This window comes from Zingiber officinale, chromosome 4B (assembly GCF_018446385.1).
Source record: "Zingiber officinale cultivar Zhangliang chromosome 4B, Zo_v1.1, whole genome shotgun sequence".
Taxonomy (NCBI): Eukaryota; Viridiplantae; Streptophyta; class Magnoliopsida; order Zingiberales; family Zingiberaceae; genus Zingiber; species Zingiber officinale.
The window spans coordinates 122456811-122528899 of NC_055993.1; the positions used below are offsets into that span (position 1 = coordinate 122456811).

The 72089-nt window shown below is 39.8% G+C and overlaps 1 long non-coding RNA gene across 1 annotated transcript; it reads right to left on the bottom strand.

Moving 5' to 3' along the window:
- Positions 1-2644: 2644 nt before the first annotated feature.
- LOC121976345 lies at positions 2645-28328 on the bottom strand. Its single transcript, XR_006110607.1, has 3 exons — positions 27948-28328; positions 2862-2892; positions 2645-2765 (listed from the first exon to the last, which is right to left on the bottom strand). It is a non-coding gene; the product is annotated as an uncharacterized LOC121976345 (long non-coding RNA).
- Between the last annotated feature and the right edge of the window lie 43761 nt (positions 28329-72089).

The following is a 72089-nucleotide window of genomic DNA, read 5'->3' on the forward strand; positions in this document are numbered from 1 at the left end:
GAATTGAGAGTTTAATAACATCTAAACGAACCAAGCTCGAACCAAGCTTAAGCTAAGCTTGAATTGAGAGCTTGATAACATCTAAATGAAACAAGCTCAAGCTAAGCTTCAAACAAGCTCAAGCTCATAAAAAATAAACCAAGCCAAGCTTGAACACTCATTTCAAAAGCTTGGTTCATTTTAAGTTCGGCTCGGCTTGGCTTGGCTTGGTTACCTTATCAAACAAACTTGAACACCCTAAAGCTCGACTCGACTCGGCTTGTTTACAGCCCTACTCTTCCATCACTCTCTCTCTCCTCATTTTCTCCCATCATACTTTCCCTCTCTTTATTTTTTCCCATCACATTTTCTCATCATACTTTCTCTCCTCAATCTCTCATTTTCTCTCTCTTCATTTTTTCCCATCACTCTTTCTCTCTCAACACACTTTCTCTCTCATCATACTTTTTCTCTTCTCGATCTCTCCTATCACACTCTCTCTCCTCATTTTCTCTCATCACATTTTCCCTCTCTTCATTTTTTCCCATCACACTTTCTCTCTCATCATATATTTCTCTCACATTCAACTTTCTATTTCATCTAATTTTTTCTCTTATTTTTCTTTAAGGGTAAAAAAGGAAATTTATGTTCATTCCGATTGAAAATATTCAACTAACCAAATATTATTTTTAAGAATGATACTCAAGCTCATACTCATTCTCATTCCGTAATACTATGATATCCATTCTCATTCCGATTCATAGGAAAGAACCAAACGTCACCTAAATATAATAGGTGCTATACTCGACATGATCAATCAAAGGTTAAGTTATGCTGAGCTAAGCGAGTCTATCCTGCAAGTCAGGTTGGGTTTGTTGCTTCTAATTAGCTTATAGATCATATTCAATATGACTCAAACTTGTTGGTGTTGAGTATTGTACTCAGAGCTTGATGAAGATTGCTCGAATGATTAAAAAAAAATTGTATAAGTGAACCAAAAAAGGTTAACCTTCATATTATTAAAAACGTTATATACTAAAACTAATATGTAATAATATAAATATTAATATTTTAGTTAGTATTATTTTTTTTTACTTTTTTAAATTTTACTTTTTATTTTTTTAAAATAAATAACCATTCTTTACGAACATGTATAATGTGAGACTTTAAGGGGCTACATATATAGGTGATGAAGAAAATTAACGACATTGTGACCCCAATGACAACTTACATGCATTGATTATCCTTACCCAGGCTTTAATATATGTTTGTCTGTATTCTTCATTATTAGAGATTTGAGCATTATTAGAGATTTGAGCTTTAATATATGTTTGTCTGTATTCTCCATTCTCTTGATAGATGATCGCCATGATTGACACGATGACTCACATAGTGCTCTGTTTTCTTTTTCAATTGTTTAGTATAATCATTTTATTGTTTTCACCACCGTATAAAAAAAACTTTACTATGAATTTTATGACAAATTTTAAAAAAACATTGTTGTAAAAATTTTTGCAACGCAAAAAACTTTTCATCAAACTCTGTGATAAAAATATATAAATTTGTCATAAAATCTATGATGAATATTATTTTTTTCATCAAATTCGTTATAAATTTATAATAAAAATAAAATTCATCACAGAATTCACAAATTAAATTTGACGATAAATTTTATTTTGGTCAAAAATTTGTAATAAAAAAAGATTCGTCTCAAATCTACGGTGAATACATTTTCGTCCCAGATTTGACAACAAATCCCATTTTCATTAAGGGTGTAAATGAACCAAGCTGCTCGTGAGCTATTCGAAGATCGATTCGCTAAAAGTTCGTTTGAGCTTGTTTAATAAGTCTCGTTAAAATAAACAAACTAAGCTCAAGCTTCATAATATTCGACTCGTTAGCTCGTGAACATATTCATTAAGCTTATGAATCAATTTTTAAATAAAAAATAATAGTTTTGATATTGAATTTATAGATTTTACACTCTACTTATGAAACATATAGATAAATATATTACATTTATTTATTAGAATAAAATTATAAATTTTAATAAAAATATTATAATTTTCTCTAAATATATAATTCAGTTTTTAATGAATATTTAAATTTATAATTTATTTTTTTATTAAACTCGTTTAGGCTAGATAAAAGTTTGAATAAGCTCGTGAGCTATGAATATATTCGTTAAATAAATCTCAAGCTCTGCTTGATTATAAACGAACCAAACTCAAACATTCAAGAGTTCGGCTAAGCTCAACTCGATTACACCCTTAATTTTCATCACAGATCTGCAATGAAAATAGATTCGCTGGCAAATTTGTAACGAAAATAGGATTCATTACAAATCTATGATGAAAATGAGATTTATCGCAAATTTACAATACGGAGTGGACTACGATAGGTAGGCAATAGAATTTTTTCATCACCAAATTCATCGTAAAACGTAAAATATTTGCCCCAAACCTATCCATTTTTTCATTTTATCTTGTATACAAAATTCAAACCTGTTTATACATACACAAACATTCCAGTACATCATATTCAACATCCAAACCAAAATCTACAATCCATACAAGTCAAACAAACATATCCAAAATAAGAAAACAAACCAAAAATAAATCAATATATCAATATATACAAGTCATTAGATCCAAAAACATCAAACATTCTCATCAATCTTGTTCGCATCTAATAAATCACCAAACACTCTCAAAACAATGGAGAGATAAAAAAAAATCATCTATCTTCCTTGGCAAACCCTTCCTTGATCTGCTTATATTCTTCTTCTTTTCTTGCATCAAAAAATAAACAAAGAAAAGGTATCATTTTACATTTAAGAAAATCTTAAAAACTAATACAAAACTTAATATATAAAGGCTTACTTTCTCCGATATGTCCTTGCCCTCACCAACCCTATTCGAAACAAATTAACAGTATTAATAAAAAAATACAAAAATAAAGGGTTCACTAATGTTCAAAAACACTAATTCTGAAACAAATAATAAGCATACATAACAAAGTCATAAAGAATCATCACCATCACGATGATCATTATCATCACCCCCATCATCACTAGAATTAAAAGGAATCTGACTTAGAGCAGAACCTAACTGAAGATGTGGCATTATGAGTTCTTGTTGTTGGTGCATTTATCTCATTTCCTCATCCCTTTGCAATATTATCTCATTCAAATTGCTAACCGCTTCAGTCAAGTTATTTATTTGTGCCCTTACTACTGGCAGGATGGAAAAAGATGTACTAGCAACTCTTTGGATTATGCTCAAAGAATTTCTTCCCAATATCCTTCCCCCTTTAAGTCCCCACTCACCTCAAGGCATGAACTCATATTATTATCAACAGAGGGCTCAAATATGCTAGATTCATCACTAGCTTGTGAATTTCTCAATGCTAGCTGTCACGCCCCGACGGTATACTTGTCTGTCAAATCGGACAGTACCCTTAGTGACAATATAAGAAATACGATATCGAACTCAATCCATGCAAGAAAAAATATCGATGCAAAATAAAAACTCACTAACTTTTATAAATACAAATGTGTATATATATACATGTACATGTGATCATACCAAACAAAACAAGATAATAGGTTATTACTAGTCTACCAAAAACTCAAAGAGGCGATACAAAAAGAAACAGAATCAAAACAGTAGAAAACAAAATCCAATAACTCGAAGTCGAGTGGGACAGACAAACATCGATATCTAAGCAAGAGTAGGGTAGTCGACACAACTTGGCCACTATCTGCTAACCTAGGAAGTCAAAGAAAAGCAAGGGGTAGTGAGTACAAAATATCCAGTGGGTATAAGATAAATAGTGTATAATACTACATATAAGGAGATCAAAAGAAGCAGTCTCAGATAAAATATTTCTATAAAAGTAAGAGCATCAATATAATCATCTACTAATTAAACTATAAATAACATAACCCTTCACTAACCTGTTCTACTAGGTGTAACCAATAAATCAGGAATATATATAGTACATCCAAAAACCATCTGCATAAACTCAGCACATAACAAACATGCATATAACAAACATATAACAAGTTTTGAATGTGCGCAACAACATACTATCACGAATAGGTCTTGGGGGGCAGTCAGGGTATCCACTATTTGCAGACGATAATACACGCTACCACTATATAGTCTAGTGGGCTAATAGGATGAGGTAGTTATCTAGCTCCTCAGCTATTGACTATGGGCGACAATACACGTTACCACTATATGGTCTAGTGGTTAGTTAGAGCACATAAATGTCACTGTCTGTGAGCGACAATACACGTTACCACTACCTGGTCTAGTGGGCAGATAGGACATGTAGCTATCTAGCTACGGACTGCTGGTGACAACACGCTACCATGGATAGCCCCATAAGTATTGAAGATATATAAGCACATAAACCAATAATGACAAGTAAGCAATAACAATCACATCCAAGAGTAAACTATGGTAACTGCACCATAGTCTAATGATATCGTACATATATAAACAATCAAGCATGAAGAACAATGAGACTGTATATATATCAAATAGACTCAATGTAAGGATAATCAATAAAGTATCAACCCCAAGAACAGATCTAGAGTAGAGTTAGGGTAAGTAAAAAACTATTGTTTAATCAATATATAACAATAAATAATCATGCACTAAGATCAATAAAATTATAGAGGTCAAGGAAGAACTATCCACCTCGATTATAAATCATCTTTAACTCAAAGAGAACTCCAATCCTATAAGTATAGTATGCAAATCAAAACTAAGTACTAGAATAATCCAAATAATAGAGTTGATTCGGTAATAATGAGGGGGCCCCACCAAGGATAGGTCAAAGTAAGGAGCACCGACTGACGTGGAAGACAGAGTCAAACGAGGCATCCAAATCAATCGAGCGGATCATGCACGGCTAAGAGGATCAAGTATGGCCGAGTGGGCCAGTTACGACTGAGCAGATGATAATAGTTCCGTAGACAAGTAAGCCGGGCTCTCCCCCATCCAGGTAAAATGACCCTTCGATAACAAGAAGAAATAAGCAGCAGCTGGTCTCGTTGACCAGGCTTTGCGACCAGCCAGAGCATATAGCCATGGACAATCAGGAAACAAGGAAAGAGACAAGTCAGCAGACCCTGAGGACATTGTCGAGAGGAGGCAGCCCAGCTGAGCGGATCCCGATCGGCTACCATGACCCTATCAAGTATCTTGTCATATCCTTTTGGGAGTGTGTGTCGCTAACAGCAGGGCATGTCTATCAGGCAATAGTACTTCAGAAGTTTCCAGACAATCACATCAGATAATTGCATGGATGCTTAAGGAATGGTGTCAAGAACACTTTTTAGCCTGTCTCTTCCTAAGATACCTAGGAAGATGTGCCTACACCTTGAGATGTGTGCACAAGCACCATGTTGGCACTATAAAAAGGGGTTTCTAGCTACAGGGAAAGGTATGTGCAACTTCATCTTCTACATTTACTTGCTACAGTTCTCCATTTCTTGAGATCACTGGATACTGACTTGAGCATTGGAGGGTCAACGCCGGAAACCCCTCCTGGCCGAGCACTGATGTTTTTATCTCTCAGAGCTATGTGGAGTCTTCGTCATGTTAATTGCATAGCCACATCCCTAGCTCGCCATCTTCACTGGTTTTAGACAGGATTATATTTGACCTCATATGTGGAAACATTACTTGATTATGAAACGTTGAGATGAAGGACACTGTATGACTCACCACGGTGATGTTGATGCAAGAGGAGTTCGACATGCTGGTGCAAGCACAAGCGGCGAAGATGATGCGACCATCAAGAAAATGAACCCACGGCATCTGTGACTGGCCAACAGGGCAATCATAGAGGCTAACTGAAAAACAAGTCCACTCGTCTCCTGAAGAACAAGCCGATCGACACATTTGGAGAAGCACCATATGCACCAATCCCCTATCATCGGGCGTTGTTCCACACTCCTTCAAAGGAACAGGGCCGAGTGTAGGGTACAAGGATCCTCATCTGAGGAAGCACTTTCTCTGGATGAGCACAAGGGTAAAGCCCCAAGGCTCGATGACTCACCCGAATGGATAAACATACAATTCTCTTAAGAGATCCTGGATGACAGACTATCGAGACACTACGCGCCGCCAACCATCTGAGAATACACTGGGGCAACTGACCTCGAGGATCACCTCATCAAATTTGGCAACATGGTCATGCTCCATCAGTACTCCGACGGGGTCAAATGCCGAGTGTTTCTCACTATATTTTTCTGAATCGGCTCAGAGGTGGTTCAGGCGATTGTCGATCGGCTCCATATGTAGCTTTAAGACTTCCAAGCGGCGTTCCTACAACACTTCACAAGCAGCCACCACCATCAACAGACGAATATCAATCTATTCGCGGTCAAGCAGGGGCCTAAGGAGGCATTGCAGGCCTACATCATGAGATTTAATAAGGTAGCTATGGAAGTCCCTTTGGCTACACTAGAGAACCTTGTGAGTGCATTCTCACAAGAGCTGTTAGAGGTCTAGTTCTTTCGCTCACTCATCCGGAGGCCCCCTAAGAACTTTGATCATCTGCTCAGACGTGCTACCGAGTACATCAATGTGGAAGAGGCCTAAGCTGTTCGGAGGAGGGAACCAATCCTAAGCTAGCAGACGTATCAGAACATCGAATGACCCATTCAGACTTACCACCGAAGGGGCCCTGAACGAGAGCATCACAACCAGAACCCCGTACACATGTGGTCCAGCATGTGGAAGTCGAATGGGGAAGATCCACCGAAAGATGACAGTGGACACCAATCTTCTGCTAGTTCTGTCGGGTGGCGACACACAACACTAGAGACTGTTACAGTCTCAAGTCGAAGCCCCGACGAGCTGCCTCGCCAAGACAACACCACGGATCCCCATCTCCTAATCGTCACCATCACAGGCGATCATAAGGGTAATGGGAAGAGAGAAGACCCTTAGTCAAAGAACATCGACAGCTGAAGCAGAACTAGAGAGCATCAACTAAGCGGCTACGAACCTTAGCTCGAGAAGAGGAGAACCGCCACAACGCCGCTCGAGGCGACATAGGAATGATCGCAGGGGGCCCGATCGATGGCGACTCCAACCGGGTCAGGAAGTCACACGTTCGATGCCTAGAAATCCATACTGTCAGGTGCAGTAGAGCAGGAACAGCTGGGTCGGAGATCAGTTTCAGCCCTCGGGATTTAGAGGGAGTAGAGGTCCCTCACGACAACGCCCTGATCATCCAAGTGGTAATCGCTAACTACAATATTCACCGTACTTTCGTAGATACAAGTAGTTTGGTAAATATCATCTTCAAAAAGGTCTTCAATCAGCTGTAAATTGACCGGGCCGAGTTGTAGCCCATAATGAATCCCTTATATAGGTTCACTGGCAACGAAGTATTGCTAATCATCCAGGTTTGGCTAGCTATATCTCTCAGAGAAGAACCGCTCAAGAGGACAAGAATGACAAATTTTATTATGGTGGATGCCCTATCCGCCTACAATGTCATACTGGGTCGACCGACCCTTAATGAGTTCCAAGCGGTAGTATCCACCTTCTACCAAAAGGTTAAATTCCTGATGAACAATGAGGTTGGTGAAGCAAGGTCGATCAACTGGCCGCTCAGCGGTGTTACATCGAGATGGTCAAGACCGAGGCCCGTGCCACTCGGAAGGCTCTTTGTTTAGAGGTAAACGCAATCATGGAGGAGCCTCTTGCACTGGTTTATGAGGAAAAGGAGGAGGTCTAGATCCATTCCAAACGACCTGAAGCCACAACTTTTGTCGCGACTGACCTAACAGATGAAAGGAAGGCCAAGCTGGTGGCCTACCTTAGGCAGAACCATGATGTGTTTACCTGGTTGACTCACGAGCTCTCGAGCATCTCACCGAACATGGTCCAACATAACATGAGCTTCACATCCGACTAGATGCTCGACCGGTGAAACAAAGAAAGAGGGACTTTAGCTCGGAACAGAATTAGATCATCCAAACATAAATAGCAGGTCAGCATCGACTTTCACTACTTAAACAAGGCTTGCTCGAAGGATTTCTATCCCTTGTCGCGTATTGATCAAATGGTAGACTCCAGGGTGGGTTGCGAACTAATCTACATGCTTGATGCGTTCTAAGGCTACCATCAAGTGCCGCTCACCATGGAAGATCATGAGAAGGTCAGCTTCATTACGACCGATGGGACCTACTGCTACAACGTCATGCAGTTCGAATTAAAGAACGTCGACACCACTTACCAAAGACTGATGAACATGATATTCTAACGGTAGATCGGTTGGAATATGGAGGCAAATGTTGATGACATATTAATAAAATCTTTTTGAGCCACTGACCTTTGCATAAACGTCAAAGAAACCTGCCAAACATTGAGGATGTATGGAATCAAGCTTAACCCGAGCAAATACCTGTTCGGAGCAAAGAGCGACTACTTCCTCGGTTACATGTGACCGAGTGGGGAATTGAGATGAATTCTAGCAAGGTGAAGATGTTACAGGATATGCCCCTACCTCACAATTTAAAGGAGGTCCAACGGCTAACCGGACGGATTACCGCACTGTTGAGATTCATCTCCAAGTCATCCAATCGGAGCCACTAGTTCTTCAAGATTCTGTGATGGACTACAAAATTCTAATGGGATGCTAAGTGCGATAAAGTGCTAGAGGAGCTCAAGAGCTATTTAACCTCCTTATATATAGGAATTTTTGCCCAATTTTGCCTCCCCGCAGTCCAAATGATCGATTACTATAACCTAGGGAAACTGATTTACTGCAACAACACAGTAAATCAGGACTTGTGTGCCCAGTTCTATCACAACCTGGAAAAGGTTGATGATACTACATATTCCACCAGAGTTGGTGGAACTGACATCCAGTTCACCCGCTCTTTGCTTCGTACGAGTTTAGAGTTTAGGGAGTCCACATGTACCTTCCTGTGCTACCCGGGTAAGGATCTACCATTCGGAGATCCTTATTCCCATATCACCTTAGATGACATCTATCTGCACTTTTTTAGGGAGAAGAGACTGTTCGGCCTAACTGTGTTTAGGTCGACTCTTCTTCGCGTTCAGGACTACACCATGTACAGAGTCCTGACAGCATGCATTTTACCCATCACATCTCGAGACGTCTCGAAGATGCGATCATCCCACTCCTTCTTTCTGTACGCTCTCAGTCAGCACTTAGATATAGACATTGCTCTGCATATGTTCTATAACATCATTCATGCATCCAGTACAGTCACGTCTGGAGTGATCCATATGCCCTACTGTCACATCCTGACCCATACTTTCTCCTCCTCTAGGATAGACACGACTATAGGGACACTCATCCCACTTAACATATATGATGAGTTAGGGCAGCGGAGTTATCGATTAGCTGGTATAGAGGTCACCACCGAGGGGATTCTGTCTTGGAAGGGCCGGCCGCCACCAGACGCTGCTCCTATCACTCCAGAGGCCGAGGATGTACCAGGCGATGGAGAGGAGTGGCCCGACTTCTTGGCAGAAGAGTTTTTCGCAGATCCTTTCACCTCTGCCAGACCCTCCACGTCAGTCGGACCTTCGACCTCGACATCACTCTCCGTCGAGGATAGACTCGCCCGTCTTGAGGTTCACTCCATTGAGACTCGACGCTTCCTCCGATCTCTCAGATCCGAGATAGCTGCAGGGTTCGCATCTCTCCGAGGCGAGATACGGCGCCAGGGACAGCCTCAGCCTGCACCCGAGCAGCCTCTTGCACCACCTCCAGCTGATGACCCTCCAGCTGATGATTCTGCTTTTGATAATCCTGCCTTTTAACACTATCACTTGATGTATCTTGGACTGACACCTATTTGTCTTCTTTGGTTGTACTAGTATTTGGTGGACCGCTACTTAGTTATGTTTCTTAGTCTTAGTTGTTTACAATCTACACAAATGGTAACATGATTGGGTAGAATAGTGTTGGATCGAGAAGCGCTAGAGAGGGGGGGGGGGGTGAATATCGCTCGTGGCTATTTCTGCAATTTAAAACTACGAGTAGAAACGCAGCAGAATAAAGAGAACAATCAAACACAGAGACACGAAGAATTACTTCGTTCGGAGCCTGTGACTACTCTTACTCGAAGGCCCGCGATCCTTGATCGCTTTCTGTGGGCAACAACTAAAATATCGTCAATAGTACAAGTATGAAATGAGTACAGAAAATCTAAGCAATACCGACAACAAAATTTACAGAAATTGGAGCGTCGGGTTGTCGGTGTCAAGTCGCAGCACTTCCGGGTCGTCTTGTTAGCAGCTAGTTACAAAGGGATCACTTGGAATTCGGTTGTTTGAGCTGCTGGTCGAGACCCTCTTTTAAAGGGTGTTCAAGGCGCCTCCATCAAGCTCCAAGGCGCCCTGAATCCCATAAGTATTATCCCGTCAATGACTCTGCGATGAAGTTTTGTCCGCTGCCTTTTATCCATCTCAAGGCACCTTCATCACTGTCCAAGGCGCCTTAAACCACCTGTTCAAGGCGCCTTGAGCTTCCTTCAAGGTGCCTCCAACCCTTCTGGACAGCTGGCTTCGGCTCGCACCCGAGGCACCTCCAAGCTCCATGGAGGTGCCTCGGTACTGTTCATCCGAGGCTATTCTTTGCACTTTGGTCCCTGCAAGATACATTAATCCCAAATATACCCTGCAGCACAAAGTTAGCACATAAAACATAATATAAGTGAACGACAATCATCGGATTGTCCGAGTCTGACTTCGAGTTATCAACCGAAAACCCTAGGTCGACCCGACGCCTACTGTTCCCTCTACGGGGAATGCGTCCTCACATACTCTACTCAGGAGATTTACCTGTTGTCAGTACGATCCTCCAGATCGACTGGACTTTTGCTCGGTTCTCGATGCTTCCGGACTTTCTGCTGGACTTCCACTTCCTGGCTGATCCAGTCTTTCACCTGGTTCGCGACACCAGGACTTTCCACCTAGGGTTACCCCCTTAGGACTTTTTCCTGAAGCACTCGACCCACCAAGACTTTCCGCATAGGGTTACCACCCCCTATGACCTAGGGTTACCACCCCCTAGGGTTTTCACCTTGCCTAACCACAGTTAGGGCTTTTGCCTAAGTACACTTAGGACTTTCCTGCAATCTCATTCAGACTGTTAGATCACCACACACCTTAACTTTGAATCCTTTGCCATTATCAAAACTTAGGTTCGATCGTCGGATGCTTCCCGCACCAACAATCTCTCCCTTTTTGATTATGGAAACCCAAATTCAAAGTTAAGTAAAACAAATGTATAAATATATTTAAAAGGTTTAAGTGAGCAAGCTTAAGTATATAAATTCAAATACAAGCATAACTTAAGCTAACACTTAAACTTTTGTGAAGCTCCCCCTTAATACAGGGCTTTTTTTTTTAATCAGACTTTTACTTTTGAATTTCCCTACTCTCCCCCTTTGTCATTTATCAAAAAAACAGTTGAAAGCGAGTTTTAAGTGTTTAGAAAAAACCAGATTTAGGCTTTGAAAGAAGGAAAAAAATGCTTGTGAAACTAAGTAAAAGGAATATTTTTCACCGAAGTTTAAAAGGCTAACATATGGATGACTTTAAATGATGACTGTAGCCACTTTTGAAACTTAGGTGTTTTTAGAAAAAAGACATACTAGACTAAATTTTGAAAAACTTGGGTAGATTTTAAAGAATTTTTGGAGCCAAAAAATTTTTGAAGTCTCTTTTTTACTTAGCAGAAATCTTTTGAAAGCAATGAGTTAAATTTTGCAAGTAAAGAAATATGCTTTTTAATACTTTTAGCTAAGTATAGAAAAGTATTTTAGCATAAAAATTTTAGTTTAAAAATTTATAAAGTGATGCCATATGAATCACTTAGCTAAGCCTTTTGTAAACATTGAATTTTGAAAATGTAGATTCAGTTTAAAAAAGGTACTTAGCTTAAAAAAAATTAATTTTGAAAAAAATAGGAGTAAGAACTTGTTAAATTTTAGGATGAAGAGGGAGTAACTAAATATTTAATTTAGGTTATTCATTCAAATTTAGTTGGTCCTTAAGTCCAAGCATGAGTCAAGTTAAATAGTTGTTAACTTATCCAAATTGTTTTGATCAGGTATTAGAGCCCTAAAGTACAAGCATGCTTAATCTTAATATTTTCATTTCCTTCACCAACTGTCTAACCTTTAGCTACTTGCTGATTGCCTAGAGGGCAGCATCTTTCACTTGGTTAGTCAAGTTAAGTCATTTAGTCCAGTTAGATTTGACTAAGGCGGCAAGACTTGACTTGATTACTGTTAATAAAGTATTTAACGTCCAGACTCATAATGATGCACAGATATAAGCATTCTTGAGTCCAGGCTGTACCCTATGCATCTCACGCCATTCTATGTTTTTCAAACACAAGCAATGTATACCTAGGTATTTGTGAGATGCTCTGGCTTAAATCAAGGGGAACATGATTTCTAGGGGGAAAGCCTAGACTAAGTTCAAATTTTGAAAATTCTAAGAAAATGGGATTTTAAAATTATTATTTTTCCTAGAATTTTTAAGAATAATTTAAAAGTGGTTTTGAAATTATACTCCATATACTTGAATGGAAGTAGCATATCTAAACCTCATGCTATAGCAGCCTTAAAGAACTACTATTAATACACGGCATCCCTAAACCAAGATCAAAGGGTATTAACTTATCCCTTTTGCATATTCAATTTAAGCTAGAGTAGTTGAGATACACGGCAGCCCTATAGAACTACTATTAATACACGGCAGCCCTAAACCAAAATCAAAGGGTATTAACTTATCCCTTTTGCATATTCAATTTAAGCTAGAGTAGTTGAGATACACGGCAACCACTAAAAACCAAGCTCCTTAAAACATGCTTCAACAGATTTGCAAGCAAAGAACGAAATCTTGAATCTATTCTAATAATCCCTGAAATCACAATTCTCTACAACCAAATCCGAAAGCCAAAGGTAACAACTCCTGTTCAGTGGCACGGCAGGAAACCAAAAGAAATGAAATACTCCACACACTTAATTTGCTTCCATGTTCTCAAATATAAACCAATCCAAACATGTCTAAATCTGACGTACTAATCATAAAGGTGAAAGGATTCAAACTACATGCTCAAGCTATACAAATCATCCTCTTTCTTCCTTTGAAATACACGGCAGCAAGCACAAAACATAGCGCCTTAAAAAAATATGCTTTGAAATAAAAAACAAGAAGCCAACACGAATCCGAAGCTACTCTACTGCAGGTGAGGAAGCACTTACAGAGGTGTTCTTGGACTTACAACCGAAAAAGAAGGACTTCTAATGCTTCTAGGGTTCGGATAACTCGAGTTTTCCGGCTCCTCTTCGTGCTCACAGCTTCTCCTCGACGAGAAGATCTTAAGGAGGTGAAGAACTCTCGGGATTCGCCCTTCGCCGGCCGCTGGAGAGAAGCCCTAGCCTCTCTTTCATTTTCGTCCGAAGAGAACGCCGCCCGACGCCGCGTGTAGAAGAAAGGAGAGGAGAAAGGTTTCTAGGTCACGGGAAATACAACATCAACTTATCCCTTTATAACTCCAATATTCTGTTAACTATCTACCACATAATTATATTTTGCTATCTTTTCTAAACAGCACGGCCCGCTTGGGCACTTGGTCAGCCGGATTCGCTTAAGGTTTGGATCGGGCTGGAGCTCATGGGTTCGAATCTCGGCTTGGACATTATTTTTGTTGAAACTTCTTTCGTTTAGTAAAAATACCAAATGACCTCCAAAAATTACATAAAAATACTCTAAAAATCCCTAAAATATTTCTATAGCATTTCCAAGTATTAATAAGGACTTTTAGAACTTAAAACAAGGAAATTTTGGGTCATTACAAAAAAGTCCTCTGCTAGGAAGTCGGGCCAATCCTCACCCTCACCTGGTATATCCTCGGCCTCTGGAGCGATAGGGGCAGCAGCTGGCTGTGGTCGATCTGTCCAGGCTAGAACTCCATCAGCGTTGACCTCAGCATGGGCTAGTCTACAACTGCGTGACCCTAGTTCGTCGTATATGGTTAAAGGGATAACTATCCCTCTGGTCACATCTATGCCCTCGATGGTCAAAAAGATGGAAGTCAAAATATGGCAGTAGGGACGGGATGTGACAGTACTAGATGCTGAGATAATGTTCTGGAACATGTGTAAGGCTAAATCAATGTCCAACCGATGACTCAAGACATATAGAAAGAATGAATGTGAAGATCGCATCTTCGGGACATCCCGAGATTAGATCGGCAATATGCAGGCTGTCAGGACCCTATACATAACATAGTCCTGGACTCTAAGAAAAATTGACCGGAACTCAGTCAAGCCGAGTGGTCTCTCCCAAAAAAAAATACGTATAGATAGTGTCTAACGTAATATGAGAGTAGGGATCGCCAAATGGCAGAACCCTACCGGGGTAGCACAGGAAGGTACACTCTGACGCTCTAAGCCCTAAGGCGGTACGTAACAAAGTGGGGGTAAGCTGGATGTCAGTGCTACCAACTCTAGAGGAGTATATAATATCATCAACCCTTTCAAGGTTGTGATAGAACTGTGTACATAAATCATGATTTACTGCATCACTGCAGTAAACCAATTTGTCCAGCTGATAATATTCTATCATCTGGACCGATGGTTGACAGAACTGTCTAAAAAAGGGTCTATTTAGGTATCTGGGTTTGATAGGGTTAAATTTGAAGTTAGCAAATGTAGCCCTAAATTGGTCGGTTGGGAATCTGAGGTCGGCTGATGGGAGTCTAGCCGAATTGGGATCTACTTGACGTCGTTTCCTATTTTCAATGATTTTACACATAAATTGGCAAAATAAGCACAAAGAATATGTAAAAAAAATTGACTGGGAAGTGATTAGAGTTTTACCTAGGAGGCATTGCTGGGGTGTAGAAGGGGAGGAATAGGTTGAAGGTGCCTTAGATTGGGAAGAAATCACACGAGTATCTCGTGCTTGGCGTTGGTAGAAAGACGAACAGAAACGATTCTGTTCGGAGCAATATAATGGATTGAAGGCGCCTTAAACAGAAGTTAAGGCGCCTTAAACAGAAGTTAAGGCGCCTTATAAAGACTTTGGAGGCGCCTCGGACATCATCCGAGTCGCCTTAGTCTCGGGCGGCAGGAGTTTTCCCGCCGCTTTATAGGGCGCCTCCCATGTATGGGAGGCGCCTCCGACAGGTGCCACGTGTTCTGTTTTTTTTTTTTTTTTTTGTAATTGTGATAAACAAAATGTGTAAGTTTAATTAATTTGAAAGAGTTTGATTAATTAAGGAAAATAATTTTAAGTTAATTAATTTTGAATTTTTTTTATTTTAAGTTAATTTTGAAATTAAGTTTTAAAAGATTTTTAAAATATTTTTCAAATAATTTTGAAATTAAGTTTTAAAAGTTTTTAAAATGATTTTTAAAATATTTTTCAAATAATTTTGAAATTAAGTTTTAAAAGATTTTTAAAATATTTTTCAAATAATTTTGAAATTAAATTTTTTAAATATTTTTAAAATGATTTTTTAAAATATTTTTCAAATAATTTTGAGAAAAGTTTAAGTTAATTAAGTTTGAAAAACAATTTTAAGTTAATTAGTTTTTAAAAACGATTTAAGTTAATTTATTTGAAAAGTAATTTTAAGTTAATTAATTTGAAAAATAATTTTAAGTTAATTAATTTGAAAAATAATTTTAAGTTAACTAATTTTGAAAAATAATTTTAAGTTAATTAAATTTGAAAAATAATTTTAAGTTAATTAATTTGAAAAATAATTTTAAGCTAATTAATTTGAAAAATAATTTTAAGTTAATTAATTTGAAAAATAATTTTAAGTTAATTAATTTTGAAAGATAATTTTAAGTTAATTAATTTTTAAAGATAATTTTTAAGTTAACTAATTTTGAAAAATTTTAAGTTAATTAATTTTGAAAGATAATTTTTAGGTTAATTTATTTGAAAAGTAATTTTAAGTTAATTAATTTGAAAAGTAATTTTAAGTTAACTAATTTGAAAAGTAATTTTAAGTTAACTAATTTTGAAAAATAATTTTAATGTTAACTAATTTTGAAAAATAATTTTTAGGTTAATTGATTTGAAAAGTAATTTTAAGTTAATTAATTTGAAAAGTATTTTTAAGTTAACTAATTTGAAAAGTAATTTTAAGTTAATTAAATTTAAAAAATAATTTTAAGTTAATTAATTTGAAAAGTAATTTATTAAACATATAATTTGAATTAATTTTACTTTTACTTAGTCATCTCATCCGATCTAAATTTTCAATCAGGTAATCCTATAATTGTTGTGAGATGAATTGAGATTCAATTTAAGAGTTTAGTTTAACTTTGTGTTAAATTTAGGTTTAGCTTTGGGTTCAACAAGTTGGCGTTCTTTGGATAAACTTCTGGGCTATGGTGAGTCACAAGGACATCATTAAAGTAACCATGCTTTCGAGGTTTTCCAAATAGTCCTTCCCATTGAACTTAGTACCAAACCTTGGTATAACTGATTAGGATCCATAAAGGGTAGCTTCGGTCAGTTCCACTTAGCCAAATGCACCAGGTCGAAGCCATATCTTCCTAGACATGCGATGACTAAGCTTCCCCAACGTACTATCATCCAATACTTCACAAGTACCGTGGGTCAAGTTAAACCTAGCCCATTTTAATCTAACCCTATTTACCCTACCGGGTAGGTAAAGTTCGGTTACCCTGCCGGGTAGATTAAGTTCGGTTACCCAGTCGGGTAGCTTAGTTGGGGGTGCCAGCTATTCTGGATCCTCCTTCTATTTTTATTTGATTTAAGTTGAATTGTATTTAATTTTGAATTTCAAATTTTGAATTAATTGAATTTTGAATTTTGAATTTTGAATTTTTAATTGAATTTCAAATTTTTAATTGAATTTTGAATTTAATTTCGAGTTTTTAATTAAATGAAATTTGAAATTTGAATTTTTAATTTAATTTCAAATTTTTAATTGAATTTTGAATTTAATTTCGAGTTTTTAATTAAATGAATTTTGAATTTAATTTTTATGTTCGTTTTATTGATATCGTTTTTCTTTTTGCTCCCCCTGGATCATAGCCTCGATATGGTCTATCGAGGTAGTGTATTTGATCCTTCGGGATCCAATATTGACCAAGTCCAACTTGATTAATCAATTTGGATTTGGGGACCCATGCTTGGACTATTTTTCTATTTACTTTTTGTACAAGAGATAAATAAGATTTATATTTTTTTCTTTGGTTTAAATCCTAGACCAGTTCTATTGTAGACGGCTCTTTGTGTCCCAAGAATTAGGTCAAGATTCTTGGAACCTAAAGAAAACCGTTCTAGTGTTTTCTCCATATCCTTGACTTGAGTTTTCAGGCTGGAATTCTCTTCTTCAAGTTCATGGACTTGAGTTGAGTTTCCAGTCTGAACTGGTTTAATCAAGGAATCGGAGTTAGTCACTTCTTTAAGGACTTCTACTTCCTTTAGAAGTGACTTAACTCTAAGGTTTGATTTAGCTAACTTTCGCAATAAATAATTGACTAGATTATTAAGTCTAGAAATACTCACAGCGGGGTCTGGCCCTTCTGAAACGGATACGAATCCGTGGCTTCGCTTGGACTCGGCCTCCGACTCGCTCTCGCTCTCGGACACGTCGATCTGGTCCCGGGCCATCAGTGCGAGGAGACTCGTCTGATCGAGTTCGTCGTCGGTATCTTCTTCTGAGGATTCGTCCCATGTCGCCTTCAGGACCTTCTTCTTTCGCTTCTTTGCATCCTTCAAACTTGGGCAGTTGGCCTTGATGTGCCCCTTCTGGTTGCATCCGTAGCAGATAACCTCGAACTTACCCTTCGAACTCGGTTGAACCTCCTTGGATTATACTACCTTCTTTAGATCTCTCTTGTTGAAGCCCTTCTTCTTCTTGTAGAGCTTCTTTACGAGGTTCACGAGCTCGGTTGTTAATTCATCGTCTTCATCGTCTGAGTCGGGTTCTTCTTCCGACTCTGGTTCAGTTCTTCGTCGTGATCTCGATTCGCGTGTTCGACTGGTACCTGCAACCAAAGCAACCCCCTTCTCGGTTGGCTGTGCATTAGTCTACTCATGAAGTTCGAATTCTGAAAATAATTCATCTAATTTAATACAAGATAGATCCTTAGATACTTTGTAGGCATCTACCATTGATGCCCACAATGTACTCCTTGGAAACGAATTAAGAGCGTACCTTATGATATCCCTATTTTCTACCTTCTGCCCGATTCCGTGGAGGGAGTTGAGGATGTCTTGAATTCTTGCGTGCAGTGAACTCGCCATCTCACCTTCCTGCATCTTTAGATTATACAATTTATTAAGCAACAAGTCACGTTTACTTACTTTTGTGTCGGAGGTTCCCTCGTGGAGTTCGATCAGCTTCTCCCAGAGCTCCTTTGCTGATGTGAACGGGCCAACTCGATTGAGCTCCTCCTTGGTCAGTCCGCACTGGAGGGTGTAGGTCGCTTTGGCATCAGCTTCTACCTTCTTGATTATGGTTGGTTCCCATTTTTTGCAAGGTGTTGGCTTGCCGTCTTCGTCGGAGGGGAGTTGTAGCCCTGTTTTGACGATCATCCATGTCTCGAACTGGGTTTTGAGGAATGCTTCCATTCGCCCCTTCCAGTACCCGAAGTCTTCTCCGGTGAATAGCGGGGGATGAACGGTGCTATAACCCTCTTGATGGGCCATTTGAAATCCCGCACGACAAAAAGAACGAAAATTTGTTCCAAGACTAAGTCTTGGATTAGTAGTGCGGGAATAATTTAAAAAAAAATGGACTTGAGTGGTGTTGCACCAACTTCGAGCAAAAAAACCAATTCGAGAAAAGAATTAGAATATATCTATAAAACTAAATTCTAATTGACTCCGAAAAATCTGAAAATAGCACGAAAAATTATTTTGAATGGTGGTTGCACCGATTCAAAATGACCCTGCTCTGATACCAATTGTTGGATCGAGAAGCGCTAGAGGTGGGGTGAATAGTGCTAGTGGCTATTTCAGCGATTTAAAACTACGAGTAGAAACGCAGCGGAATAAAGAGAACAATCAAACACAGAGACGCGAGGAATTACTTCGTTCGGAGCCTGTGACGACTCCTACTCGAAGGTCCGCGATCCTTGATCGCTTTCTGTGGGCAACAACTAAAATATCGTCAATAGTACAAGTATGAAATGAGTACAGAAAATCTAAGCAATACCGACAACAAAATTTACAGAAATTGGAGCGTCGGGTTGTCGGTGTCAAGTCGCAGCACTTCCGGGTCATCTTGTTAGCAGCTAGTTGCAAAGGGATCGCTTGGAATTCGGTTATTTGAGCTGCTGGTCGAGACCCTCTTTTAAAGGGTGTTCAAGGCGCCTCTATCAAGCTCCAAGGCGCCCTGAATCCCTTAAGTATTATCCCGTAAATGACTCTGCGATGAAGCTTTGACCGCTGCCTTTTATCCATCTCAAGGCGCCTTCATCACTGTCCAAGGTGCCTTAAACCACCTGTTCAAGGCGCCTCCAATCCTTCTGGACAACTGGCTTCGGCTCGCACCCGAGGCGCCTCCAAGCTCCATGGAGGCGCCTCGGTACTGTTCATCCGAGGCTATTCTTTGCACTTTGGTCCCTGCAAGATACATTAATCCCTAATATACCCTGCAGCACAAAGTTAGCACATAAAATATAATATAAGTGAACGACAATCATCAGATTGTCCGAATCTGACTTCGGGTTACCGACCGGAAACCCTAGGTCGACCTGACGCCTACTGTTCCCTCTACGGGGAAAGCGTCCTCACCTACTCTACTCAGGAGATTTACCTGTTGCCAGTACGATCCTCCAGATCGATTAGACTTTTGCTCGGTGCTCGATGCTTCCGGACTTTCTGCTGGACTTCCGCTTCCCGGCTAGTCCAGTCTTTCACCTGGTTCACGACACCAAGACTTTCCACCTAGGGTTACCCCCCTAGGACTTTTTCTTGAAGCACTCGACCCACTAAGACTTTTCGCATAGGGTTACCACCCCCTATGACCTAGGGTTACCACCCCCTAGGGTTTTCACCTTGCCTAACCACAGTTAGGGCTTTTGCCTAAGTACACTTAGGACTTTCCTGCAATCTCATTCAGACTGTTAGATCACCACACACCTTAACTTTGAATCCTTTGTCATTATCAAAACTTAGGTTCGATCGTCGGATGCTTCCCGCACCAACAAATAGGTCCTGATTTTCATAGTAATTTCCTACCGTGTTTTGTTTTCAAAATCATTTTTTAAAATTCTAGGCAAAATACTGTTTTCAAAATCCAAATTTTACTAGTTCTTCAAATTTGGACTTAGCCTAGGCTCTACCTTAGAAATGATGCTCCCCTAAAATTCAGCCAGAGCATCTCACAAACACCTAGGCTTACCTTGATTGTCCTTGAAAAATATAGAATGGTGTGAGATGCATAGGGTACAGCCTGGACTCAAGAATGCTTATATCTGTGCATCAATATGAGTCTGGGCGTTAAACACCTAATTAACAGTAATCAAGTCATGTCTTCCAGCCATAGTTAAATCTAACTGGATCTATTGACTTAACTTGACTAACCAAATGAAAGTTGTTGCCCTCTAGGTAATCAGCTAGTAGCTAAATGGTTAGACATGTGGCCGCGAACCTACGTGCTTGATTTATTCACTAAAGCATGAACATTAGAGCTCTGATACCCTACTTAAAGAGAAATTAGCTAATTTATAATCAATCTAACTCAACTCATGCTTGGACATTAAGGATTTAAGCTCCTCCCTTGCCTTCAAAAGTTTAAAATTGATTATTTGTCCAAAAGAAAAATCCTTTCAAAGTTAACTAAGTTTTCAAAAATTTTAACTTTCAAAAGTTTTTTTTTCCAAGCTTCTTTTAAATCTAAGGCTTTCAAATCTCTACAAAACACACTTTCCCTTAACGAAGTATTTTAAAAGTTTTGCTAAGCATTTTCTAAACAGATTCAACTTGATAATGGAAAAGGAATTCAAAGTTAAGTTGTTTTGTGATCTAATGCACTTGATTGAGTGTTTCAGGAAAGTCCTAGCTACGGTTAGGCAGGTGGAAAACCCTAGGGGGTGGTAAACCTAGGTCATAGGGGGTGGTAACCCTAGGCGGAAAGTCTTGGCGGGTCAAGAGCTTCAGGCAAAAGTCCTAGGGGGGGGGGGGTAACCCTAGGTGGAAAGTCCTAGTGTCGTGAACCAGGTGAAAGACTGGACCAGTCGGGAAGCGGAAGTCCAGCAGAAAGTCCGGAAGCTTCGAACGCTGAGCAAAAACCCAGTCGATCTGGAGGATTGCACTGGCATTAGGTAAATCTCCTGAGTGGAGTAGGTGAGGATGCGTTCCCCTCAGAGGGAACAGTGGGCGTCGGGTCAACCTAGGGTTTCCGGTCGGAAATCCAAAGTCAGATCCGGACAGTCCAGAGACTGTCATCATATTCCACTATCATATCCATATCGTTGTTTTGTTCTAACTTGGTTTTGCAGGGCATGTGTTTGGGACTAACACTTTTGCAGGGCCAAAGGAGCACAACTTAACCTCGGATGAACAGTGTCTGAGGCGCCTCCATGGAACTTGGAGGTGCCTCGAATACAAAGCTGAGCTGGCTGTGAAGCAAGCTTGGAGGCGCCTTGAAAGAGGCTCAAGGCGCCTTGGACTGGGCTGAAGGCGCCTTGGACAGGGCTGAAGGCGCCTTGGAGAGCAGTGAAGGCACCTTGAAGTAGATAAGGTGCGACCTGGCTCGAGGTGATCCACGCGGCTGACTCGGCTCATTTAAGGCGCCTTGGATGGGCTTTAAGGCGCCTTAAGCACTGTTTAAAAGGGGGTCTCGAGCAGCAACCTGAAGATATGATTTCCAAGCCTTCCTTCTTCAACGTGCTGCTCCAAATGACGCCCGGAAGTGCTGCTACAAGATCTGGACGACCCAAAGCTCCGAGACACTGTTCTTGTCGTCAGTATAATCAGTCTTATTGTTGCTTGCACTTCAATTGTACTTTAAAGCTATAATTCTTCTTGCGATACTATAGTTGTTGCCCACCGAAAGAGGTCAACGACCGCGGGCCTTCGAGTAGGAGTCGAGATAGGCTCCGAACGAAGTAACTTCTCGTGTCTTCTGTGTGTTTGTGCATCTTACTATTTTCGCTGCTTTATAACTCATTAATTTTACGAATTCGAAAAGAGTGAAACCACGAGCGCTATTCACCCCCCCTCTAGCACTTTCGATCCAACAATTAGAGGTCGCCAAATGGGTCGACGACATAAGGGGCCGCCAGTGGGCCGCCGCAAGGGCCGCCCAAGAGCCCTTTTATTGTAACGACCCGGCCCTTTGGCCTCTTGGGCGGCCCTTGCGGCGGCTCACTGGCGGCCCCTTATGTCGTCGGCCCATTTGTCGACCTCTAATGTCATCGACCGATGACCCTTGGCCATGCCGTTACTCACTAGGACTTTCCACCCCTGGCAGTGGATTTTTGCCTCCCCCAGGATTCGAACTCTAAACCTCCAGGCTTAAGTATTAGAGTTTATGAATCCTGATAGCCAAGTGAGCTCTAAACCTCTTGGCGCTCACTTGGCCAGGGGTGGAAAGTCCTAGTGAGTAACAGCACGACCAAAGGGTCGTCGGTCGATGACATTAGAGGTCGCCAAATGGGCCGACGACATAAGGGCCGCCAGTTGGGCCGCCACAAGGGCCGCCCAAGAGGCCAAAGGGTCGGGTCGTTACATGTTATGCTGAAACAAAGTTTAGTGCCTAAAGTTTTCTTGAAACTATGCCAGAACCTCGAAGTGAAACGTGGGTCTCGGTCCGAAATGATACTAAGAGGTATTCCATGAAGCCTGGTGATCTCTCTGCAATATAATTCTGCTAGATGATTCAAAGAATCAGTCTTGCGGATTGGTAGAAAATGGGCAGACTTGGTTAACTGATCCACAATGACCCAAATTGCATCATGCCCTTTCTATGTTTTGGGTAATCCCACCACAAAGCCCATAATGATGTGTTCCTATTTCCATTTGGGTATACTGATTTTCTGAAATAGCCCTGATGGTCTATGATGTTCAACCTTCACTTGTTGATAAACTAAGCATCGAGCTACAAATTCCGCAATGTCTCTCTTCATACCATTCCACCAATAGGAGTGTTTTAAATCCCTATACATATGGGTTCCCCCCAGATGAATCGTAAATCGGGATCAATGCGCTTCCTAGAGTAGGTCTTCTTTAATAGGATATTGTTAGATTGTATATTAAAAGCCTAGCTTTTTGTAAACATCTATTTTTGAAATAATAGAATCACATTGGTCAAATGTCTATATTTATTTGTTAAGTGTAGTTGTTCAATTAATTTATATTGTAGATAACATAGTGTGTGGTGTCACACACAGAAAATCATGTTATCAGTTCTTTATAAATTATAAACAGTTGCTCACGACTAAGATGGAAAGGAACAAACTATTGGAATAGTCGTAATGTAATTAGGTATTAGTTTATCTTGACTAATAAATTACACTAGTACACTCTGAGTGTATTGAGTAGGACCATTTAAGGTAAGTTCTTTTTGTACTAACTTAATAAAAGAACAAGACCTTAGTTATTATTGAAGTGTGTGCTCTTAATCCTAATATAATAACAAGCACATATATTTGATATTTATTTCTTTGACTTATCAAAGGGTGAGATTTAGCTCGATAAATCAAAATGTCCAATAAGTTGGGAAATGATATTACTTATAGTGTGTGTTGTTGATTATAGAAGGAAACTGTGTCATAGAAATCTAGGTTGATAATGTCCCCAAGAGGAGCTCATAAGGATTGTCATGTTAAACCCTGCAGGTGGACTTAGTCCGACATGACGATAAGGTTGAGTGGTACTACTCTTGGACTAAGATATTAATTAAAATGAGTTGTCAGTAACTCAATTAATTAGTGGGCATTCGACATCTTAAACACAAGGAGATTAACACACTCATAATAAGAAGGAGCCCAAAATGTAATTTAGGATTAGTGCGGTAGTTCAATAATAATTCTTTAGTGGTATGAATTGTTATTGATGAAATTAAGTTGGGTGTTCGGGGTGAATACGGGAAGCTTAATTTCATCGGGAGACCAAAATCAATTTCTCCTCTCGGTCCCTATCGTAGCCTCTTGTATATAGAGAATTATACCCATCAATACCCACCTTCTTACCCACTCTTTGGTGGTCTGCCAAGCTAGCTTGGAGCCCAAGTTAGGGCCGAACAAGACCCAAAGATTGAGCCAAGTAGGGGCTGATCAATGCTTGGAGCCCAAGCATGGTGTGACCGACCCTAAGAAAAATAAAAGGATTTTTATTTTAAATTTTTTCTTATGTGGATTCCATGGTTTTAAAAGAGTGTTTAAAATTTAAATCTTTCCTTCTACAAAAGATTAAGAAAAGATTTAATATCTTTCCTTATTTGTAGATTGAGAGGAAAATTTTAATTTTGATAAAACTTTCCTTTTTTGTAACCATGTTCATGATTTAAAAAGAGAATTTTAAAATTAAATATTTCCTTTTATAGTCTTCTACAAAAGATTAAGAGAAATATTAGATATCTTTCCTTATTTGTAGATTGAAAGGAGATTTTAATTTTAGAGATAACTTTCTTTTTTGGAAATCAATCACATGTTTAAAAGAAAGATTTTAATTTATAAAATTTCATTTTATAACCAACCATGAAGGGATAAATTATTAGAGAAATTTTAATTTTAAAATTTCCGGAAACAAATAAGGAAGTTTTAATTTTGTGTTTAAAACTTTCCTTATTTAGAGCATAGGGATGTGGCCGGCCATAGCATGGTTAAAAGGAAAATTTAATTAATTTTTCCTTAATAACCAAAGGCAAGGAATATAAGGGAATTTTAATAACAATTAAATTTTCTTATTTTGCCAAGACCAAGGAATATAAAAGAGGGGGTAGAGGTGCCTTCACAATAGAACATCTATTCTATAGTTCCTCCTCTTTTCTTTGGTGTGTGGATGACCCTATTCCTTCCTTTTCTCTTCTTCTTTAGTGGCCGGATTATCCTTCCCATGGAGCACTTGTTGGTGGCCGGTTCTAGCTAGGAGAAGAAGGAGAGAAAGGAGGCTTTGCTCTTGCATCCCTTGGAGTTTGGTGGTGGCGGCCGGACCTCTACTTCTCTAGGAGAATTGGTGGTGGTCGAATCTAGCTTGGAGAAGAAGGAACTTGGTGGTTCTCGTCTCGAAAGATCGTTTCCCACACAACGTCCGAGATTAGAAGAGGAATACGGTAGAAGATCAAGAGGTTATTTGCTTACAAAGAAAGGTATAACTAGTAATTGTTTTCCGCATCATACTAGTTTTTCTTTGTATGAATTCCAAACACAAGAGGCATATGATTCTAGAGTTTCGAATTTGTGATTCGAGTTTGTGTTTTTTTTATTTTTCGAATTTGTGATTCGATTGTTTCTTTTGGTTAAACCTAGAGTTATATAAGGAAATTAAATATTAAATTTCTTTAAAAGGCTTTGTCTAGGAAGTGGTGGTTGCTCCCATATCCAAGAAGGCCTAGTGCCTCGCCATGTTTAACCTGGAAGCCAATTTTGGAAATTAATATTTAATTAAATTTATAACATAGGTAGATTTGGATCAATAATGTTAAGCATCGTTTGCGATCCTAATCTAAACTATTAAGAACAGATAAGTTAAATTTGGAATCAATAATGTTAAGTTCCATTTGTGATTCCTAATTTAATTTCTAAAGAACACAATAGGTTGTTTAGGAAAGGTTCGACACTTGTACAAAATTTTTGTACAATGAAACCGGTACGATCTTCCTAGGACCAACCAACAGATATGTCTCAGGAACATATAGCCTTCCTTAATACCTGAGAGTACCATCCTCATCGCATGAAAATTGGGTTTGTCGCCCTACATCAATTTCACTATTTAGAAATTTGAGGTGTTGATCGCTAACCTGTGCTTCTTTAATTTGTTCAACTAAAGGTGACTGAGCTATCATCGATACCAGTATCCCTTGTTGGGTTTGTCCTTTTTCTATTAGATCTATTTCTGAGAATTGTTGGATTAATTCTGTAACTGCGACCTGATGGTTGGCCAGAACTCTCTAAGATTTCCTACTCAGTGGATCTGTTACCACATTAGCCTTGCTTGGATGGTAATTGCGAGTACAATCATAGTCCTTTAAGAATTCCATCCATCTCCTATGTTTGAGATTCAACTCCTTCTGTGTGAACAAATATTTAAGACTTTTATGATCCGTGAAGATCACAAAAGTGATTCCGTACAGGTGATGTCTCCATATTTTAAGAGCAAAGATAATGACAGCTAACTACAAGTCATGAACGGGATAATTTTTCTCATGATCCTTTAATTGACATGAAGCATATGATACTACTCGGTCATGCTGCATCAGGACTACACCCAATCCTTGCATGGATGCGTCTATGTAGAGTATAAACCCATCCTCACCCGAAGGAATCACTAAAATTGGTGCACATGTTAGTCTTCGTTTAAGCTCCTGGAAACTCGCCTCACAATCTTCTTTCCATGCAAACTTCATTCCCTTTTTGGTTAGTCGAGTCAAGGGTGTTGTGATACAGGAGAAACCTTCCATGAATCTTCGGTAGTACCCTGCCAATCCAAGGAAACTATGAACTTCTTGTATCGTCCTAGGTTGCTCCTAGTTGGAAATGACTTCTATTTTCTATGGATCCACTGAAATCCCTCTACTAGAAACCACATGTCCGAGGAAACCTACGGAAGACAACCAAAACACACATTTGTTGAACTTTGCGTATAAGTGTTCTTTCTGTAAGGTCTCCAAAACTACATGGAGATGTTGTTTGTGCTCTTCTACTAAGCTTAAGTATATCAATATGTCATCTATGAAAATAATTACAAATCGATCCAAATATTTTATGAATACTCGATTCATCAAGTCCATGAAAGTAGTTGAAGCAGTAGTAAGCCCAAACGACATCACCAAGAACTCATAGTGCCCATAACGTGTGCGGAATGTTGTCTTCTCTACATCCACATTTCTTACTCTAAGTTGATGATAGCCCAATCTCAGATCAATCTTAGAGTACACGCAAGTGTCCTTGAGTTGATCGAACAAGTCCTCTATCCGTGGCAAGGGATACTTGTTCTTGATTGTCACTGCATTTAGTTGTCTATAATCGATACATAAACTTAGTGATCTATCTTTCTTTTTAACGAACAACACAGGGGCCCCCTAGGGGGAGACACTCGGGCGAATGAACCCTTTGTCTAACAGCTCTTGTATTTGCGATTTTAGTTCTTCTAGTTCCCTTGGCGCCATACGATATGGGGCCTTTGATATGGGAGCCATCCCTGGAAGTATCTCAATTGCGAATTCTACTTGTCTTTGTGGTGGCAAACCAGGGAGTTCGTCTGGAAATACATCCAAGTATTCTTGAACTACACAAACATATGGAAGAGATGGTGTACTGTCTTTGCGTGGCCTTATCAATGATAATAAGTATCCCCTACACCCATGGGATAATAGTTTCTCAGCTTGCAATGCTGAGATGATGGATACTCTATCATCGTTAGCCCCGACAAATTCCCACAATGGTTGATTTGGAGGTTGGAAAGTGACCACTCTTGCTCGATAATCAACTTTAGCATTGTATGTGGCTAACCAATCCATGCCTAGAATTATATCAAATTCCACCATTTCTAACGTTTGTAGGTCTATGGTGAGACTATGACAACCAAAGTCCAAGAGGCAACCCTTAACCTCTTCATTGGTTATCAATACCTCACCTGAGGGTAGGGTTACAGCTAGTCCAGATGATTTGAGTGTCGGCACTTTTTTAATTTTTCTCATAAATATGTGAGACATGAAAGAGTGGGAACTACTAGTGTCTATCAGTATATCTACTGAAGTATCAAAAACTAAACTCTTACCTCGTATGACCGAACTTCTTTCTTGTTGTACCTCCTCTCGAGTCAGGGCATAAACTCGACAGTTTTGGAGCTAGATTGCTGAGTTTCTAGGGGTGCAATTCCCTGCTCAACTCTTTGCTGTGCTTGACTAGTCGACATCGGAGTCAATTGGTGAGAGTGAGGTGAGGGCAACAAATATGGCAGTGGTGGGGAAGGTAGATGTTGTTGCCATGGGTATGGTAGGTAGTATTGTGCTGCCGGAATAGTGTACTGCATAGGTGCTTGCAACCCTAGTTGCTCCTACCCTTGTACATAGTATAGCTGCGCTGAGGAAGGTAAAGGTTGCTGTTGACGTGATGATTGGGGCTTCTGGGGTCCCTTTTGCTGTTGAGACTGTAGGGGTTGTCCTTTTTGGGGTGGGGAAACTGAGTGTTCCAACTGAGCCTTTAATGAGCATTCTCTGCTCATGTGTCCTTGATAGTTACAGTAGAAACATATTGGTTGGTCCAAAGGGCATTCTAGTTTCATATAGCTTCATGAATCGCACTAAGCACACCTCATTTCAAAAGACCGATTCTGCTGAGAGGAACGGGAAGATCCATCCGACGTCCTAGCCGTCTTTGGTGGTCGAGAAAAATCTCCAGCAACAGCTTGTGACCTTTGCTTCCAACCTTGTGTCTTTTGGGCATCTTTCTGATGTTTCTGATGTTGTGATTTTGTCTGCTTATTGGACTCCTCTCGGGATACTTGTTACTAGGTCATCTCGATTAATATGGCTTGATCCAACGCCTCCCGATAAGTGTTGATAGAAGACCCGGACATCCTGATCCGAATATAGGCCACAAGACCCTAGGTGAACTGAAACATCCAATCACAATCTAGGCTTCTAGGTGGGGGCTAAACTTAGCGAGTCGTCTGAATTCTGCATCATATTCCATTACACTACGATCGCCTTGCTTGAGGTTCAAAAACTCTTGACGACAGACCATACAAAAAGAGACAGGGAAATACTGTCTCTCAAAGGCTTCCTGAAATGATCTCTAAGTGACGCTCTGCCCTCCGAATATCGTCTACTGCATCCTCTACCAAGAGGTGGCCTAATCTCGTAAATGATATGCCACTAACTTTACCTTTTTCGCATCGGTACATGTCATATATCCAAACATACTCTTCAAGTTATCCAACCAAGTACGAGCAGTCCATGGATCAGAATCTCCATTGAAGAGGGTTAATTGATTCTTAAGTGACTGGGCAAGCATTAGTATATGTGCTTTATCCATTACCCAGTTAGTAGAAGCATGGGCTGGCATCGTTGTTGGTACTCCTTGGGATTGTGCTCCCTGACCCCTCATTTCTGACTCTCCATCAGGCGAAGCCTCAGAGGAAATAATATTCTCCACATCAGGGTTAAGCCCTACCGTGTCTATAGGTCATTTTCGAGGTTGCCCTCGGTCGTGACTATGGGTAGGTGTTGTTTCATTAGGTGGCATTTCCTGAAAGTCAATATGAGTCAATACCTGTTAGGAGGATATAATAACAATTAAAGACAAATTACTTTCCTATAGCTCATAGATGTCCTTCGGCTTGCCTGGTGAGTGGTGTCCCAATACTCAAGAAATCAAAATATAAACAAAATAAATGTGAAACTTATAAATCGACATCACAAACTAGACTCTGATACTAATGAAATTGTCACGCACCAGGGGTATGAATCATCATTTGATGACAATGTACACCTTAGTGACAATTCGTCATAAAGGCAATCTGAACCCATACATTGCTGATACGTGATGCAAGGGACCAAAATAAAACACAGCAAAGCACATCACTAAACATCTTAATAAGGAAAATAATCAGCATGCGCGCATGTCTAACACATAACATACTCAATCCGACAACTGGTTAAATAGAACAACTAAATAAAGTAAACCAAACAAGTTTCCAAACAAATTTCAAAGCAAAATGCCGAGTACCAAGAAAAATCAAAGTGCATCGACATCAATACTAGGGACAAGAGATAACTCCAAATAGCATGGGACCAGCAGCCAGGAACCTCTGAGTAGCCCAACTCCTTTTCTATCTGTTAACCTGAAAGTAATAGGAATTAAAAGCATAGTTAGTACAAAAAAATACTCAGTGGACATAAGATGAAGAGTGCATGGTACTAAGGCATAATAGGCTCCAAAGAAATCATCTCAAGTAATGGCACTTACTAGCCAGGGTAAGAGTAAATAATCTAGACAGACACTTACAACCCACTCAACCCAATACAAACCATCATTAGAAGTACATATAGTACCTACATGAACATGTGCATAAACAACATATAGTCATTCCTAACTGCAAGTGAACTCACTACCACATATGATTTCGTGGGCAGACAGGATATACACATAACTATCTAGCTATGGACTGCAAGCGAACTCGTTACCACGGATGATCTAATAGGCAGTTATGGTATACAAGCATAAAACTAATAATCACAGGTAAATAGGAACTATCATACTCAGATTAAACTATGATTATTTTATTTCCTTATGATATCACACATGCATAAAACAATTAACACGAGACTTACCTAGGTAATGTTTGGACCGAATGTCAGGCCAAAGTAAAATAGGGTGTCAATTTTCAATATTCAAATCTAGAATAGAGTCAAGATAAACCATAAGATAAATCATGGACTAAGTATAAAGACCTAAACCCAGGAACAAGAGGGAACTACCCACCTCAATGCAACGCGTCCTAATCGTCTTCAATTCTGAGGCTCTGTTTCAAGCCTGAATCCTACAGAAAAGAATGCAAGGGCTATTGAGTATTAAGTTAATAGTAAATTTTCATATAGACAAATTATTTCCCAATCTTCTAACATTACCCATATTAATTCTTAACTAATTGCTAATCTTTTAGTAATAGTTCCAACTTAGTTAATCTATCAAACCTATGACACCTAGGCGCTCGAACTAATTGTTAATACAGTCTGACCTGACTGTTATTTTGATGTTGACACTGATTTAAGTTTGTATCAGATATTAATTAAACTCAGACTGATTAATGATCAAGGTTGATCATGTTGAGAGGAAAAGTCCAAGTACGGATACTTGGCACGTGAAGTCGGAGAGGGCTCGGTAGCTCGTTCTCCGGACTAGGTCAGAGAGGGCTCGGTAGCTCGTTCTCTGGACCGGACGAAGTCGGAGAGGGCTCGGCAGCTCGTTCTCCGGACTAGGTCAAAGAGGGCTCGGTAGCTCGTTCTCTGGACCGGACGAAGTCGGAGAGGGCTCGGCAGCTCGTTCTCCAGACTAGGTCAGAGAGGGCTCGGTAGCTCGTTCTCTGACCCGGACGTGGAAGTCGGAGAGGGCTCGGTAGCTTGTTCTCCAGACTAGGTCAGAGAGGGCTCGGTAGCTCGTTCTCTGGACCAGGAAGACGTTAGGGTTTAGGGCTAGGAAGCTCTTAAACCAACAGAGGCATTGGATCGGTCTGTTGACCGATCCAGTGATACTTTGGCTGTCTGGATCGGTCTGTCGACCGATCCAGTGATACCTTAGTTATCTGATCGGTCTCGTGATCGATCAGTAACCACACAGTAGCTCTCTGTGGGTTATTTGATCGATCTCATGACCGATCAGTAACCACACAGTAGCTCTCTGTGGGCTATCTGATCTGTCTGGTGACCGATCAGTAAGAAGCGATGCGATCAGGATTGATAGGGGGATCGGTCTGTGGACCGATCCACCTATAGGCTGATCGGTCCACAGACCGATCAGCATCATCCCAGACCGATCAGGATGTGTCCTGATCGGTCCAGAGGATTATGGATCGGTCTGTTGACCGATCCACAATGATGTCGTTTGTCTTGTGCTGTTTCTCTGCGATTTCTGATTCATCTAATCTAACCATCTGCTGTAAGCTTTTTGAGTTACAGGTTGCAGGTGTCGTGCCAATGCTTAAATTCAAATTAAGCTCCATCAGAAGAATAAGACCAAGTGCTCTTTCTGCTGTGTTTCGCTGTAAATGGTGCAATTGGAGCGTCAACGTTCACCGGCTGCGATCAGTTGCCAACAGTTTGACTCTTGCTTATTGGTTCGAGCTCAGAGACACCAGTGAAGACCATGGATGGTATTGGTGTGAGTTCAGAGAACCAAATGAGGAGGAAGAGTGATTGGCGACGCCTGAGTTGGTCGCAGTGATTCGATACAGGTGACAGTGATTCGGCTCTGGCTGAAGACAGTGAGAAAGCAGAGGAATAAGAAGAAGGAAGAAGAGAGGTTTGCTAGAGGATTTTGAAAAAACTCTCTGTCGATCAAGCAAGAGTGCTGTGTTTTTGAGCTCTTGGCTGAGGAACTTCTTCTGTCTTTACGCTTTGCTTTCATCGTGGCTGTAAGTTTATTGTTCATTCCTTTTAGCCACTAAACTCTGTAAGTCTTGTGCTTCATTTCAAATCTTTTCTGAGACTTCGTGGAGAGGTTACTCCACCGAGAAGGAGAAATACTTAGCCGGAATCTGTCCGGGGTGTGATCTACCAAAAGATCAAGGGATCGTCCACCTTACGGACACGCCGAGGAGTAGGGGCAAGTTATCCCCGAACCTCGTACATCCTTGTTGTGTTAGTGGTGGGTTGTTTCTTTTCCTTGCATCAGTTTTCCTTTTGCTTATTTCCGCTGTGCTAACAAACTTTTGTGAGGAAATTAATTGAGTTTTTAGAGGAGGCTATTCACACCCCCCCTCTCTAGCCATCCGAAGGTCCTAACACTAGTTTCACCCGGAGCTTGTCAGGGCGCCCGAACTAGTTTCACCTGGGTGGCCTGCCAAGCACCTGGGTAGTTCGGGCATCCGAGGCTGGTCCAGGTGCCTGGACCAGAAAAATTATCCCGAAGCTGAATTGGATCGTGAGACTAGTCGAACCCACATCAACGATCCAAAAGCCTGGAGGGGTTCCAGGTGCTCGAAATAGGCCTATATAAGGGCCTTCAACTAGTAGCTTTAGAACATCATCTTCTTCAACTTTCATATTCAAGTACTGCACTAAAAAGACTTTGATGACATCAAAAGGTTGCTCCGAAGTTTGAAGAATGAAGACTTCTTTAATTCCCTTTATGTTTGTCGGTAATAGTTTTATTTTTAGTTCTTGTACGCAATCTTTGTAATCCATTTACAAACTGATAATTATTGCCCAACAAAAGCGACCGACGATCGCGGACCTTGGAATAGGAGTCATCACAAGCTCCGAACCAAGTAAAACTTGGCATTATTAGTGTTATTTTTTTTGTTTCCCTTTTCCGTTGCGTAACTCATTTTAACTAGCAATTTTTGACGAATGTTATTCATCCCCCTCTCTAGCATATTTACGATCCTACAATTATATCTTGTCTCCCTGAGACCAGGATCTAGTCATAATCTCAATTTAGGTTTCTAAAATAGATCTAAATTGGATCGACGTCTATTGTCCTCTCAACCAGGACACGTCCTCACTCAGTCACTCTCTTTTAGTGACTTACCTCCACTTACCAAATGTCAAGTTACCTCCTTGACGTCCAATCTGACTCACCAATTCTTCCTTCCGAAATCGCACATCTGAACTTCACCAATCGGGAATCGAACATCTCGTCCTCATGACAGAATTGCACATTCGAACTTCAAACCATGGGAATTGCACATCCTGACCTCCTGCCAGAATCCCATATTTGGACTTCCTGCCTGGTGTCTGGTCCTCTTGACCTGTCAAGTTAGTCAATCCTGCGCACTTGGTAACAAGGTTAGATCAACAATACATCTAACTTGAATACACCTGTCATTCATCAAAATTTAGGTTTGATCATTGTACCAATTGCACCAACAATCTTCTCTTTTTTTATGCAATGACAAACTCGGTTAAAGTTTAAAAAAATGCAAAACATAAAAAATAATTTTATAAGGTTTTAGGGTTATGTATTATAGATTTTATTTAGTTTTTCTTACTTAAACCATAACCCTCCCTCTTTGGCATTCACAAAAAAAATATACGAACCAGTCTACCAAATTATGAAAATGTGAATATACAAATAAGCATAACAAGTAATAAAATTTTCAAAGTAAGCATAAAAACTAGTAGGTTTATTGTAGGGAGGAGTTAAGAAAATTTTCCAAAGTATTTTGAAAGAAATTTTAAAAATTTACAAAAAGTTTTCAAAATTTTGAAAATTAAATTTGCAAAAACAAACCATTTTACAAAGCTAAATTTTACAAACTATTTTTCAAAATCGATTTCAAAACACTTTTCAAATTTTTTTTGCAAAGTTATTTTTAGAGTTTCAATTTTTGTAAATATCTTTCCAAAATATTTTAAAATATTTTCAAATAAATTTGCCCGAGCAAAATAATTTTGAAAATATTTTTAAAATAATTTTAAAAGGATTTGCTAAAGATATTTTTCAAAGTGGAAGGATAACGTTTGCAAAAATTTTATAAAACTTGTCACGCCACGGGGGAGTCTCTGTCCGAAGAAATTTCGGCAACATCCCCCCTGTACAGGTGACAATCTGAAACTTTTCTACATCCATAGTCATACACGGCCAACACGGTCGGAACATATGTATATAACAACAAATAAATAAGCAAACAATCACACCATCCACGCAGTTAAATAGTGAACCTAAACAAATGATAAGTAAATATCTCAAATCATCCTACTCAACTACACTCATAAAGCACAAAACCAATATCCTATTCAACTACACTCATAAAGCACAAAAACTCAACGACGCAAATAAAGTCAACTTACCTCTTCTGCCATCCAGGCAGGCATGTAGAAGATCATATCGAATAAAAATTCATCGACAAGTAAAAATCCATACAAGATCCAAAGTATCAAAACAGAACAAGTCTAAACATAGTCTAATAAAGAAAAATCAAAAGACCAACAAACGTCCAGGTGGACTGCAGGGGACTAGCGACTAGAACTCTTCGGACAGCATCAACCTGAAAATAGCAACAGAGGAGGGTGTGAGTCCAACACTCAGCGGGTAACAACTGATATGCATAATAAAGAATATAACAACCAACACTAATCATGTGTACAGTCTCCTGATACAAGAAGGATAAATGCAACTGAACCAAGCAGGAGAAAACTGTACTAATCAGGACCAGGGTATAAGTATAACATGGTCGTCAGACCGAGAGGTATCAAAATCCTGTATGCATGTCAAACATATGCATCCATCCAAATGCAACATATAAGTGCATCAAACATAATCAGAAAATGCATAAATGCATATGATGCCAATGATGGGTCCTGATCACCCCTGACGCAGTCAGCCATCTCACACACGATGGTGAGACTGAGTGGGTAGAGCTGTGACAACCGTGCACTCTGATATCACTACTCTTGATGAGTGACCGAGTGGACGGGATGTTGTCGGAGTACACATATCCTCCTACCCCAAATCATAAATGGGGGAGCTCAATGCTCTCATCTTCCGATACACAATGACAGGGAGGGATCCCGGCGTGCTACCACGCTGCAGTACACTACCCATGAGCGTCCCAGGGAGCACCACCGAGCAAACTGACGTGCTACCACGCTGCGTCACGCTACGCTACCCATGAGCAGACCAGCGGAGCACCGACAGGGATGAAACTGGCGATGTGCTCAACAATAATGGAGCAGACTATCGCGCAGCATGCAATCATGCGAATGGTGCATGACACTAAGCATGGCAAAATCCTGAGCAGCATAGCAATATCCATATATATGTAAAATGTGTACCATAGGACAATGAACCAAATCAAAGGTACACAGATCAGATAAGGTATAAAACCTAGGTCCTGAACATAATAAAAATATGGTTGTGTCACTACCCCTATAAGCATGTATAATCAGGTAGGTACTAACATGAAGTGCATAACAAATAAACAAATAAGCATGTAACAGATCAGGTAGTGACCAACCGAAGCAGATAAGAAACACAATCATTGCTATTTGTTAAAAACATTACTATGCATATCAAATGACATAAAGTCAAAGTACCCGCCTCCAATCGAAGAGTCCAATCTGGTCCAAATACGACGTCGAGATACTTGTCTCGCGTCAAAGTCCTGTGTCACGAATAGAAATATATTTTATTTAGCTACAATTCTTCTAAATAGCTAAATAAAATCTCTAATCCTAAATTAGGGCAAAACCCTAATCATATTACCATCATTCTTCCCACAAGAATTAATCTACACATGATCATCTATCTAAAATAATCGAATCAAAGTCATGACCTATAGCATATATCAAATGCTCTACACCTTACCTTACTTCTTAGCCGCTCTTGGTAATCCACAACCAAGGAAGTTTGCTCCGGAAAGGATTAGCTGCTGCTGGAGACCATAACACCGCCGACACAATGACTCTACAACCAGAGACCACCATCCTCAATTAGCACAACCATTCCACCCAACACGGTGCTGCTCATGGCAGGACACGAAACAGAGCACAAAATCGAAAACTAAACCCTAAACCATCACCTTCAATCCCGCTGTCGGATTACTGCCACTCGATGTCGCCTTCTCCAACTCTCGGTTTCCAACGATCTAGGGCACCATGTCAACAGGGGCGGCGGTGCACAGTGCAGAGGACAAGAAGAGGGCGACAGAGGAGATTAGAAGGTTAGCGCACGGCTCTGGATTTGGGAGGCGGCGATGCTGTTCGGCGCGTTTGGAGATCTCCACGGCAAGGAAACAATGCTAGGGCTTCGGGAAAGACAAAACAGTGGCCGGAGATCGGCGCGGCTCAGCGAAGTGGCGGAGCAAGGTGGCGCTGGGTCGGTGTCGGCGCGCAGAGGAGAAGGGAAGGGGAAAATCGACAAATCTGTGACTTTGCCAAGAGAAAGAAAAAGAGGCGAAGGTAGAGGGGAGCTAGGGCACAGCCGGGCGGAGGAGAAGTGGCACGATCGGGAGAAGAAGAAGGCTCGGTGCCGCGAGGAGGAGATGATTGGGAGAAGGACTCAGTGAGGAAAGGGAAGGAGATGAAGAGGATCGGCTCAGGGACGAGGAGTGGCTTTGTACTCGATGGGAGAAAGGAACCGACGAGGAGCAGTTCGGCTCGGAGGTTAAGGCAAATGGCCGTCGGGCGCGCGGGAGAGAAAGAAACGGCGAGGAAGAGGAAAATAAAGAAAAAGGAATTTATAAAAATAAACATATCCTCGCTTAAATGGGTAGCCTAAACAGGCTTTCCCGGGCCCCATTTTTATCCCTGTAAACTCGTCCATACGAGCTTCGAAAAATTCTCGAAAAATTTCTAAAAATTTCTGGAAAATTCCCCTTATTATTATCTTCCCTTTTCGGTATTTTGCATTCTCCCCCACTAATAAAAATTTGGTCCCCAAATTTCGTTATCTACCATCAACAAGTACTAACAACAGATAGAAAGTATAAATGTTGAAAGGTAATTAACTCTCATACCTCAAGTAAAAAGATGGGGATATCGAGCTCGGATCGTATCCTCGAGCTCCCAGGTAGCCTCCTCATCTGAATGATGCTGTCATGCGACTTTAACCAACCGGATAGTCTTGTTCCGCAGCTGACGCTCCTTCCGGTCCAGAATCCATACCGAAACCTCCTCATAAGTGACGTCAGGCTGAACGGGAACTGAGATATCTGTCAACACATGTGTCTGGTCGGGAATGTATCTCCCCAACATGGATACATGGAATACGTCGTGAATGTTGGATCGAGAAGCGCTAGAGGGGGGTGAATAGCGCTCGTGGCTATTTCGTTCGATTATCGAAAAACTATCAGAGTTAAAACGTGCAGCGGAATAAGCGGAAATAAAATAAAGAGACAACACAAAGAGACAGGTCGATTTTACTTCGTTCGGAGCCTAAGTCGACTCCTACTCGAAGGCCCGCGATCCTTGATCGCTTCCGGTGGACAACAACTATAAGCTCGTTAAAAGATTACAATTATGAGTACAAATAAAAGCTATCAAAAATTATACCGACAACAAGAAATGCTAATTCTGAAGCTTCGGGTCGTCGGGTACTTGTAGTAGCACTTCGGAGCGTCTTTTGGAGCAGCGTGTTGATGAAAGATCACTTAGAATTCGTTGTACTTTGAAGCTGCACCTCAACCCTCCATTTATATGCGGTTCCGAGCGCCTGGATCCCTTCCGGGCGCCTGGAGTGTGACGTGGCCAACCAACCAGGATGCTCCACGTGGCGAAGTCACGCAGGGATAAAGTTTGGTCCCGGGCGCCTGGACCTGTTCCGGGCGCCCGGACCTCCGGGCGCCCGGATTCCTTTGTTCCTACAAAAGGTTAGTCCCAAAATACCTGCAAGACAATGTTAGAATCGATAAAAGTAAATAATAATTGGCGGTCTTGAATTGTCCGAGTCGACTTTGGATTTCCATCCGGAAACCCTAGGTCGACCCGACGCCTTCTGTTCCCTCTGCGGGAACGCGTCCTCACCTACTCCACTCGGAAGATTTACTTGTGCCACGATCCTCCAGATCGATTGGACTTTCTTGACACTCGATGCTTCGGACTTCTGCTGGACATCCGCTTCCAGGCTAGTCCAGTCTTTCACCTGGTTCGCGACACCGGACTTTTCACCTAGGTTACCACCCCCTAGGACTTTTGCCTGAAGCCATCGACCTGCCAAGACTTTTCGCATAGGGTTACCACCCCTATGACCTAGGGTTACCGCCCCTAGGGTTTTCCTTTGCCTAACTGCAGTAGGACTTTCCTGAAATCCTCAAGTAGATTTGTTAGACTAAAAATATCTTAACTTTGAATTCTTTGTCGTTATCAAAATCGAGTTCGATCGTCGGATGCTTCCGCACCAACAATCTCCCCTTTTGATTATGGCAACACAAATTCGAAGTTAAGTAAACAAGCGAATAGATAGTCATTTTAAACACAGGCAAAATTTGCTAAGTATAGATGAACAAGGTAACTAAAGTAAATTTTGCCCTATATACTCCCCCTTAACTTTGGCTCCCCCTTAACTTTTGCTCCCCCTTAACTTGAATTTTATGTTTACATTTTTGCTACTCTCCCCCTTTGCCATAACTCAAAAAAATGGGCAATGTATAAAGAGTTGTACATGATTAAAGTTAGCAATGTTCAACAGAGTTTGGAAGTTAAGGTCAATTGGAATTTAAGTTTTTAGGACAAGATTATTCATTTAAGTTCAGTTGGTCCTTAAGTCCAAGCACAAGTCATGTTTATATATTAGGTATCAGAGTCATAGAGAACAAAACATTCTTGAAAAAAGAAATTGAGTATCTTTTGCCAACTGTCTAACCTTTAGTTACTTGCTGATTGTCTATAGGACAATAACTTTTACTAGGTTAGTCAAGTTAAGTTATTTAGGTCCAGATAGACTTGACTAGAGCTGGAGAACTTTAACTTGATTAATGTTTATTGCATATTTAACGCCCAGACTCATATTGATACACAGATATAAGCATTCTTGAGTCCAGGCTATACCCTATGCATCTCACGTCATTCTATGTTTTTCAATCACAATCAAGGTAAACCTAGGTGTTTTGTGAGATGCTCTGGCTTAATTCTAGGGGAACATGATATCTAGGGGGAAATCCTAGACTAAACCCAACTTTTGAAAGTCTAGTAAAATTGGAGTTTTGAAAACTGTTTTTCCTAGAATTTGAAAACAAAATAATAGTAAGATATCTATTCTACCCAACACATTCCTATTTGCCTTCTAAGTCCACTGAACTCAAGTTCAGGTAAGGGTTTTGTAAAAATGTCAGCTAGGTTTGATTTGGACTCAACGTGGTTGAGTGCAATTTCACCTTTAGCTACATGATCCCTTACAAAGTGGTGTTTTACCTCTATGTGTTTGGTCCTAGAGTGGTGTATAGGATTTTTGGTCAGATTAATTGAGCTGATATTATCAATAAAGATTTTAGTATTTTTATAGTCTAGTTGATAGTCTTTTAGTGTATGCATCATCCATAACAATTGAGATGCACATTCTCCTAGAGCTATGTATTCAGCTTCTGTAGTGGATAGAGCAACACAATGTTGCTTTCTGCTTGACCAACTTACTAGGCACTGACCTAGAATCTGGCAGCCACCACTTGTACTTTTTCTGTCTAGCTTGCACCCGGCATAGTCTGAATCAGAATAGCCATAAAGGTCAAAAGTGCAAGTTCTTGGATACCAAAGTCCTACATTTAGAGTTCCTTTAATATACCTCAGTATTCTTTTAACATATGTTAGGTGTGACTCTTTTGCACAGGATTGGTATCTTGCACACATACCTACTGCAAACAGTATGTCAGGTCGACTTGCAGTTAGATAAAGTAAACTCCCTATGGCACTCCTATAGTATTTTGGGTCTACAGGTTTTCCTTCAGGGTCAGAGTCAATGTTTATGTTGGTTGCCATTGGAGTATTTATAATTTTTGAGTTTTCCATGCTGAATTTTTTGATTAACTCCTTAGCATACTTAGTTTGATAAATGTAGATTCCATCTTTGGTTTGTTTTATTTGTAAGCCTAAGAAAAAGTTGAGTTCCCTAACCATGCTCATTTCAAATTCACTTTCCATTAACTTAATAAATTCTTTTAGAAATTTTGAGTTAGTTGAGCCAAAAATTATGTCATCAACATAGATTTGGGCTATAAAGATGTCGTTTCCTATAGTTTTCACGAACAAGGTAGGATCGATTTATCCTTGGTTAAATTCTTTGGATATTAAGTAATTAGGTAATCTTTCATACCATGCTCTAGGGGCTTGTTTTAGTCCATATAGTGCCTTTTTTAATTTAAAAACGTGATTAGGGTAGTCTATGTCTTCAAACCCTGGAGGTTGGCTTACGTAGACTTCTTCCTTGATAAAACCATTTAAAAAGGCTGACTTAACGTCCATTTGGTATAATTTGAATCCTTTATTGGCTGCATAGGCTAATAACATCCTAATGAACTCGAGTCTAGCTACTGGAGCATAGGTTTCATCATAGTCTAGGCCTTCGACTTGACTAAACCCTTTGGCTACAAACCTTGCCTTGTTTCTTACTATATCACCGTGATCATCTAACTTGTTCCTAAAAACCCATTTAGTATCTATTATTGATTTATCTATGGGTTTAGGTACAAGGTCCCAGACTTGGTTTCTCTCAAATTGAGCTAATTCTTCCTGCATTGCAATGATCCAGTCTGGATAAGGCAGGGCTTCTTCTATAGTTTTAGGTTCAATTTTAGAAATTAGAGCAATCTGACTAAGGTTTTTATAGGACGATCTAGTTCTGACTCCTAGGTTTGGGTCACCCAAAATTTGGTCAGGTGGGTGAGAGGTGCTTATTCTAGTTGCTCTTATCTGTGAGTCAGAAATTAGTTCTTCAGGCTCATTAAGATTAGGTTGGATTTCATCATCATCTACATCTCTTGGATTAGTGTCAGTATTTGCATTTATATTAGGTAAGTTATTTTCTTCATCAAATATTACATTAGTTGTTTCTTCAACTTTCAATGTATTTTGATTATATACTCTAAAGGCTCTACTGGTAGAGGAGTATCCTAAGAATATTCCTTGGTTAGATTTAGGTGTAAATTTTTCTAAGTAATCTTTAGTATTTAAAATGTGAACTTTACAACCAAATACTTTTAAATAGTTTAGATTAGGAATTTTATGATAGTAGAGTTCATACGGTGTTTTGTTGTGATATTTGTTTATTAAAATTCTGTTTTGAATATAATTTGCCGTATTTATTGCTTCAGCCCAAAATTGGTGACTTAACTCATATTCGTTTAACATTGTCCTAGCGGCTTCTTGTAGTGTTCTATTTTTATGTTCTACTAGTCCATTTTGTTGGGGGGTTCTAGGACATGAAAATTCATGTTGGTATCCATTTATTTTACAAAATTGGGTGAACTTATGATTTTCAAATTCCCCTCCGTGATCACTTCTTATTCTTTTAATTTTAGTATCTTTTTCATTTTCCATTAAGTTGCAAAAAATACTAAATATTTCATATGTTTCATCTTTTGTTTTTAGAAATTTTACCCAAGTATACCTGGAGTAGTCATCAATTATTACTAAGCAATATTGGTTCTTGTTTAGTGATTTGGCTCCATGTGAATCAAATAGATCAAGGTGAAGGAGCTCAAGTATGGTGTTGGATCTTTCTAGGTTAGTTGACTTGTGTGTTGACTTGGTTTGTTTTCCTTTTTGACATGCATCACAGATTGAATTTTCAATAAATTTTAATTTGGGCAAACCTCTAACTAGACCATTTTGACTCATTCTTGAAATAAGTCTTGTGTGTGTGTGACCCAGCCTTCTGTGCCACAGTTGGGTTTCCTCTTGTTGTGTCAGGAGACACTTTATTGAGGATATTGATAAATTAATTGTGTAGATGTTATTTTTCCTAAGTCCCTTAAGTTTAATTTCTGGATTTTCAATATTTTTAACTAGACATCCAGATTTATCGAAATTAACTAGATATCCGCTGTCACACAATTGACTTATACTTAGTAAATTAAAGTTAAAATTGTCAACCAATAAAACATTTCGAATAACGAAATCGGAACTAAGTTCAATATTACCTTTTCCGATTACTTTAAGTTTACCATTGTTGCCGAATGCAACTGATCCTAGACTCTTGTACTTGAGTTTGGTAAACTTCAACTTGTCTCCAGTCATATGTCTGGAGCATCCACTATTCAACATCCATTGATCCAATTCCTACACATGAAGTAGTTGAATTGGTTTCTTTTTAATGGATTAAAGATAGCGTGATTGAAGCAGACACTATGTTTATTGTCTCCTTAAATTTTCTATTCTATTGTATTCAAGATAATTTTGAAGTTTAAGTTTAAAATAATTTTGAAATTTAAGTTTAAAATAATTTTGAAATGTAAGTTAAAATAATTTTGAAATTTAAGTTTAAAATAATTTTGAAATTTAAGTTTGAAATAATTTTGAAATTTAAGTTTTAAATAATTTTGAAGTTTAAGTTTTAAAATAATTTTGAAATTTAAGTTTAAAATAATTTTTGAAATTTAAGTTTTTAAAATAATTTTGAAATTTAAGTTTTTAAAATAATTTTGAAATTTAAGTTTTTAAAATAATTTTGAAATTTAAGTTTTTAAAATAATTTTGAAATTTAAGTTTAAAATAATTTTGAAATTTAAGTTTAAAATAATTTTGAAATTTAAGTTTTTAAAATAATTTTGAAATTTAAGTTTTTAAAATAATTTTGAAATTTAAGTTTTTAAAATAATTTTGAAATTTAAGTATAAAATAATTTTGAAATTTAAGTATAAAATAATTTTGAAATTTAAGTTTTTAAAATAATTTTGAAATTTAAGTTTAAAATAATTTTGAAATTTAAGTTTAAAATAATTTTGAAATTTAAGTTTTTAAAATAATTTTGAAATTTAAGTTTTTAAAATAATTTTGAAATTTAAGTTTAAAATAATTTTGAGTTTTAAAATAATTTTGAAATTTAAGTTTGAAATAATTTTGAAATTTAAGTTTTTAAAATAATTTTGAAATTTAAGTTTTTAAAATAATTTTGAAATTTAAGTTTAAAATAATTTTGAGTTTTAAAATAATTTTGAAATTAATTTTCAGATTTTAATTACTTAGTCATCTCACCCGATCTAAATTCTCAATCAGGGAGTCCTATAACTTTTGTGAGATGAATTGAGGTTCAATTTAAGGGTTTTGTTTAGTCTTGTGTTAGATTCAGGTTTAGCTTTGGATTCAACAAGTAAGCATTCTTTGGATAAACTTCTGGGCTATGGTGAGTCACAAGGAGCTCATTAAAGTAATCATGCCTTCGAGGTTTTCCAAATAGTCCTACCCATTGAACTTAATACTAAAACTTGGTCTAACTAGTTATGATCCATTTAAGGGTAGCTTAGGTCAATTCCACTTGGCCAAATGCACCAGGTCGAAGCCATATCTTCCTAGACATGCGATGCCCAAGTTTCCCTAACATACTATCATCCAAAAACTTCACCAGTACTGTGGTTCAAGTTAAACTTATCCCGTTTTAATCTAACCTTAACTACCCTGCCGGGTAATCTATTCTTGTTTTACCCATTCCGGGTAAATTAGGTTCAGTTACCCTGTCAGGTAGTTCAGTTGCAGTTGCCAGCTAGTTTGGACCCTCCATCTATTTTTCATTTATAATTTCGATTTGTTTAATTTTGAATTTTGAATTTGTAAGTTTATTTTTTTTTTTTGAATTTTTTAAATTAATTTCGAATTTTGAATTACGATCGTTTTCATTTTAGCTTTCCCTAGATCACGGCCTTGATATGGTCTGTCGAGGTAGTATATTTGATCCTTCGGAACCCAGTATTGGCCAAGTCCAATTTGATTTATCAATTTGGACTTGGGGACCCATGCTTGGACTGATTTACTACTTTGTTTGTTTATTAAGGATAAATAAGATTTATATTTCTTTTTACTTTTATATCCTAGCCCAGTTCTATTGTAGACGGCTCTTTGTGTCCCAAGAATTAGATCCAAACTCTTGGAGCCCAGAGAGAACTTTTCTAAAGTAATTTTTAAATCATTTAACTGATTTTTCAGATTTGAATTTTCTTTCTCAAGTTGTTGTACTTGAGTTGAATCTTCAGTTAAAGATTTTGAGTTAGTTACTCCTTTAAGAATGGTTACTTCTTTTAAAAGTGACTTAATTTTCAAATTTGACTTGGCTAATTTGCGAAGTAAATAATTGACTAAATTATTAAGCCTAGGAATACTTACAGCGGAGTCTGGCCCTTCGGAAACGGATGCGGATCCGTGGCTTTGCTCGGAGTCGGCTTCTGACTCGCTCTCGGATTCGCTGATCTGGTCCCGGGCCATCAATGCGAGTAAACTCGTTTGGTCGAGTTCGTCGTCTTCGTCCTCCGAAGAGGATTCGTCCCAGGTTGCCTTTAGGACTTTCCTTCTTCTTTGCTTCTTGGCTTCCTTTTGATTGGGGCAGTTGGCTTTTATATGCCCCTTTTGGTTGCACCCGTAGCAAGTGACTTCGAACTTTGTCTTTGAGTTCTGTTGAGCCTCCTTGGATTGAACTGCCTTCTTCAGATCTTTCTTGTTGAAGCCCTTCTTCTTCTTGTAGAGTTTCTTTACAAGATTCACAAATTCGCTGGCCAGTTCATCTTCTGAATCTTCTGAATCGGGTTCGTCTTCTGATTCCGATTCAACTTTTCGCCGTCCTCTTGATTCCCGTGTTCGACTCGTTCCTGCAACCAAAGCAATCCCTTTCTCGGATGGCTGTGCATTAGTTTGTTCATGGAGTTCGAATTCACTAAATAATTCGTCTAATTTCAAGGAGGACAAATCCTTAGAGACTTTATAGGCATCTACCATTGATGCCCATAGTGTACTCCTAGGGAATGAGTTAAGGGCATACCTTATTATATCTCTGTTTTCTACCTTCTGCCCGATTCCATGTAGAGAATTCAGGATATCTTGAATTCGGGCGTGCAAAGAGCTTGCCGTCTCACCTTCCTGCATTTTCAAATTATATAGTTTATTTAGTAACAAATCACGCTTACTTACCTTGGTTTCCGAGGTGCCCTCGTGTAGTTCGATCAGTTTCTCCCATAGTTCCTTTGCGGAGGAGAATGGACCGACTCTGTTGAGCTCTTCTTTGGTCAGACCGCACTGGATGGTGCAGGTAGCTTTGGCGTCGGCTTCCACCTTTTTGATAAATGCGGGCTCCCAGTTCTCACAGGATGTAGGCTTACCGTCTGTACCAGTTGGTAGTTGCAGTCCTGTTTTGACGATCATCCAGGTGTCGAACTGGATCTTTAGATAAATTTCCATTCGCCCCTTCCAATATCCGAAGTCTTCTCCGGAAAATAATGGGGGGCGAACGGTGCTAAATCCTTCTTGTTGGGCCATTTAGATCTACAAAAAAATAGAAACAACAAGATCTATTCCAAGACTAAGTCTTGGATTAGTAGTGCGGGAGGAAGGAAAAAATAACAGGCTCAAGTGGTATTGACCAGCTTTGAGCAGAAAATCGATTCGTAAAAAGAAATTAGAATATAGCTATGAGGCTAAATTCTAATCGACTCCGAATAAAACCACGAAAAAAAATTGTCTCGAATAGTGGTTGCACTGATTCAAGACGACCCCGCTCTGATACCAATTGTTGGATCGAGAAGCGCTAGAGGGGGGGTGAATAGCGCTCGTTGCTATTTCGTTCGATTATCGAAAAACTATCGGAGTTAAAACATGCAGCGGAATAAGCGGAAATAAAATAAAGAGACAATACAAAGAGACAGGTCGATTTTACTTCGTTCGGAGCCTAAGTCGACTCCTACTCGAAGGCCCGCGATCCTTGATCGCTTCCGGTGGGCAACAACTATAAGCTCGTTAAAAGATTACAATTATGAGTACAAATAAAAGCTATCAAAAATTATACCGACAACAAGAAATGCTAATTCTGAAGCTTCGGGTCGTCGGGTACTTGTAGTAGCACTTCGGAGCATCTTTTGGAGCAGCGTGTTGATGAAAGATCACTTAGAATTCGTTGTACTTTGAAGCTGCACCTCAACCCTCCTTTTATATGCGGTTCCGGGTGCCTGGATCCCTTCCGGGCGCCTGGAGTGTGACGTGGCCAACCAACCAGGATGCTCCACGTGGCAAAGTCGCGCAGGGGATAGAATTTAGTCCCGGGCGCCCGGACCTGTTCCGGGCGCCCGGACCTCCGTGCGCCCGGACAGCCTTTTTCCAGCAGGTTCCTCACATGCAAACAAAGGTTAGTCAGCAAAACAGCAGACAATGAATATGATAAAGAATAATATGACAGTCTTGGACTGTCCGAGTCTGACTTTGGATTTCCATCCGAAACCCTAGGTCGACCCGACGCCTACTGTTCCCTCTGGGGAACGCGTCCTCACCTACTCCACTCAGGAGATTTACTGTTGCCGATCCTCGACTGGACTTTTGCTCAGCACTCGATGCTTCCGGACTTTCTGCTGGACATCCGCTTCCCCGGCTAGTCCAGTCTTTCACCTGGTTCGCGACACCAGGACTTTTCACCTAGGGTTACCACCCCCTAGGACTTTTGCCTGAAGCCATCAACCTGCCAAGCCTTTCCGCATAGGGTTACCACCCCCTATGACCTAGGGTTACCGCCCCCTAGGGTTTTCCCTTTGCCTAACCGCAGCTAGGACTTTCCTGAAATCCTCAAGTAGACTTGTTAGACTAAAAAACATCTTAACTTTGAATTCTTTGCCGTTATCAAAACACGAGTTCGATCGTCGGATGCTTCCCGCACCAACAGTGAACGCCTGCCAGGGACGGTGGTAGTGTCAGACGATAAGCTACTGCTCCAATCCTCTCCAAGATTTGGAAAGGGCCAATGTATCGCGGAGCTAGCTTACCTCTGAGGCCAAATCTCTTCACCCTTTTCGTGGGTGAAACTCGTAGAAAAACATGATCACCAATAGAGAACTCCAAACGTCTGCGTCTCCGATCAGCATAAATCTTCTGGCGGTCCTGCGCCTCTGACATCCTCCGTCTGATAGTACGGACCAACTCTGCCTCCTACTGAGCTCTATGAGGTCCCAACAGCTGGGCCTCCCCAACCTCATCCCAGAGGGTGGGTGTCCAACAAGGCCTACCATACAACGCTTCAAACGGTGCCATCTGGATAGCCGAATGAAAGCTGTTGTTGTAGGCGAACTCTACCAACGGCAAATGGTCCTCCCAATTGCCTCCAAAATCCAGTACACAAGATCTCAGCAAGTCCTCTAGAGTCTGAATAGTCCGCTCTGACTGTCCATCTATCTACGGATGGAAAGTTGTACTGAAACGGAGCTGAGTTCCCAAGGCCTGCTATAGACTCTGCCAGAATCGAGACGTGAACCGGGGATCTCTGTCTGAAATAACAGTCAAAGGGACACCATGCAATCTGATGATCTCCCGGCAATACAGATCTGCCAATCGATCCAGGGAATCTGTCCTCCGGATCACTAAGAAGTGCGCGGATTTGGTTAATCGATTAACGATTACCCAAATCGTGTCATGGCCTCGTCGTGTCCTCGGTAAACCCACCATAAAATCTATAGTAATGTGTTCTCATTTCCACTCAAGAATAGGAATCCGCTGAAGTAAATCGGCAGTCTCTGGTGCTCAGTCTTCACCTGCTGACAAGCAAGACATCTAGCTACGAATTCCGCGATGTCTTTCTTCATACCGTTCCACCAGTAGGAATGCCTCAAATCTCGATACATGCGGGTCCCACCTGGATGGATCGTAAATCGAGATCGATGAGCCTCCTGAAGTAGCTCCTGTAAGACCGGGTGAGACTGAGGTACGCATAATCTTCCTCAGAAGTATATAATACCCTCCTCGTCTCGTGTGAACTCGGTCTACTGCCCGAAAGCTACCTGGCTGCCAATAAACTACAAATGCTGATCACCAGCCTGGGCCTCTCGGATCCTCGTCCTGATCGACGACTGAGCAACCATGGTAACAATAATACCCTGCTCTGTTTGTCCCTTCTCCTCAAGGTCTAACCCGGAGAAACCCTGAACCAAGTCTGTAACTGAAACTCGGTGGCAAGCCAAAGTCCCTCTGGACTTCCTGCTGAGTGCATCGGTTACCACATTAGCTTTCCCCGGGTGATAGCTAATGGTACAATCGTAATCTTTCAAGAACTCCATCCATCTCCTCTGTCATAGATTAAGCTCCTTCTGAGTAAAAATATATTTGAGACTCTTATGATCAGTGAGAATCTCAAATGTAATGTCATATAAATGATGTCGCCAAATCTTCAAAGCAAAGATGATGGCGGCTAGCTCCAGATCATGTACTGGGTAGTTCTTCTCATGCTCCTTCAACTGTCGAGAAGCATAGGAGACTACCCTGCCGTGCTGCATTAGAACAGCGTCCAAACCCTGTAGAGATGCGTCAGTGTAGAGTACAAATCCATCCTCTCCAGAAGGTAAAACCAAAACTGGAGCCGACACTAATCTCCGCTTCAGCTCCTGAAAGCTGGTCTCGCAATCCTCGGACCACGTGAACTTCACGCCTTTCCTGGTAAGGCGTGTCAGCGACATAGCAATACACGAGAAACCCTCGATAAAACATCGGTAATATCCGGCCAATCCCAGAAAACTGCGGATCTCCTGCACTGACTTCGGCTGCTCCCAGCTGGTGACAGCCTCGATCTTCTGAGGGTCTACTGAAATACCTCTGCTAGAGACCACGTGTCCCAGAAACCCGACTGAAGATAGCCAGAATGCACACTTGCTGAACTTTGCGTACAGCTGATGTCGTCAAAGAGTCTCCAAGACTGTGCGAAGATGCTGTGCATGTTCCTCCTCAGAACGTAAGTAGATCAATATGTCATCGATGAAAATGACAATGAACTGATCTAGATACTCCAGAAAGATGCGGTTCATCAAGTCCATAAACACCGCTGGTGCATTGGTAAGCCCAAATGGTATTACCAAAAACTCATAATGACCTTATCTGGTTCGGAATGCTGTCTTCTGAATATCAGATTCTCTGACTCTCAGCTGATGATATCCGGACCGCAGATCAATCTTAGAATACACTGATGTACCTCTGAGCTGATCAAACAAATCCTCAATCTGTGGAAGGGGGTACTTATTTCTGACGATCACTGCATTCGGCTATCTGTAGTCAATGCACAACCTCAGTGTACCATCCTTTTTTTTGACAAACAATACTAGAGAACCCCATGGAGAAACACTAGGGCGAATAAATCCCCTATCCAGAAGCTCCTGGAGTTGAACCTTCAATACGTTCAACTCTTTTGGTGTCATACGATAAGGAGCTTTCGATGCCGGTGCGGTCCCCGGAATCAGCTCAATAGCGAACTCCACCTGCCTCCTGGGAGGCAGACCTGGTAGCTCCTCTAGGAATACATCTGGGTACTCTCGGACCACCGGAACGTCGGAGAGCTGTGAACTACTGCTGTCCTCAGTACTGATCAAAAATAACAGAAAACCCTGACAGCCATGTGACAGTAGCTTCTGAGCCTGAATCATTGAAATGATCAATATGTCGTCGTCCTTGATGCTAGTGAAATCCCACGAGAGTTGGTTCGGAGGTCGAAATGTGGCCACCTTCGTCTAGCAATCAACTGTGGCATGATATGCAAACAACTAATCAATGTCAAGGATAATGTCGAACTCGACCATTTCCAGTACTAATAGATCTACAAAGAGTATAATGTTGGGACAATACAAAATTCTCCTACTCTCTATGACACACTTCCTAAGTCAATTCTCTTCTACCATCACTGTTTTCTTGTAACCCTTAGATGGTATGACCACTGTCACTTAGCTTTGTCCATTCAATGATTCCCTCCAACTTTTCGACCAAGTCAATAATTGAATGGAATGTGTTATCTATTAATTGGATCATGCTATCGGCATATCATCAATTAACTATTTTAGTCAGTTTACTAAATTACAACAATCACATAACTATAGCCTCATCACACACCAGAATAGAAATCCCAGCACAAAATACTTGCGTTAAACTCCATATCAAAACCTATCCTCAATCTGAACAAGCTCCATAAAATAGTTTAAAATTCAGCTCACCAAAAGTGAATTGTTAGATCCACAACATAACAAAATCCACTTCCTCCATGAGAGACCAAAAACCCTAGCTTTGTAAAACCAACATATCACACATACATAACTGCTTGCAAATCCTACGTGCATATCAAAATCTCCCAGCTTCCAAAGAAAACCATATGAACCCATAAAAATTCTACCGTCACAAGCACCGACCATAATATAATCCTTGAAAATACTCAATCCAAAACAGCCACTTGACAGCAAACAGACAATCCTCCACACAACCAACAGACTTCAAACAACTTTTCTAACCAACACAAAACCTACCAAAAAAAAATTAGCAGCCCAACAAAAACTTGCAGTGAATAATAGGCCAAACACCAAAATAAACTCACTGCAGATAAACAGCTGCCAGAGCCCCAACACACAAACCACATAAAAGCATCATTTAAACTAGCTTAGAAGAAAACCTAATATATGAAAGACCACTTCTATCCAAACAGCAAATTCCACAAAATGCCTTATCAATCTCAAAAACACTTTCCCCAACATCATCCAAATATTCCCCATGATAACCTCAATCATATTCTCCCAATAGAATGACCAACGTATATCACCTTAATGTTATCAAGGTGAGTGTGGATGCTTAAAAACTTGACACCTGCCCTCTATGGCAACATGAACTATTTCCCTAAATAGAATCCAACTAAGCATATAGGGAAAACCTACTTAAGAAATGCATTGAATGTCAGCCTCAAGAAAGCTCAGCAGAACTCTGCTAGTAATCCTTGACATGCAATGAACGTTTGCAATATCCAAGTACCAGATGAAAGCATACCATTAGTTCAAAGATTGGACAACTATGAAGTTCAACACAAGAAATAAGTATTTCCTTGAAAACCAATATTATCACTGATTATGTGATTGATAGTTTGGAGTACCGAGAAAAAGACCAATACTCATATAGTAATTATTACTCATGTATTACTACAAGTATCAAAAATTATACAATTGCATATTTACTGTCTGTAGATGTTCCGTCGCTGTCCAGTTCCCATATATAACCATACAAATCCAAAACAAAATTTCGAAACATAACCATAATGGAAATCCGTAAAAATATGAAAATAACCAGTTTGACTCGCAAACCTGGCTCTGATACCAAATAAATTGGTATCAGATAAATCTCAAAATCCCTAACACGATATACAAATAAGTATCGCCAACCTGGCTCTGATACCAAATAAATTGTCACGCCTCGGGGGAGTCCTTGTCCGAAGAAATTTCGGCAGCATCTCCCCTGTACAGGTGACAATCTAAAACTTTTCTACATCCATAGTCATACACGGCCAACACGGCCTGAACATAAGTATATAACAACAAATAAATAAGCAAACAATCACACCATCCACGCAGTTAAATAGTGAACCTAAACAAATGATAAGTAAACATCTCAAATCATCCTACTCAACTACACTCATAAAACACAAAACCGATATCCTATTCAACTACACTCATAAAGCACAAAAACTCAACGACGCAAATAAAGTCAACTTACCTCTTCTGCCATCCAGGCAGGCATGTAGAAGATCATATCGAATAAAAATCCATCGACAAGTAAAAATCCATATAAGATCCAAAGTATCAAAACAGAACAAGTCTAAACATAGTCTAATAAAGAAAAATCAAAAGACCAACAAACATCCTCGTGGACTGCAGGGGACTAGCGACAGGAACTCTCCGGACAGCATCAACCTGAAAATAGCAACGGAGGAGGGTGTAAGTCCAACACTGAGCGGGTAACTACTGATATGCATAATAAATAAAATAACAACAAGCACTAATCATGCGTACAGTCTCCTGATACAAGAAGGATAAATGCAACTGAACCAAGCAGGAGAAAACTGTACTAACCAGGACCAGGGTATAAGTATAACAGGGTCGTCAGACCGAGAGGTATCAAAATCCTGTATGCATGTCAAACATATGCATCCATCCAAATGCAACATATAAGTGCAGCAAACACAATCAGAAAATGCATAAATGCATATGCTGCCAATGATGGGTCCTAGTCACCCTTGACGCCAGTCAGCCATCTCACACACGATGGTGAGACCGAGTGGGTAGGGCTGTGACAACCGTGTACTCTGATATCACTACTCCTGATGAGTGACCAAGTGGATGGGATGATGTCGGAGTTCACCTATCCTCCTACCCCAAATCATAATTGGGGGAGCTCAATGCTCTCATCTTCCGGTACACAATGATGGGGAGGGATCCCGGCGTGCTACCACGCTGTAATACACTACCCATGAGCGTCCCAACGGAGCACCATCGAGCAAACTGACGTGCTACCATGCTGCGTCACGCTACCCATGAGCAGACCAGCGGAGCACCGACAGGGATGAAACTGGCGATGTGCTCAACAATAATGGAGCAGACTATCGCGCAGCATGCAATCATGCGAATGGTGCATGTCACTAAGCATGGCAAAATCCTGAGCAGCATAGCAATATCCATATATATGTAAAATGTGTACAATAGGACAATGAACCAAATCAAAGGTACACAGATCAGATAAGGTATAAAACCTAGGTCCTGAACATAATAAAAACATGGTTGTGTCACTACCCCTATAAGCATGTATAATCAGGTAGATACTAACATGAAGTGCATAACAAATAAACAAACAAGCATGTAACAGATCAGGTACTGACCAACCGAAGCAGATAAGAAACACAATCATTGCTATTTGTTAAAAACATTACTATGCATATCAAATGACATAAAGTCAAAGTACCCGCCTCCAATCGAAGAGTCCAATCTGGTCCAAATACGACGTCGAGATACTCGTCTCGCGTCAAAGTCTTGTGTCACGAATAGAAATATATTTTATTTAGCTACAATTCTTCTAAATAACTAAATAAAATCTCTAATCCTAAATTAGGGCAAAACCCTAATCATATTACCATCATTCTTCCCACAAGAATTAATCTACACATGATCATCTATCTAAAATAATCGAATCAAAATCATGACCTATAGCATATATCAAATGCTCTACACCTTACCTTACTTCTTAGCCGCTCCTGGTAATCCACAGCCAAGGAAGTTTGCTCCGGAAAGGATTAGCTGCTGCTGGAGACCAGAACACCGCCGGCACAATGACTCTACAACCAGAGACCACCATCCTCAATTAGCACAACCATTCCACCCAACACAGTGCTGCTCATGGCAGGACACGAAACAGAGCACAAAATCGAAAACTAAACCCTAAACCATCACCTTCAATCCTGCTGTCGGATTACTGCCGCTCGCTGTCGCCTTCTCCAACTCTCAGTTTCCGACGATCTAGGGCACCATGTCAACAGGGGCGGCGGTGCACAGTGCAGAGGACAAGAAGAGGGCGACAGAGGAGAGTAGAAGGTTAGCGCACGGCTCTGGATTTGGGAGGCTACTGTAAAATACCGAAAAAATGGCGAATATTAATAAGGGAATTTTCTGGAATTTTTACAAATTTTCTGGAAATTTTTCAGAGACCGTATGAACGAGTTTACGGGGATAAAAATGGGGCCAGGAAAAAGCCTATTTAGGCTACCCCATTTTAACGAGGAAAAGTTGAAATTTTGTTTTTATTTTTCTTTTTTATTTTCTTTCTTTGTCTCCTTTTCCTCTCTTCCCATCGCCGTTTCCTTTCCCCGCGTGCCCGCGCCCCCTTTCCTCAACCGACCCGTGCCCTACGGTGCTGACGCCACCCACCGACGCGTCGCCGCCTCCCTTCCCCGCCGGTTCTCCTCCTCCGGTATAAAAGCTGTGGCTGAGGGTTTTTGCAACCCTTTCTTCTCTTCCCCTTCTTGTGCTGAGCCCTAGAGTTTTGCCGCCGGCGAGACCTTTGAGCCACCATCGACCAATTATTCCCTTCCTTCTCCTCTTCCTCCATCTCGAGTGACCTAGCCGACTTCTTCTTTCCCGACGCCTTCTCTGCCCAAAGCCGAACGCCTCTTCCATCTGCTGATATCCGGTTCTTCTTTGATCAACGACGCCGTCGACTATCGTCGGAGCTGCGAAGCCCTTCTATCGCGGAGATCATGCCCTAGCCTCTTTGCAACGATTTGGCAGCACAACGGCCACCTTCTGTGCCCTAGCCGCAGTCGCCATGCTTTAGATCGCCGGGGATCGGGAGCATGCGTTGATGACAAGGGTAGGTTCTTGAGTTATTTTCACTTGATCCTCTCTAGCCTGTACCCTAACACTGTCTATGATTGGGTAGCTGATCTTTATAGGGTTTATTGGTGTATGGAATTGTTGATACTGCCTTGATCCGACACTGTGGCAGGAAGATCTCTTTTCACGGCAGATCGGCACACCTATATTGGTTAGGTTTGGATGGTTTGATCACGGTGAAGGTGACAGCAAGGTGGGTTAGGTTGTTTGTTTGATCTATGATTTCCACCGACTGGTTCTAGTGGGATTTTATTTTTGATCAGTGAGGTGTGCTTGGGCTGTTGGGCAGAGACTAGAAGGTGGTTGCTTGATTAGTGACTTCTTGCTTGATTCGGTTGATATCGGTGAGGAAAGATTTCAGCAAGATTCTGTGTTGTGGGTTGCTCTTTGATTCAGCAGCACCTTGGATTCGACAGGACCTCCTTCAGGCAGTACACATTTTGGCTGAGCTTAAGGTATGGTTATGTATCGAATTATGGATAAATTGGATTACTAGATGGTTAGATTTATTAGGGTTTTACCCTAATTGAGCCTCAAGGATTTTTATTTGGTTATGCATTTGAGTGTAGTTAAATAAAATATTTATTTATTGGACACTGGACTTTGACGCGAGACGAATATCTCGACGTCGTATTTGGACCGGATTGGACTTTTCAATTGGAGGCGGGTAGCTCTTGACTTATCTTTTATGATATTGTCATTTGGATATGCATAGTATTTTATAACTACAAGCAATGAACATGTTTACCTTTGGCATGTCACTGTTTGATATCCATAGCATGTTAGGTTTGTCGCCTGTGATGTATCCGTGCTTATATCTCGTGATTTGTTGCCATGAGTATCTTATTGTCATGAGTATCTTAGTTTCTAGAGTGACATACTATGCTTTACTGAGGTTAGGATTAGGCTCTGGATTTTTGTTTCTGGCATGTGTATCCAAATTATCTGATACTTAGGTTTTTATGCCATGCCTGGATTATGTATTTCTATTGGTATATCATATATGATTCGTGTACCTAGACCTTGTGGCTTTGATCTGTGCATATTGTTGGTACATATGCTATGGAAGGGGGATATGTTTAGGATCTAGGTTGTTATACCAAAGAGGACCTGTATACCCTAGATTCGTGGATTTGACCTACTGATACTGTGGTACCCATATTATGTATATATGAATTTTTCTACGCTGATCAGGATATTCCATACTTATTATGTTCAGGACATAGGTTTTTGATATTCTATCTGACCTGTGTACTCTAGATCTTGATATGTGACCATCAATTTTACAGTACTCATTTTATGTATATGGATATGGTTATGTTGATCAGTTTTGCTATGCTTAGTGTCATGCATCATGATTGCATGCTGTGCGATTGTCGGCTCCACTATGGTTGAGCCCATCACCAGTTACATGTACTGCACACACCACCACTCATGGATTAGTGGTTTATCAGGCAGGTGTGTGGCGGTTCTGCTGTTTGGCTTCGTTGGTCAGGTGACTCAGCGTGCAGTTCCGCTCTGTTTGGCTCTCTGGCATTTAGTGTAGCAGTGTAGCGGCAGACGGTGGACTTTGTTTGGCTCCGTTGGTCGGTGACTCAGCGTGGTGGCAGAGATATCTCCCGCACTGTCTCACGGAGATGAGAGCATTGAGCTTCCCATTTATGATTTGGGGTCGGAGGACAGAGTACTCCAACAGCATTCCGTCCACTCGTCCACTGTTCGGGAGCAGTGATGTTAGAGTGCACGGTCATCACATGCATTGATTGCATTTATTTGCTTGTGTTTGTTTAAATGTTCATTTTGGTGGATGCATTTGTTTGACATGCATACAGGAGACATACTGCGTATCGGTTTGATGACCCTTTAGTTCAGGATAGGAGTTCCTGGTGAGTACAGCTTCCTTGGTTACTTTTCAGTTTTGTATATTTCCTATATATTATTCGGAAGCTGTATTCCATGTTTATTGCTGTTAGATATATCTTACTAGGCATATCTATTGGTATTCGCTGAGTTGTTGAACTCACCCCCGTGGACACTATATTTTTCAGGTACCAGGTTATTTATGGTGTCGCTTGGAGCATCCTGTTTGTTGGTCCCCGCGTCACATCAGAAGACATGTCGCTGTCTTTTTGCTATTTTATCATGGTATATGATATGTGAGTTTTTGGTTCTGTGTTCCGGTTTTGTTTCTGGAAATGTTGCTTTGTTTATTGTGTAAGCCTAGCCGGCTAGCAGTTTTCGTTTTGGGTTGTATGTGTTGTCTTTTTCCGCTGTGTTTTTGGTTTTAGTATAGCTGTGTAGGCTGTTAAAAATATATATAACTGCGTGGTTGTTTATTTTGTTCCAGCCAAGTGGGCTGATGATATAAACTGCGTGGTTGTGTGTATATTCCAGCCGCTTGTGGCTGATGTATATTTTGTATGTAGAATTGCTTCAGATTGTCACCCGTACAGGGGAGGTGCTGTCGAAATTTCTTCGGGCAGGGACTCCCTCGGGGCGTGACAATTTAGTGGTATCAGAGCAGGTATACGATACTTGCTATGTGTTTTGGATTTTCGAGATTTATCTGATATCAATTTATTTGGTATCAGAGATCGGCTTACGAGTCTTATTTTCCCGGTGTTTTGGATTTTCTATTTTGGTCTTCTCGATGTGACTTTTCGGGTTTTGGGACCTGACAGCAGCAGGACATCTCCAAGCTATAGGAGGTATGTTGGTATACTGTTATCCTACTATTTAGTTAGTGTATGCATCGTTGACTATTATAGTTTATGACATGTATTATTATGACATGTATTAGCACTCTTTACTAGTACCTGTCTAGTTGAGATAGTAGATATTTTATGCATTAGGTAAAACCCTGATGATGATCGACCTTGATAGAGATTAAGGGTTACAGTTTCTGGTGATTTATCATATCATACATCAGTAGTTTTTAGCTTATGTTATTACTAGTTGGTTAGCAGATTGAGGCACATACCAGCCTCTGCTTTTATTAGCTGGGTAGTGGATAGTATCTATATCTTTATGTTGACCTAGCCAGTAGTATACCAGGTTATCTTAGTTAATTTCATCCGTAGATAATTGATTTACTCTTGTTAGATCGGTCAGTAGAAGATAGATTGACGTTTGTTGACTTGGGTAGTCGTGATCGATTTACCTTAAATGCTTGTAGAGGCTTTATTTATTCTTGATTAGTTAGTAGATGACCGATTAGTTTTGTTGATCCGATCAAAAGGGGATTGACCTACTTTACTTTTAGATGTTTGAATCTTGGGTTATTCGTGCTTAGTTGGATATCTTGAGCACATCGAGTACCTAGCTTATACTGACGTGGGAAAGGATTGAATTAGCCATATACTATTGACGACTTGGTCAGTCGATAGAGGATTGATGTATCCTATTCCATGAGTACTTTAATTTTAGACTGTATGTACCTAATTGGATAACTTAGAAGGTGGCATAGGATTTGTGTGGTAGATTGGATTAAATATGTTGATTATGCATATATATGAAGTGTACATATGATTGTTATGAGTTGAAGGAGTTCTATGATGGATAGTTCATTTGTAAATAGTGTGGGTATTCCCATCTAGATATGGTTATTGTAGGTTCCTTGTGGATTATAGCTATTTAGTTAGCTGTACGTGCCTGATTGACATATTGGAGGTATCTTATCGATTTAAATCTGTGTCGTGGTATGTGCACATGGGTGTGAGTGTCATGTTGGAAGTATCTTGTCGACTACATCAGTGTTGTGATATGTACATATGTGTTTGGTGTGGTATCTGAGGTATCTTGTTGATTATGTGTGATTTGTGAATGCACCTGGGTTTTAGTATGCCTTATTGGAAGTATATGTTGATTATACTCTTGGCATATGTGTATATTTGTCATGTGAATGTTGTTTGAGGGTATTGTTGATTTTACCTACAATGATATATGCACACGGGTTCGGTATACATTGTTGGAGGTATCATGGTGAATTATACCTATGATGTGAGTATTTTTGGTGTGTACTAATTGGAGGATTATGTCGGTCATACATATGTTGTGTGTGCACGTGTGTCAGATGTATGGTTGGTAGCATCATGATGATTCTACCTATGTTAAATGTAGAATGTTAAATGTCTACATTATGATATTGGTTGTTTTACCCTGTCAACTAATTCTCCCATTAGTGGGTGACCGACCCACTAGGAGGATGATAGAGTTGACTATGGATTTGATTTGCTTACTGGGTGGTTATACCCTAGGCTACCCATAGTGATATGTGGTAGAGAGATCTCGTGCAATCTCTAGCTAGATAGTTAGGTGCTTTGGGCACTTATGTATTGTTGTGGTACAGCGTAGCTCCCACATGTTATGGATCGTTTGTGGTAGAGCGTAGCTTCCACATATTCTGAATTCCCACATATTTAGGGATTGTTTTGTAGTGGAGCGTTGCTCCCACATATTGCGGATTACTTGTAGTGGAGCATTGCTCCCAGGTTTATTGTAGATACATATTTCGGATTATCCCACATATGGAGGATTTCTTGTGGTAGAGCGTTGCTCCCACATATGTGGTGTTTCGTGTGATGGAGCATTGCTCTCGCACTAGAGGATCTATTCTTTGGTGATTATATATCATTGGTGATCAGATCTATTTATTGTTGAGGATCTTATGGTTAGGAATGTCTGTGATACGGACATTATGTGTCTTGGTTTTACCATTAGTGCTTGCGGTGCCCTAGATATTATCATGGACTCGATGATTTGGGTATCCCTAGGATGTTTGGATTGGTTTCCATTGTCTTTGTTGACGATGTGGTGATATATTTCTGATCCGAGGTGGGTCACGTACACCATCTTTGCATAGTTCTAGAGATGTTTTGTCGGAAACGTCTATATGTGAAGATCAGTAGTGTGTATTTTTGGTTGTCTTCTGTGAGATGTTTGAGACACACGGTCACCAGTAGGAGTGTACCGTGGTTTCCATAGGAGATAGAGGTTGTTATCGTTGGGAGTAGACGGAGTCGATAGAAGAGGCTCGCAACTTCCTTTGGTTTGACTCGATATTTCCGGAGATACGTTGAAGGTTTCTCTCGGATTGTTATGCCACTGACACGTCTGACCAGAAAGGGCGTGAAGTTTACTTGGACTGAGGATTTCAAGACCAGCTTCCAGGAGCTGAAGCGGAGACTAGTGTCGGCTTCGATTTTTGGTTTTACCTTCTGGAGATGACGGATTCGTGCTCTATACCGACGCATCTCTACAAGATTGAGCGCTGTTTTGATGCAGCATGGCATGGTAGTCTCCTACTTCTCTGTAGTTGAGGGAGTATGAGGAGAACTACCCAGTACATGACTTGTGACTGAACGCCAGTATGTTTGACTTGAAGATTTGGCAGCATTATTGGTGCGGTGTTACAATTGAGATTCTCACTGACCATAAGAATCACAAATGTCTGTTCACTCAGCAGGAACTTAATCTCCGACAGAGGAGATGGATGGAGTTCCTGAAGGATTATGGTTGTACCATTAGCTATCACCCGAGGAGAGCTGATGTTGTTGCCGTTGCACTTAGCAGGAAGTCCGGAGGGACTCTAGCTTACCACCGAGTTGTGGTCACAGACTTGATTCAAGGTTTCTCCGGGTTAGGCCTTGAGGAGTAAGAATGGACAGAGAAAGGTATTCTTGTTACCATGGTTGTTCAATCATCGATCAGGATGAGGATCCGAGAGGTATAGGCTAGTGATCAGCACTTGCAGTTCATTAGTAGCCAGACAGCTTCCGGGCAGCAGACCGAGTCCACACGAGACGAGGAGGGTGTTGTATACTTCCGAGGCAGATTATGCGTACCTCAGTCTCATCTGGTCTTACAAGAGCTACTTCAGGAGGCTAATCGCTCTCGATTTGCGATCCATCCAGGCGGGACCCGTATGTATCAAGATTTGCGACGTTCCTGTTGGTGGAACGGTATGAAGGAAGATATCGCGAAATTTGTAGCTAGATGTCTTGTTTGTTAGCAGGTGAAGGTTGAGCACTAAATACCTGCCGGATTGTTTCAGCGAATTCTTGTTCCTGAGTGGGAATGGAACATATTACCATGGATTTTGTGGTGAGTTTGCCGAGGAGACGATGAGGCTATGACACGATTTGGGGTAATCGTTGATTAACCAAATCGGCGCACTTCTTGGCGATTCGGAAGTCGGATTCCCTGGATCGATTGGCATATCTGTATTACCGGGAGATCATCATATTATATGGTGTCCCTTTGACTATCATTTCGGATAGAGACCCTCGGTTTACGTCTCGATTCTAGCAGAGTCTGCAGCAGGCCTTGGGCATTCAGTTCTGTTTTAGTACAGCTTTCCATCCGCAGACAGATGGATAGTCAGAGCGGACCATACAGACTCTAGAGGATTTGCTGAGGTCACGTGTATTGGATTTTGAGGCAGTTGGGAGGACCATTTGCTATTGGTAGAATTCGCCTACAACAACGGTTTGCTTTCGGCTATCCAAAGGTCACCGTTGAAGCGTTGTATGGTAGGCTCTGTCGGACACCCAACCTCTGGATGAGGTTGGGGAGGCCCAGTTGTTGGGACCTCATAGAGCTCAGTATGAGGCAGAGTTGGTCCGTACTATTAGACGGAGAGTGTTAGAGGCACAGGACTACCAGAAGAGGGTTATGCTGACCGGAGTCGGAGACTCTTAGAGTTCTCCATTTGCGACCATGTATTTCTGCGAGTTTCACCCACGAAAGGGGTGAAGAGATTGGCCTCAGAGGTAAGCCAGCTCCGCGATACATTGGCCCTTTCGAGATCTTGGAGAGGATCGGAGCGGTAGCTTACCGACTGGCACTACCACCGTCCCTGTCAGGCGTCCACGATGTATTTCACGTATTTATGCTGCGAAGATACGTGCCCGACCCGACGCATGTGCTAGCAGATATTCCAGTTCCAGTTCAGCCTGACATTTCTTATGAGGGGTTTCGGTACAGATTCTAGACCGGAAAGAGCGTCAGTTGCGGAACAAGACTATCCGGCTGGTTAAAGTCGGATGACAACATCATACGGACGAGGAGGCTACTTGGGAGCTCGAGGATACTATTCGAGCTAGATACCCCCATATGTTCACATGAGATATGTGGTTAAATTTACCGTTCAGTATCTATACTCTTTGCCTATTGTTAATATTTGCTGATGGTAGATAAGGAAATTTGGAGGACCAAATTTTTATTAGTGGGGGAGAATGTAAAATACCGGAAAAATGGCGAATATTAATAAGGGAATTTTCTGGAATTTTTAGAAATTTTCTGAAAATTTTTCGGAGACCGTATGGACGAGTTTACGGGGATAAAAATGGGGCCCAGGAAAAAGCCTGTTTAGGCTACCCCATTTTAACGAGGAAAAGTTGAAATTTTGTTTTTATTTTTCTTTTTTATTTTCTTTCTTTTTCTCCTTTTCCTCTCTTCCCATCGTCGTTTCCTTTCCCCGCGTGCCCGCGCCCCCTTTCCTCAACCGACCCGTGCCCTACGGTGCCGACGCCGCCCACCAACGCGTCGCCGCCTCCCTTCCCCGCCGGTTCTCCTCCTCCGGTATAAAAGTTGTGGCTGAGGGTTTTTGCAACCCTTTCTTCTCTTCCCCTTCTTGTGCTGAGCCCTAGAGTTTTGCCGCCGACGAGACCTTTGAGCCACCATCGACCAATTATTCCCTTCCTTCTCCTCTTCCTCCATCTTGAGTGACCTAGCCGACTTCTTCCTTCCCAACGCCTTCTCTGCCCAAAGCCGAACGCCTCTTCCATCTGCTGATATCCGGTTCTTCTTTGATCAATGACGTCGTCGGCTATCGTCGGAGCTGCGAAGCCCTTCTATCGCGGAGATCATGCCCTAGCCTCTCTGCAACGATTTGGCAGCACAACGGCCACCTTCTGTGCCCTAGCCGCAGTCGCCATGCTTTAGATCGCCGGGGATCGGGAGCATGCGTTGATAACAAGGGTAGGTTCTTGAGTTGTTTTCACTTGATCCTCTCTAGCCTATACCCTAACACTGTCTATGATTGGGTAGCTGATCTTTATAGGGTTTATTGGTGTCTGGAATTGTTGATACTGCATTGATCCGACACTATGGCAGGAAGGTCTCTTTTCACGACAGATCGGCACACCTATATTGGTTAGGTTTGGATGGTTTGATCACGGTGAAGGTTACAGCAAGGTGGGTTAGGTTGTTTGTTTGATCTATGATTTCCACCGACTGGTTCCAGTGGGATTTTATTTTTGATCAGTGAGGTGTGCTTGGGCTGTTGGGCAGAGACTAGAAGGTGGTTGCTTGATTAGTGACTTCTTGCTTGATTTGGTTGATATCGGTGAGGAAAGATTTCAGCAAGATTCTGTGTTATGGGTTGCTCTTTGATTCAGCAGCACCTTGGATTCGACAGGACCTCCTTCAGGCAGTACACGTTTTGGCTGAGCTTGAGGTATGGTTATGTATCGAATTATGGATAAATTGGATTACTAGATGGTTAGATTTATTAGGGTTTTACCCTAATTGAGCCTCAAGGATTTTTATTTGGTTATGCATTTGAGTGTAGTTAAATAAAATATTTATTTATTAGACACTGGACTTTGAAGCGAGACGAATATCTCGACGTCGTATTTGGACCGGATTGGACTTTTCGATTGGAGGCGGGTAGCTCTTGACTTATCTTTTATGATATTGTCATTTGGATATGCATAGTATTTTATAACTACAAGCAATGAACATGTTTGCCTTTGGCATGTCACTGTTTGATATCCATAGCATGTTAGGTTTGTCGTCTGTGATGTATCCGTGCTTATATCTCGTGATTTGTTGCCATGAGTATCTTATTGCCATGAGTATCTTAGTTTCTAGAGTGACATACCATGCTTTACTGAGGTTAGGATTAGGCTCTGGATTTTTGTTTCTGGCATGTGCATCTAAATTATCTGATACTTAGGTTTTTATGCCATGCCTGGATTGTGTATTTCTATTGGTATATCATATATGATTCGTGTACCTAGACCTTGTGGCTTTGATCTGTGCATATTGTTGGTACATATGCTATGGAAGGGGGATATGTTTAGGATCTAGGTTGTTATACCAAAGAGGACCTGTATACCCTAGATCCGTGGATTTGACCTACTGATACTGTGGTACCCATATTATGTATATATGGATTTTTCTATGTTGATCAGGATATTCCATACTTATTATGTTCAGGACATAGGTTTTTGATATTCTATCTGACCTGTGTACTCTAGATCTTGGTATGTGACCATCGATTTTACAGTACTCATTTTATATATATGGATATGGTTATGTTGATCAGTTTTGCTATGCTTAGTGTCATGCATCATGATTGCATGCTGTGCGATTGTCGGCTCCACTATGGTTGAGCCCATCGCCAGTTATATATACTGCACACACCACCACTCATGGATTAGTGGTTTATCAGGCAGATGTGTGGCGGTTCTGCTGTTTGGCTCCGTTGGTCTGGTGACTCAGCGTGGTAGCCGGCAGACAGTTCTGCTCTATTTGGCTCCGCTGGCATTTAGTGTAGCAGCGTGGTAGACGGCAGACGGTGGACTTTGTTTGGCTCCGTTGGTCAGGTGACTCAGCATGGTAGCCGGCAGAGATATCTCCCCGTCATCGTGTACCGGGAAATGAGAGCATTGAGCTCCCCCATTTATGATTTGGGGTCAGAGGACAGGAGTACTCCGACAGTATTCCGTCCACTCGGTCACTGTTCAGGAGCAGTGATGTTAGAGTGCACGGTCATCACATGCATTGATTGCACTTATTTGCTTGTGTTTGCTGCACTTATATGCTGCATTTTGGTGGATGCATTTGTTTGACATGCATACAGGAGACATACTGCGTATCGGTTTGATGACCCTTTAGTTCAGGATAGGAGTTCCTGGTGAGTACAGCTTCCTTGGTTACTTTTTCAGTTTTGTATATTTCCTATATATTATTCGGAAGCTGTATTCCATGTTTATTGCTGTTAGATATATCTTATTAGGCATGTCTATTGGTATTCGTTGAGTTGTTGAACTCACCCCCGTGGACACTATATTTTTCAGGTACCAGGTTATTTATGGTGTCGCTTGGAGCATCCTATTTGCTGGTCCCCGCGTCATATCAGAAGACATGTCGCTGTCTTTTTGTTGTTTTATCATGGTATATGATATGTGAGTTTTTGGTTCTGTGTTCCGGTTTTGTTTCTGGAAATGTTGCTTTGTTTATTGTGTAAGCCTAGCCGGCTAGCAGTTTTCGTTTTGGGTTGTATGTGTTGTCTTTTTCCGCTGTGTTTTTGGTTTTAGTACAGCTGTGTAGGCTATTAAATATATATATATAACTGCGTGGTTGTTTATTTTGTTCCAGCCGAGTGGGATGATGATATAAACTGTGTGGTTGTGTGTATATTCCAGCCGCTTGTGGCTGATGTATATTTTGTATGTAGAATTGTTTCAGATTGTCACCCGTACAGGGGAGGTGCTGTCGAAATTTCTTCAGACAGGGACTCCCTCGGGGCATGACAGCGGCGATGCTGTTCGGCGCGTTTGGAGATCTCCACGGCAAGGAAACAATGCTAGGGCTTCGGCAAAGACAAAACAGTGGCCGAAGATCGGCGCGCGGCTCAGCGAAGTGGCGGAGCAAGGTGGCGCTGGGTCGGTGTCGGCACGTAGAGGAGAAGGGAAGGGGAAAATCGACAAATCTGTGACTTTGCCGAGAGAAAGAAAAAGAGGCGAAGGTAGAGGGGAGCTAGGGCACAACCGGGCGGAGGAGAAGTGGTGCGATCGGGAGAAGAAGAAAGCTCGGCACCGCACGGAGGAGAGGATCGGGAGAAGGGCTCGGTGAGGAATGGGAAGGAGATGAAGAGGATCGGCTCAGGGACGAGGAGTGGCTTTGTACTCGAGGGGAGAAAGGAACCAACGAGGAGCAGTTCGGCTCGAAGGTTAGGGCAAATGGGCGTCGGGTGCACGGGAGAGAAAGAAACGTCGAGGAAGTGGAAAACAAAGAAAAAGAAATTTATAAAAATAAACATATCCTCGCTTAAATGGGTAGCCTAAACAGGCTTTCCCGGACCCCGTTTTTATCCCCGTAAACTCGTCCATACGAGCTCTGAAAAATTTCCCTTATTATTATCTGCCCTTTTTCGGTATTTTACAAAACTTTTTAAAGTGTTTTCGAAAACATCTTTCAAAGTATTTGTAAGTAGTTTTTCAATGCAATTTCAAAACACTTTCATTTTATTTTTCAAAAATAGACATGAAAAAGTATAAGAATATTTTTCAAGGCAAGTTTTGAAAGAAAATTTTGAAAGCATTTTGAACAAAATAGTTTTGGTAATATTTTAGAAGTAATTTTTGAACCATTTGCAAAGTAAGGTTTCAAAAGAATTTTTAATCAACACTTTTGAAAAAAAATTGAAATAAAACTCTTTCTAAAAGTAATTTTTAAATATCCTCCCCCTGAATCTGACATTAATTTGAAAATAATATTCATAAAAATTATCCTGAAATGTCTAATCAGTAGTTACTAACTAATTATCAAAAGACAGAAGTGTTTGCTTAGTTAGTCAAGTTAAGTACAAATGTCCAGTTAGAAATTTACTAAAAAATGTCTACTTAACTTGATCAATGTACTGTTTGTATTTTTTGCTCAGAATTATGTTGATGCACTGATATAAGCATCTGAAGTCCAGGCAGAAGGTCTATGCATCTCACGTTATTCTAAGTTTTTTTTTAATACACAAGCAAGGTAAACCTAGTGTATTTGTGAGATACTTGTTACTTAGATCTATAAGATCATGCTTTCTATGGGTTCAATATAGACTAAGGCCAAAACAAATTTTGAAAAAATTAGGGAAATGGGAATTTTAGAAAACATAAGTAATGAATTTTCCTAGAATTTGAAAGTTGTTTAAGGAGAAACACATCCTACTCTTTAATTAAATTTTTAAAAAGAAATTGACTAGATTATCCAAAGTAGTCAATTAGTAACTAGATAGATAGACCAAGTCATTCAAACAAACAATATATATAACTGTACAAATCAAAATCATGTCTCGTCATCATCGGCAGGTGGAAGTGAAGGCTGATTCATCACTCGTAAATTCTAAAGGATGGTTTGCATTTGTAGGTCTAGCCGCCCAAAGCCAGTGGTCATCTCATTGAGAAGAGAGGTGAATCCCTCTGAAATTGACTGTCAGATCTGTGCAGAAGACTCCTCAAGTCTAGCGAGGTGATCCTCTACAAAAAGCGAGGTCGAGGGCTGGGTCGGGGTCAGAAGAGGTCCAAAGAGCTCCTCAACCATAAATGTTGGCATCCCCTCCCCCTCGGCCGAAATGACTGGTGGGATACCCTCCTTGACCTCGTCTAGAACGTCTAGCTGAGGACCCATAATGCAAGTTGACGTTGACCAATCTCATCATATGCGCTAAGGGAAGTAGATGTACCTTGGGTCATATCTACCCCCTATGGTCGAAAATATGAAAGCTAAAATGTGACAATAGGGCATATGAATCTGTCTCCTAGTGATCAGACTGGATGCATGAATGATATTCTGAAATATGTGTAATGCAATGTTGATGTCTAGGCGCTGACATAGTGTATAAAGGAAGAAAGAACGGGAGGGTCGCATCATCGTAACATCGCGAGATGTGATCGACAAAATGTAAGTGATCGGAACTCTATCCAAGACATAGTCCTGAACCTTAAGAGAGAGACCTAAAGTCAATCACAATAGGTACTCTCTCCAAAAAAAAAAAACATGTGGATAGTATCTAATATAATATGGGAGTAGGGTTTGCCAAATGGTAAATTCCTACTAGGGTAACACAAAAAAGGGCATGCAGACCGCCTAAGTCCTAAACTATCATACAATAGAGTGGGGTGAAAACCTAAAGTCCTTACCCCTACTCTAGTGGAGCATGTCAAGTCATCGACTTTAACTAAATTGTTATAAAATTAGTCACATAAGTCTAAGTTTACTGAATGGTTATAATAAACTAATCTAACTTATAATAGTCTATAACTTCTATAATAGTGGCGCAGTAATGGATAACGAATGTCCTACTTAAAAATCTAGATTTTAATATAATATCTGAACGATCTAGGAAATCTAGCCTAAGACGCTCAGTAGAAAATCTGGATATCGGTAGAGGGGACACTACTAGAACTGGCCTGGGATGGAATAACATTCCATTGATTCCCAAAGTAGTACATACCTGCAAATATTCAAGAAAAAAGCATACAAATAAAATAAATAACTAGATAAATTGAGTTAGAAGGTACCTAGGAGGCATAGTTGGAGTTTTGAAGGTAAAAAGTGGAGAAAGAGGTGTAAAATTCAGTTGGAGGGTGCCTTCTCGAATCAACTTTCGCGAACAAAGAAAGTCTTTGTTCGTTGTAAAAATCGGGATTGAAGGCGCTTTCAGGCCAATGGAAGACGCCTTCATGTGTTATGGAGGGTGCCTTCAATTGGTTGGCCGGGAGTTTTCTCGCCCTTCCGAGGGCGCCTTCGATTATATCGGAGGCGCCTTCAATACCAGCCCTTTTTAATATAAGTTTAAATTTTGGTTCGATTTTAATTTTTAAGTTAATTTTAAATTTTAATTTGATTTTAAGTTTTAAGTTAAGTTTAATTTTTAATTTAAGTTTAAATTTTAATTTGATTTTAACTTTTAAGTTAATTTTAATTTTTAAGTTAAATTTAATTTTTAAGTTAAATTTAATTTTAATTTTTAAGTTACTTTTAAGTTTAAATTTACATTTAAATTTAAGTTTTAAATTTTAAGTTTAATTTAAGTTTACATTCTAGTTTTAATTTAATTTGATTTTGAGTTTAATTTAAGTTTAAATTTTAAGTTTTAATTTAAGTTTAAATTTAAATTTAAATTTTAGTTTATATTTTAATTTTGATTTTGATTTTGATTTTAATTTTAATTTTAATTGTAATTTTAATTTTAATTTTAATTGTAATTTTAATCATTATTCATCTCACCCCGATCTATATTTTCAATCAAGAGAATCGTATAATTTTGTGAGATGAGGCAAGTTAAATTTCAGGATTTAGTTTAACTTGTGTTAGATATAAGTTTAGGTAAGTCATATCGGTACACAGTCCTGTCAATTTATCTTGTATGGTTGTGTTTTTCACCGTCCAATTTATCTTGTATGATTGTGTTTTTCACAGTCATGTAGGTTGTTAAGTGTTATTGTCTTCCACTATATTTCTATTCCATCCATGTAGGTTGCATATACAACTATATGGTTGTTGATCCAGCCATGTGGACTACATTTTATCCTATGTGGTTGTGTTTGCTCCAACCATATGGCCTATAGGTTATTATACTTATATAGTCATGTGACTATGTATTCAGGTTTCGTATATTGTCATAAGGGGGAAAATAGGCATTTAGGGTTTAGGGTGGGAAGAAAAAATCGAGATGAAAAATCATGATTTAAAATAAAATAGCATCGGAAACAAGTTTTCACTGCTATTTTAGCGTCTGAAATAAGTTATTGCCAATATTTTAGCAATAGAAACTCATTTTCGTCACTATTTTACTGACAAAAATTAGTTCTGTAGCAATTTTAGCGAAGGAAACTTATTTTTGTCTCTATTTTAGCGACAGAAACATAACTCCGTTAGTATTTTTAGTGAAAATTAATTTCATCACAAATTTAGCGACAAATATTAATTCCATCACTATTTTTTGTGACAAAATTAAATTTCCATCGCCAACTAATAGGTTAGATAAGAATAGTAATGGATTTAGCAATGAAAATTGAATTCCATCTCTAAATAAGCGACCTAAATAAATTTCGGTCTCTAATTAATTTTGTTTCTAATTAGTGACCATAAAAATATGGGTCAATAAATTAGCGACGAAATCTAATTTTCATCGCTAAATCTATCACTATTTTAGAGTATTCTTGTAGTGAACATTGGAAATAAATGGAAAAGACTATGAGCTTATAAGTTGAAGATATCTCCTTTGGTATGAGGTCTTTTGGGTAAAGTCTAAAAATAAATATATAAGGACTTAGGTTCAAAGTGAACAATATCATGCCAATGTAAAGATATGTGAATTCGTTTGATCAACAACAGGTATGAAGTTACTCCTTTATTAGCTTGTTTGTGTCTACAAAACTCATTTTAACTTTTGATAAGAAAATTTTGAGGCAACTAGCTTAGTTTTATTCACTAGATTTCTCAAGATTTGATCTTTTCATACTTGATTATCAACTTAACATATATATGTGATATGTGTTCTAACAAAGCATTTCTAGATTAAAAGGCTTTGATGATCTTTCAAAGAAGTTAGTGTTGGTTTTTGACTGTTCGATGTGCAACGGAAGATGTGAAAAATAGATTAAACGTCTTTTAAAATTTTTTCACAACAAAACAATTTTGTTTAGATCGAACAAATGATCTTGTTTAATTATAAGAACTTTTATAAATTCTCTTATAATTTAACATACAAACATTATAATATTTTATTTATAATTCTCTAAAAAAAATTAGAATCATTACCTTGAGTTTGTGTCTAAGATTTGCAGGTCGCCTAAGTCCTTTCAACTCCACGATCTTCCTCACCAATTCTTCGAATCAACCGATGGACAAAAGTGTGGGCTAACTCTCCTAACTTTTCTCACAAAAATCAACAATAGAATTTTTTACCAAAAATTCTCTTCCACTTTCAGGGAGAGAGAGAGAGACATGTATTATATAGCACAAGAAGGAGGGGAACGTTTATATAAAAGTGGGAGAGAAAGAGGGGAACGTGTATTATAAAGTCGGAGAGAAAAAAGGGGAACATGTATTATATTTTGTGAGAATATTTATAATATTGTCAAATATTTGATTTCTCTCTTTTATATTTTATTTGTAATCAAATTACAAATAGAATATCTAAATATTTGATTTCTCTCTGATATATATTTTATTTGTAATCAAATTACAAATAGAATATCCAAACATTTGATTTCTCTCTTTTATATTTTATTTGTAATCAAATTACAAATAGAATATTCCCTTTAGTTAAAATAATAAACAATTTTATTAGTTAATAAATTTTGTGAGAATAAATAATTAATCAAATTAATTATTTAAGAGTATCCATCATGATTATAAGAAGATGGTTTGGGGACCATGGACCCATAATTTCAAGCTCCAATAAATTTAGATAAAATTAATTAAAGCTCTTTAATTAATTATCTAATTTATTAACTCTAAGATTATTCCACTAAAATCCGAAATTGCACTCTTGAGAATTATGGAACATATTTACTCAAAAGATTTGAACAGTCCATTGATATAATCATTACCTGTCGATCAACCCTCCGTTCATGGTTCACAAATAGAGCTGGGTGAAATTACCGTTTTACCTCTCTATTTGTATATAAAACCTTAAGTACCATTGATTCACTAGTGAACAGTTAATTCATAATCTAATTATTAATTAGAGCGCTCAAACTATTCAGTGTTAGAATCAACACTCAAGATAACCATTTTAGCATCCTTTCGGAAGTTACGGATTCCGTATCTATAAATTATATTCCCAGCTGAATATATAACTGAGTCTCCAAAATATAAGTGTTACACCTATTATTTAAAATAGATTTTAACAAACAAATCAAGAGACCTGTTAATACAAACAAGGAGTCTATGACAACTCAGGATTTAGATTGATCTACATATGATCATCTTAGCGATGTTGATTCGAGTCTTTGTAACAGTACTTAAACATAGACACTTAAATCACATTTGGTCCGTGTCCTATATAATCATATTATATAAAATGCCTCTGCTTAGTGTCATTACACTGACTGTCCGGATAAGACTATCATATTCATAATGTCAGTGGATTGTATTTATGATTACTAATTAAAGATCCATACTTTAATTAATCATGGACATTTTAAATATATTATCTATGATTTTAATCCTCTTGTATATAACAATATTATATACTAAAAATCATAGTTACAACAATATATTATGGATTTTATATAGATATTCATTTTTATATAAGTAAGCATAAAACAATCAAACAATAAAATAAATGCTTCTTTTATTTAATTCAGCAATTAATAATAAATATCTGTTTTATGAGCATATTCCCAACAAACTCCCACTTGACCTAAAACAGATGAGACATATCTCTAAGACTCATTCCCTCTAAGTGACCTATGAACATTTTTTTTAGGTAACGTCTTGGTGAATGGATATGCAAGGTTCTCTTTCGACGCTATCTTCATAACGTCAACATCTCCTCGACGTACAATCTCCCTAAGGAGATGATACTTTCTTTCTATATGCTTGCTTCTTTTATGACTCCGTGGTTCTTTTGAATTTGCCACAACCCCACTATTGTCACAATACAGGGTTAATGGTTTATCCATA